Here is a 72,089-nt window from a genome sequence, read left to right as displayed (position 1 = left end):
TATGAATAAAAACAAAAAGTGGCAGGACCAGTATGATTGGGCCTCGTGCTAATGCTCAAGTGTGCGTTGCATGCTTATGCAAGCTGGGGGGAGCTTTAATACATCTCAGTGTCAATCTGTGTGGAAGTATGTCTGAGTCCAGGAGCAGGGGTAGAGTACAGAACTCCACTTGAGAGGCCTCGTTGGGCGTCCAGGCCCGGGGCTCGCCTGAAGGCACAGCCCGTCTGGAGGAGCCCTCGGCTGGGCAGCAGCTGAATAAAAGATGGAAGGGAAGTGTCAGGCAGGAAGGCCAGGAGCACTGGGAGGCTCAAACCGAGCTGGTGGAGACAAACAGATGCTGGCTGAGAGAGGAAAGGAAGGACGAAGGAAACAAAGTATGACAGAAGGAAAAAAAGACTGAATGAAAGAAGAGGGGGAAAGAGTACAAAAAAGACTGATCATTCTGTCTCCAGATTATCATCACTCATACCTTCCAGTCTAAAGTTTCATTTACCAACATCCATAGGTAAGGAGAAACATTACAGATATATATGATGAAGACTTTGGCTGCATGCAAGTCTTATTGACTAGGATGGGATGGCGATATAGCTTTCAATACATTTTCGTGTAATAGATCAGAACTTTGCAACCCCAAAATGATGGCCCTTGAGTTCCCAGTCTTCACATGAGAGTCGAAGTCTTAAGTCATACCTTGTTTCTTTATATTTTGCAAGAAAAGTGTGAAATAGTAATATGTTAAAATGTGTTAAAAGTGAAACATACATGGAAATACAGTATAAAAAGACAAAAACTGAGTTTGTACAAAGAAACTGATCAGGAGGGCTAGCTCTGTGGTCAGCATGAAGCTGGACACTCTGGTGACAGTGGCAGAGAAAAGGACATTAAAGAAACTGATGGACATTATGGACAATGCCAGGCATCCTCTGCACACGGCCATTAACAACCAGAAGAGTCTGTTCAGTGACAGGTTGCTTCTCCCAAAGACAAGAACTAACAGACTTAAAAACTCCTTTGTCCCACACGCCATCAGACTGTTTAACTCCTCTCTGGAGGGGAGAGGGAGGGGAAACAGGAGGACAAAGGAGGGAACAACTAAGCTGTAGTGCCTCTTCACCTCACTGTGCAGTACCTTTTGTGCAATACTTTCGTAAATAGTCAACGGTGCAATAGACTCAATACTTGAAATGTGCAATTCACTTGTATTTTTATTTTTATTCCTATTTATTCTATTTATCCCCTTCGTATATTTTATTTATATTGTCTCTGTATTTATATATATGTGTGTGTGTATAACTCTGTAACTTCTGTCGGTGCTGTGCTTTTTTGGAAATCGAATTTCCCAGAGGAACCCACCCGAGGGATTAATAAAGTTCTATCTTATCTTATCTTATCTTATCTTATCTCTTAGCTTGGAAGTCAATATTTGGTGTGACCACCTTTATTCTTCAGCACAGTCTGAACTCTCTTAGGCACTATGCTTGTCATCTTTTCTTTAAGTGGTCTTAATAGTTCTCCAGTAGGAATAGTTCTTCAGGCTTCTTGAAGGACATTCAAAGCTCTTCTTTGGATTCTTCTGCTTTTTGTTCTGTTCTCTGTCAACATGATCCCACACTGGTTCAATAATGTTGAGGTCCGGGCTCTGGGGAGGTCAATACATGGCTGATAGTGCTCCATTGTGTCTTTTCTATACAGGTATGATTTTACCACATTGGCAGTGTGTTTGGGATCATTGTCATGCTGAAAAATGGAGCTGTTGACAATCAGATCCTTCCCAGATGGTATTGCATTATGGATCAAACTGATGCTACTTTTCTGTCTTCATAATTTCATCAATTTTGACAAGATCTCCAGCACCACTGGCTGAAATTTAGCTCAAACCATGACAGAGTGGAGGACACTCCTGACCTCCTGGTGATGATTTGAACCCAAGATTTTAAATTTGGATTCATCACACCATCACACCTGTTGGACTAATTTTCACTCCAGTTCTCATGTAACTTTTAAAGCTCAAATGATTCATAGCTCGGTGTTAAATGGTTTAACAAAGAAAATGATTTCTCTGAAAATGGTCAAGTACAACGAATGGACCGGAGTGAAAAAGCCACCAAAGAAAACCTGTGAAAGACCTTCAGAAAGCCTGGAGAATTTTTGCTCAAGAGCACTTCATAAAGGAAAAAAGACAAGAAAGTCTGGCTGCTTGGACGCCAAATATAAAGAAAGAGGCTGTGGGTCAAGACTTTTACACAGTACTGTACATTCATGAACAAAAAAAAAAAATTGATTATGTGATAAAAAAAAAAAGAAGCTTTTTTCTCCACATTTCCTGAACCTGTAAGCCAGTTCCAATGCTACATCAATACTCTGTTATCAAAACTAAATGTGACTTTTATTTAATGAAAATAATTGTACTTAACTAATAAGTTAATTTATTCAATGTCAATATGTACCTAAATAATGAGTTCATACTTAAAACACACTTTTCTTTAATTTGAGCACTTTATCAGAAAAACATTCAGAAAAGTGCCTTTTTTTTATTTTTCCTAACATTTGCACACACTCACACTACGATCGGGGCAACTTCAGGTTCAGTATCTTGCCCAAGGACAGACTAAAGGAGCAAGGGATGGAACCAGCAACCTTTCGATTAGTAGACCTGTCCTCCACATATGTTTATGTACACGATAAAATAATGTCTGCTCATCACCCAGTATCCATTTTACATCCTTAACTCCGGCCTCACACCTCTTTCACTATCTGTCGTGTAAATCATAGTCGCAACTGTGCAATAATGAGTTGAGTGTGTGGGCAGGGGTGAACACTGTGTATGTGCGCTGTGTGTTTATATGTGTTTGTGTGCGTGTGTAGTTTTGCATTTGAATGGACTCTGAAGAGCCCAGTGTATTTCCCTAGCACTCTGCATAAACATAGCTAGTGTTTTTATAAACACCTTTCACACCTCTTCAAGTGTATCAGTGTCCATCCAGGTGTGTATTCAGGGACATTATCGGTGATGAAAATAACAAGGATGTGGGCTGTTTTCACAATCGGAGATGGTAAGATGAATTGTCTTTTGTTTTCATTCCCAGCCGAGGTGAATCTGATACAGGGTAAAAGAAAGGGTGAACCTGAAAACCCCCAAAGAAAAAAATCTTATTGTATGATTAATAAAAAAAAGTTATGATTTCATCAAAATCTAACATTGAGTGATTGTTGACATAGAAAATGTCAAAAAAAAAAATCTCATGGCAAAGACCACAATCAGCAATCTTAAAATTTTCTTAACATTTTCTGACATGTCTACCCTGAGGCACCTCACCCCAAGCCTGCTAGTTGTGGCTGATGATATTTATCTTTAAAAATGCATTGTGATTGTTAGGAGACATGACTCAAACCGGAGTAAGTAATTTACTTTGCTGGGGAGCAGCAGCCAGGTGAACAGGGGGGCTGAACAAGCAGCTACCAACCGTTGGCCTGAATAATTAATCTAACACACAAGTGCCAAAAACTCCAGGTCCTCAAGTGGCCACTTGAGTCTGGCACATAGACTCCTGTGTAAAAATATCCAACTTTTCAGTACAAATAAATATGTTTACAGCCCATTATATAAAGTCTGTGTTTCATTTCTGATGAGTGAAAGCCCAACATTTTGTTAGTTTAGCACTAGCATTACTTTGCACTTCCTAATAACGTAGCACTCCACCCTTTTGGTCGCTTTTGTTTCCTAGCTCCAGTTTGCCTGCGATGGTCATAGACAGGCTAACAGATGAGGTCACAGATGTTTGGACACAAAGTTAGAGTCAGACAAGGCTGAGATGGTTTGGATGTCGACAGAAACAGGAGGAAAAGAGGAGTTTCAGAGGAGGTTCGTGGATGTAGTGAATAAAGACATGCTGAGGGTTGGTGTGACACAGGAGGATACTAGGAATAGAATGAGATGGACAACAGCACATTTTGACTGCCTTGTTGTCTGCTGCCTATTACTGTGAAGTTGGGAGATGACTAAAGAATGTAAAGGTTTAGCAAGAGGCTAGGAAGAGTGAGAGAGAGGACCTAGCAAAAGCATAGAAGACACCAGAGAAAATGATTTTCGAGAAGATGTGTAAAAGAAAAAATAGGGGAAAGACAGAGGAACAACAGTGTCAGGGGGCTGGGTCTGTGATCCAGCATTTTAAGTTCATTTTGTATGTTTGACATCTGTTATGTTGGAGTTCTTGTGTTATTATTTAGTTAGGGTTTAGTTGAGTTAAGTCTAGTTTATGTTTTATCTACGTCTGCGTTCCCTGTCCTCTGTGTAGTCTGTTTTGTCCTCTGTGTTGAACTTTTAGTTATGCCTGTGCTTGCATCTCCCTTATCTGTTCTCACGTGTCTCTCCTTGCGTCCTCCCCAGTAACACAATCACACAGAGCAAAGAATCAGAACAAACAGGATAAATAAGGAGAAAATGTAAAATGTAAAAAAACAACAACACACAAAACAAAACAAAACAAGAAGGGCAACACCAGGAGACCCAAAACAGAACGCAACAGAGAGAGAAGGAGCATGTGCTGATTCAGTTATCTCAGCCTCTCAGTGTTAGCTGATAGAATTGAAGTGTTTAGCATTTATGTTAATCATTCACACAGGCACCGGATTATCACTCGGCTCTGCCAAGAGTCCCCTCTCCCCCACCCTCTCCTCTGGCACTACTTTGCTCGTCACCTTTTCCACAGATACACCTGGGGATCTCTCCGTTTGTTTACTTCACCTTATTTCTTGTTTTTTCCGTGCCTTCCCTCAATCTTCCCTATTTTTTCCCAGTCTTTCCTCCACGCTGTCCTTATTTTAAAAACTCTCCCTCTGTCATAATGATTTACACCCTACAAGACACTTCTCTACAAGTCGAACGCAACAGCAAGAGTTTTACATCTGATGGACGCTCGCGCATGCAGGGATTGGCTCAATGCAGGCTAATAATAGACGATTGGCCATCGTGGGTGGTGAGCTGAGGAAAGCCCATGCGAAGAGTTGAAAAAATGAATATATTAGAGGGGGAGAAAGAGTAAGCTCAGCCGCTGTTTTCAATCCAAGAGGATCCAGTTCAAGCTCTGAGGTTATCTCACTCATCCATAGTGGCCACTGTGCAAATATTTTACCCAAAGATTTCATGGCAACACATAAGGGTGGGGGGTGGGGTGTTAACTGTTTCAGGGAGGCACTTCTGGACCAGCTGGCTCCCGACTCCTTTCAGGGAATTATAGTTTTGCATGTGTGTGTCGTAATTGTTGTTGTTGGTGGCTCTGTTTTAACTACATGTGACTGAAGTCCTGCACATGTTCTGTTCTTATCATTATTCAATCATTAGTGATCAAAATGGTTTCACAAACTTCTATGCATATATTAAAAAGAAGAACCAACAGTGAGTCTCAGTCCCACAGTCCTAGAGACCAGTTGGCAACCACCCTGAGTCTGCTTGGCAAGTGGTAGTTGGAGGTTGCTTCCAGGGACTGTTACAATGATTGCTAAACCCTCATTCACATGAGGCAAGAGACAGTGATCCTCTGACAACCAACAGCTACTGAAGAAAAGTCTGTATTGTGCGACTGGTTGGCAAGTGGTTCTTGGAGGTTGCTGGCAATTGCTAGAGTGAACTCAGTCCCTAAGTATACAGAGCTGCACTGAAAACCTCAATGCAATTGCTTTGAACTGCTAGCAGATTGTCACGGGCACCACTAGCTTGCATGGAAGACAGCAACACGTCTGCAAAGTGCTCAGCAAGCAGGAGAGGAACTGTAAAAAGTGCAATATAAACTAGCTTGCATGGAAGACCAGGTGGCCATAGAAATCAGCCAAAGACATTTTGCTTTTAAAATAAAACAATTAAGAACACTTCTAGCTAAAACCTACTGACTAATGCAGTAACCAGGAGCTGAAAATAGTCTTTAAAAATGCACTGCATAATTCTGCTTTTCAACAATGAAAAACAGCAAAAGCTGATTGTAAATAAGGTTAGCACGTTGTTAAAGCAGGCCATACAAAAGGCGTCAAACGTTTTGTTATATATATATATATATATATATATATATATATATATATATATATATATATATATATATAGTTTTCTACTTTATTTAAAACTGATACTTGCTTGCACTACGATCACATGTAAAAGGGCATATACCAAGTAGCCTTTACTAAATTCTTAGTAAATGTAAAAATTGTAGCAAAGCTTAAACAACAGAAGCGCAAGACTAATCCACTCGAAGAGACTTCCTTCCATCCAGCAAAGTGTTTTAGGCTCAGATTCAGCTTATATTCAAGCAATGATGTGCTATTAAATCCATACATGCAGTATTCATAGAGAAGACAACTGTCAGCAAATGTAGATTGAGGAAAGACGACAGCACGTCTTTCTTCAGTTACAACACTTCCACTGGCAACATAGAGGTATGGTATGGACACACACACACACACACACACACACACACACACACACACACACACACACACACACACACACACAGAGGAGGATATATATGCAGACATAAAGGGTATTTATAAATATGTGGATAACAAAGTTGCCTTGTGATTGGAGGGGAATGATTTGTCATGGGATCAGCAGATGCACCACGCGCACTTACAAACACTAATTTTTGCTTATTATTCTTCTTTCATCGCCCTCGGGCTGTTTGTGTCTTCTGCAAGGCAGCATTTCCTTAAACGTCAGCTGTAATAGCTTTGAATGATGTCTGTGCATGCTTGAAACACAAAAAACAAACCTTGACCCATTAGTGTCCATTTGGATTAAACGCGTTTGTCTCCTGCTCTGAGATTTTTGTTTCTCTCAAAGCTCAACCTTCACACGCAAACATATTGGAGACAGACGAGCACTGGCATAGCCAGTGCACATGAGCGCAGACAGCTGACACATATTTATACAGAAATATATTGAAAAGAATGAAATAAAGGAAAAGTCTATGTGATAATTACTAAGATAGTCTTGCTGAGATGATGGATTATAATTTAAAAGAAGAAAAAGTGTTACTGCAGGAATATTCTCTGGGGAATCCTTGTCCCTACTCTATAGTGTACAGTGAGATCAGCACCATGGACAGCGCTTGTCCTAACTTGTGTCTCTCAGCTTTACATCACTTATGATAAGACTGTATCAAAGCCAGGCCAAGATACCCAAGTTTAAGATTTATGCACCTTACAGCAAAGTGTTTTAAACCTGCTAACTGACCTTTTTTCCTCACTGTATATACACACACTCTTGTAATGTTATGAGGCACTTCACGCTAGTACCTCGTTGGACCCTCTTTTGCTTTTTTAACTGTACTACTCATGAGTACAGTGAACTCGTTGTTATGCTCAAGGAAACAGTTTGAGATTATCTGAACCACAGGGTGCACTGTGGCCATAAAGGGATAATAATAATAATAATAATGGATTGCATTTATATAGCGCTTTTCGGGGCCCTCAAAGCACTGTACAATTCCACTATTCATTCACTCTCACATTCACACACTGGTGGAGGCAAGCTACAGTTGTAGCCACAGCTGCCCTGGGGCAGACTGACAGAAGCAAGGCTGCCATATCGCGCCATCGGCCTCTCTGGCCATCACCACTAGGCGTTAGGTGAAGTGTCTTGCCCAAGGACACAACAACTGAGACTGGCAACCTTCCGGTTACAAGACGAACTGCCAACTCTTTGAGCCACGATCGCCCAATGGACAGTAACAATCCTCAGGTAAGCTGTGATGTTTAAATGACACTCAGTTGGCACTAAAGGGTCAAGAAAATATCCTCCGTGTCTGTTATACGCCATCAACAGCTTGAACTGTTGATACAAAACAGGATGGATCCATGCTTTCATGTTGCTTATGCCAGATTCTGACCCTGCCATCAGCATTTCACAGGAAAAATTAAGAAGTGGCACCTGGTGTGGTCTTCTGCGTGAATGGGTGGATGACTGGATATGTAAAGCGCTTTGGGGTCCTTAGGGACTAGTAAAGCGCTATATAAATACAGGCCATTTACCATTTACCATTCTGCTGCTATAGCATTCAGCATATGTTGTGCATTCAGAGATTCTCTTCTGCATACTTTGGTTGTGATGTGTGGTTATTTGAGCTACTGCTTATTTCCCATCAGCTCAGCTTTTTGAGACCATTCTCTATAAACCCTCACACGAGATACTTGTATGGGAAAATTGCAGTAGATGAGCAGTTTCTGAAACACTCAGAGCAACAACCATACCACGTTCAAAGCCTTTATTCACCATTCTGATGCTCAGTGTGAACTCCCACGGCCCGTCTTGAATATGGCAGAAAATCATGCCTAAATGGATTGAGTTGCTGCTATATGATGTAGGTGATTCGATATTAGGATATTAGGTATATCTAATGTGTGATACAGTCCTGAAGAAATCACAGAAACAGACAAAACACCACTCTAAGTTTCAGCCTTGTTTGCTTTTGGGTCTCATTCTGTTTCTTTTTTCATTCCACAGAATTAAAAAGACACAGAAGTCAAGTTTTTGTGAAAGCTGCCTGGCAACAGCAGAGTCTTAAATTTTTTCCCATCACTTAAATCATTCATCAGTTCCAGTTTTTTCCTCAATTTCCCCAATCCATGAAAGGCTCTAGGTTTAACAAACTATTGGTGAATCCAATACATGTATTTACCAACAGTATTTCACGAAAGAGGCATAAAGCTTTATTCTCTAACTCTTGTTCCTTCTGCCAGAACAGCTATTTTACATTAGGATGTTAAATGTTAAAAGATCAGCTTACAGATACTAAAAGGATTAAGAAATGCAGAATCAGACACAACAGAATGATAAACGGACAAGATTTGCTCTCTTGCCATTAATAACTGCCCTATGGGTCACTTCATCCAAACTTCCTTTACTCTGGCCTGGACCAAGTTCTGATTGAACAATAAAATCTTGGGTCTCCTGTTCATTTGACACAGCTGCCTATAGTTCTGACATCTGGGTAACATCACCACACTGCTCTAAGATCATCACATGGGAAATAAAATAGATGTTTTACATGTAGATAAATAACTGTTTAGCATGTTGGAAAATAAAAGGTGAGCATGCCTGACATGCTTTTGTATCGCGACGCGAAACTCAACTGAGCAGTCGGTCCATTACAATAGAAAGTTTAAGTATGATCAAAGCAGCTGAGACGATTTTTGGGTTCTTTTTTGCCTTTGATTTCCTGTTCTGGTAAACACAAACATGCTGTGACAGTGATGTATTGGCTTTTTCTCTGTGTGCAATATCTACAGTTTTCTCTCTCAGCCTGCTATCTCCCTCTGTCTTGGCATCTTTTCCCTCCCTCCCTCCCCTGTTCCTCCATCTTTCTGCCCACCACCCTATTTCATCTCTCTCTCCCCTCTCCTCAGTCGCCGTATGTCTCTCGCCCTCCTTGCTGATAGTGGCAGACTACAGCAGGGGCCTGGTGCGAGGTCACAGGCAGCCTTCTTGTAGCATATGGACTTGTTTCCTTCCAAGAAAACCCTGGCCAGATGAGACCACACACACACACATGCGCACGCACACACAATAACAAGCAGATTTACAGCACAGAGAATTCTAAGAAATAAATACAAGATAAAAGAAAAAAAAAACCTCCATGCAGACACGACTATGCACTACTTTAAATACACAAACACTGACACACTCGCAGTTTAAGTGTGTGAGATTAAAGAATCTGATCGTGTTTCTCATCTTCTCTTTGACCCGAGGGTTCAATCTACTTGACTTGCCGTAATCTTGGTGTTAAGACACAAATACGCACACACACACACGCACACACACATTCACTGTGCTCAATATTCCAGTAATCCATCGAAGACCGGCTGAAGAAGTGTCTGTAAACACACGCTCACAATTAATCGTGCACATAAGCGGAAATATGGGGTCATCTATTAATCTGACACAGAAATCACTGACTTCTTAAAACATACTGAGCATTTTTGATGCACACAGACACACACAAATGGCACACACACACACATACACGCACCCCAACAGAGCTTTGGCAATCTTAAATACGTCTCGAACATGCACAGAAGTTAAATGGTATCGAATAATCTTTAGCAGGCTTCACTGTGAGGTCTTGGACACACACACATGCTCGACCATATGTAGAATATACACAGATACAGTATAAACACAAACACACACACAGAGCGAGAGAGAGCTGGTAATCTTCCAGCCAGCTGAAGTGTAATCAAGAAGGAGACAGCCATATGTCTGAGGGTGCTGAGCCTTGGCCTCGCTCTCTCGCAGTCTTTCAGTTTTCCTTTTCAGTCTCAGTTTCTCTACTTTTGTTTTTCAACATTCAACTTTTGATCCTTTTTGTTTGCTTACTCTTTTTTCCTATCAGTTTCTGCCACAAATAGTGGAGACAGCACAAGGTCAAGCCACCTCAAACCACTTTAGCTCTGCTTTAGGACTGAATAAATCCAGAATATGGATAGAATATGGTTAAAAACATGAAAGTCAAACTGTATTCATACACTGGGTTAGTACTGTGAGTCATTCAGTCGTGTTATATTTTCAGAAATTCCTTCACTTCCTTCATGCTCTGAGCTGTCCTTTCACTCGTCATCTTTTATGATCTCTGTCATGGATATCATCTGTTTTTCCAATTAAAAGGTGATTTGGTTTGCATTAATGTATGTAGCAGGCTGTCAGTGCCTCTGCACGTGTGCGTGTGTGTGTCTGAGTGTGCATGTGTGTCCTGGTCCCCTGTGTGGGGACAGCTGGTGTGTCAGTGACCCTGGCTACAAGGAAGCCTCATGCTTCTTCTTGTCTTCCTTTCCAGAATTCCCGAGGCCATTTTGGGTCCTCGCAGCCTTCAAGTGCCAGTTCTTGTGACGGCGAGGGTGCTGCTGTGTATGGATTTGGAAATATAAAACATATACATACATAAACCTACGTTTAAATAGTCCCTGATTGTAAAGATTAAGTCCAATTTCTTAAAAGCAAATAGCCAGAATGATTTTCTGCCTTCTCCTTCGTGCTATCCCTCAATCCCATCGTCCATCTCACTTTCTTATCATCTATTCTTTTAGCCTTTTCTTAATCCTCCACCCGCCGCTCCCCTGTCTGATGAAATGACCATATCTAATCCTCTGTTCCCCTTGGGACAGTTGTAACTGTATTAAGACAGCAAATCCGCGTCCTTACAAGTGCTACAGATGTCTTTCTTTATTATCCCCTCTTTCTCTTTCGATCACTCTCTCTCCCTCTGTCTCGTCACATCTTTCTCTTAAACCTTCTAAATCTGCTCTTCATAATCTGAATTTTTTTTTCCTGAGCTCCAAAAATGGTACACGTATAATCTCACATTATGCTTTTGTGGATTTATTTGTGTGTGTGTGTGTGTGTGTGTGTGTGTGTATTTCTATTTTATAATTCCTTACTGTCTAAAGTTTAGCAATGGTGAAAACCCAACGGGCTGCTTTTTTGGATTTTGGAAATTACACACACACACACACACACACACACACACACACACACACACACACACACACACACACACATATTTATCTCTGTATCTCTCTGTCTACATGTATATATATATACATATATATATATATATATATATATATATATATATTAGGGGTGCAACGATATTCGTATCGATATTGAACCATTCGATACAGTGCTTTCGGTTCGGTACGCATATGTATCGAACAATACAACATTTGTAATTTATTTTATCAACTTTCCTTCTGACGATGCTGTCTGTGTTGAGCGCTCAGTGAATCTGCGTTCGACTTATCCGCCTAGGCTGCACTGTCGAGCGCAGATCCACTGAGCGCTCAACACAGACAGCATAGTCAGAAGGAAGAGCGCAGGGCAAGCTAGCAAGACAGAAGTTAAGCTCTCCTTGTAACATGGACCTCCCCCACCCTCATTCAGATCTGGCGTTTGGAATTATTTTGGTTTTCATGTGACGTGTGACCCTGAAGGTAAGCGAGTCATGGACTAAAGTAAAACAGTATGTTGGATGTGCCGTGCAATGCTCAATTACATGGGTGGGAACTAGTGTGTTAGCGCAGGTAGCTCGTTAACGTGTTGGCCGTCTAGCCCCATGCACGGGGCGATCGGCGGTAGCTCGTTAACGGAGATTTGCCGTGTTGTGGCGTTAAGGTCATTTCAACGAGATTAACCTGAAAGCACTAGTGGGAACACAACGAATATGACTGCACATTTACGCCAACATCATCCTAGTGCAAAGACAAAAACAACAAGCATGCTACTAACTTTAGCCGAGTCATTTAGACAGCTGTTAGCACATGATTCTCCTTATGCTGCTGAGAATATAGCCCAGAAGAAGCGGATAGTATAGCTTTTATTTTGGAAAGAGACATTTCTCTGTAATAAACTCTCTTTTCCAAAGATGAGTGATTCCTCAATCAGATACAGGGCTCGCAATATCGCTAGCCCGACGTCCCGGAGCTAGCGATTTTTTCAGTCGGGCTACCAAAATCTATCTCTTCCCTGCCCGTCGGGCTATTGTAGGAAGGAAAAATATATGTCAATGCTTTTGCATTCTTTCAGAAATGTAGCTGGGTAATTATGTCATTGGTATCGGTGAGCCACTGTCAATATGTGACATATTGAAATCGCGTTTGTTTTTTTGCTTTCACTTTGCAATCATGCGAACTGTGTATAGAGAGCGACAGCACTGATCTGTGAGTGATGATAATTTGTGCACCAATTCCTCTGACATCGTCTTATTAATCGTTAGCTTACTATGCAAACATGACAAGTGAAATCTCCCGCAGCTTAAACATGTGAGAGGTTGATCGCGCAGAGAATCGCTGAGCTTATGTGAGTGCGTGTGTAAAAGCAGCAGGATATATATTTCAGTTCTGCTGAGCCAAATAAGACAGGTCAGGGTGAAGAAGTGACAGCCAAAGAAAAGCTTACCACAAAACGGAGAAGTTATGACAAATCAGACTATAAGGCAAAAAGAAAGTGCAGCTTTATGGTTTCATGGACAAAAGAATTTCTGTGGCTGCGATGTGATGAGCTAAATAACCAGGGGTGCACATAAGTGGTCCGCAGGTGCGCATTCGCTGTCAAAATAAAAAACACGCACAAGGGTTAGGCTCTCACAGCTAGAGATTGACGAGGTACAACACAAATGCTACGGCAAGGAGATAGGAGAAGGATCGTTGAGTGCGAGAGGAACTGACCTGAAAAATAGGATCATGGCCAAGCTTGAAACCTGGATCCACTGTAGCCGGTTACCAAGATTACGTGAAGTACCCTCAGAAGGTCTGCTAGATGATGTTAATGCAGCACTACGGGCAATACCTACAACCACGATTACCGACACTAACAAGCTGATCTACAATATGGCAGCAGTGATCAGTGAGATGCTTGGCTACAAGTTGAACAGCCACAAGGGGCAGTACCCTCCATGGAGAAGGAGGCTAGAGGGCAAGATCAAAGTAGCACGGAGAGAGGTTAGCCAACTAACGGAGTTGCAGAAAGGTGCGACGAATAAGGTGCCTAAGAAATACAGCAAGCTGTCCATACCTGAGGCCTTGGAAACTGCCAAGCAAAGACTCACAGCCTTGGCCAGCCGCTTGAGGAGGTACACCAGAGAGATAGAAGGCAGGAGAATAAACCAGCTGTTCTCCACAGAACCAGCAAAGGTGTACTCTCAGTGGCAAGGGAACAATAAGAGAACAGCACCACCAAGGCTGGAGACGGAGCAATACTGGAAGAGCATATGGGAGAAGGATGCAACCCATAACGGCAATGCTCAGTGGCTAGAGGATCTGAGGGCAGACCACAGCGACCTCCCTGAACAGGGTCCAGTAACCATCACAGTGGCAGATATCCAAGAAAGGGTCTCCAGTATGAAGAGTTGGACAGCACCAGGGCCCGACATGGTTCACGCCTACTGGCTGAAGAAGCTAACTGCACTCCACGAGCGTCTGGCAGCACAAATGAACCAGCTGCTAGTTAACGAGAGACACCCGGAATGGCTAACTGAAGGCCGGACGGTCCTGATCCCCAAGGACCCCAAGAAGGGACCGGTCCCCTCCAACTACCGACCAATAACCTGCCTCAGTACTACATGGAAGCTCCTGTCAGGCATCATATCGGCTAAGATGAACAGGCACATGGGTCAATACATGAGCGGGACACAGAAAGGAATTGGCAAGAATACCAGAGGCGCAAAACACCAGCTACTGGTAGACAGAACAATCAGCCGAGACTGCAAGACCAGACTGACCAACCTGTGCACTGCCTGGATTGATTACAAGAAGGCCTATGACTCAATGCCCCACAGCTGGATACTGGAATGCCTAGAATTGTACAAGATCAATGGGACCCTAAGAGCCTTCATCAGGAACTCAATGGGGATGTGGCGTACAACACTAGAGGCCAACTCCAAGCCCATAGCACAAGTCACCATCAAGTGCGGGATCTACCAAGGAGATGCTCTGTCCCCACTGCTGTTCTGCATAGGCCTGAACCCCCTCAGTGAGATCATTAACAAGACTGGCTACGGATACCGACTACGGAATGGAGCAGTTGTCAGCCACCTCCTGTACATGGATGACATCAAGCTGTATGCCAAGAGTGAACGAGACATCGATTCACTGATCCACACTACCAGGCTATACAGCAATGACATTGGAATGTCGTTCGGACTGGAGAAGTGTAGTCGAATGGTAACAAAGAGAGGGAAGGTAGTCAGAACTGAGGGGACTGAACTACCAGAAGGCAACATTGCAGACATAGAGGACAGTTACAAGTACTTGGGGATCCCGCAGGCGAATGGGAACCATGAAGAGGCCGCTAGAAAAGCTGCAACCACCAAGTACCTGCAGAGGGTCAGGCAAGTCCTGAGGAGTCAGCTGAATGGTAAGAACAAGATCCGGGCCATCAACACGTACGCCCTGCCCGTGATCAGGTACCCTGCTGGGGTAATAGGCTGGCCAAAGGAGGAGATAGAAGCCACTGACATAAAGACAAGAAAGCTCCTTACCATGCACGGAGGGTTTCACCCCAAGTCCAGCACCCTGAGGCTGTACGCTAAGCGGAAGGAAGGGGGCCGGGGACTGGTGAGTGTCAGCACCACAGTCCAGGATGAGACAACGAACATCCAAGAATACATTGGGAAGATGGCCCCAACTGACCGAGTGCTCAGTGAATACCTCAGGCAGCAGAAACCCAAGAAAGAGGAGGGAGACGAGGAACCATCATGGAAGGACAGAGCCCTGCACGGTATGTACCACCGGCAGATAGAGGAGGTGGCTGATATCCAGAAATCCTACCAGTGGCTGGACAAAGCTGGACTGAAAGACAGCACAGAGGCACTAATCATGGCAGCACAAGAACAAGCTCTGAGCACAAGATCCATAGAGGCTGGGGTCTATCACACCAGGCAAGACCCCAGGTGCAGGCTGTGTAAAGATGCCCCAGAGACAATCCAGCACATAACAGCAGGGTGCAAGATGCTAGCAGGCAAGGCATACATGGAACGCCATAACCAAGTGGCCGGCATAGTGTACAGGAACATCTGTGCCGAGTATAACCTGGAAGTCCCGAGGTCAAAATGGGAGATGCCCCCAAGGGTGGTGGAGAATGACCGAGCTAAGATCCTGTGGGACTTCCAGATACAGACGGACAAAATGGTGGTGGCTAACCAACCGGACATAGTGGTGGTAGACAAACAGAAGAAGACGGGCGTAGTGATCGATGTAGCGGTTCCGAATGACAGCAATATCAGGAAGAAGGAACACGAGAAGCTGGAGAAATACCAAGGGCTCAGAGAAGAGCTCGAGAGGATGTGGAGGGTGAAGGTAACGGTGGTCCCCGTGGTAATCGGAGCACTAGGTGCGGTGACTCCCAAGATAGGCGAGTGGCTCCAGCAGATCCCGGGAACAACATCGGAGATCTCTGTCCAGAAGAGCGCAGTCCTGGGAACAGCTAAGATACTGCGCAGGACCCTCAAGCTCCCAGGCCTCTGGTAGAGGATCCGAGCTTGAAGGATAAACCGCCCGCAGGGGCGTGCTGGGTGTTTTTATATATATATAGTTATAGTTAGCGAGAGATAAATTCTCCACCCACCCTGGCAATCTTTATTCTTCAAGCTCGGGTCCTGGGAGTGTGAGTGTCCTGTGCAGTATTTTTGCTGTTCCCAGGACTATGCTCTTCTGGACAGATCTCAGATGTTGTTCCTGAGATCTACTAGACCCACTCGCCCAGTGTGGGGTCTCTGCCCTGAGTGCTCCGATTACCACTGGGACCACTGTTACTTTGGTACTTCTCCAGCTTCTCGTGCTCCTTTTTTCCTCGTGTTCTTGTCTTGCTGTCACTCGGTGTAGCTACATCTATCACTATGCCCGTCTTCCTCTGCTTGCCCATCACTATTATGTCTGGCTGGTTAGCCATCACCACTAAGTAACCAGTGTTGGCTTTTTTCACGCATGAATTTTGACTGAAAGTGAAATCAAAGTAAAAGATGGACTGTGAATTACCGTAAATATTTGATAAAGATGCGGAGAATTGTGGGAAAGACAGACACTTAAATTAAGACACGAAAATTAAGAAAACAAGGTTGACATCTTGCTTAATACTTGACAAGTTTAAAAACCTGACATCTCAAAAATACACAGTAGCACTTTGGGTCAGCTTCTGTTGTTTAAACATGCTGTAGGCTATATATAAAATAGACATGACAGTTAACACAAAAAGGTTCAGACATTTTTCATAGTCTGTGTTTCAGGAATTTTTTTTCTTTTCCAGACAAATAATTTATTTAGCACTACTCAGTGGGCTAAATACTGAACTTAAAGGGTAGAATAAAAATATTGACCCTATTACACTAGTATCGATCCAATACCAATACCAGCACTTGTATTGATACTATCGATATTTATGCTATTACCTAAAGTTCAACCACAACAACATATTCCACATTTCCCAATGCAAAACACTAAAAATAATCCTTTTCCGCAGGCTGAGGATCTACAGCGTGACTCCAGCTGCTGACACATAACGTACGTCTTTATTATCCCCTTTTGTCTCTCTTCCCCCACCAGGATCACAGCAGCTACGTGCAGATGTGTCTTTTATTCTTCATTACACAGCATACACTCAGTCTCGTGGACAGTGAGCGCGAGCGTGTGTTTCTTCTGGAGTCCTTCCAGGTGTCTCAGTGACGCCCTGCTGATCGGACAAGCAGAAGAAAAGCTCAGTATTTTTCTGCTTCATCGGCTGCAGCCGCTGCTCCTCTCCTGTAAGCAGGTGCCAAAGATGCAAAGTGAGAAGGCCGCTGACTGGTGCAGCTTGTGTTTTGTTGCCCCTATTCTCATTGTGTCGGCATATTAAGATTTAGTCTTATCAGGTAACAGTCAGTCTTTATATATAATTATCTATAGAGTCTTTATCAGTGTACACATTACACTATCCTGATTTAAATTTTATTAGTTAAAACAGAAAAAAGTTAAGCTGGTAGCTTCCCAGATTTTAACAAGTAAAAAGAGATTCAAAGGCACGAGCAGGGATATGTGAAAAAGAAGGAAGACATAAAGGAAACAATAAAACAAAGCAGCTTAAAGCAGCTAGAAAAAGAGTGACGAGGTTGGACTGGAAAATATTCAAATATATTTCATATAAATAGATATTGATATAAATCATGATATAAATCAAATAATTATTTCTGTCAAGCTTAAATGTTCCTTTTTACTTAAAAGGTGAGATGTGAAGATATTTTGGTTTAAATTTCACCTGTTTTTTTTCTCAGAAGTTTGACATGATAAAAGAAAAATTATACAAGTGTATTTTTAATAAATAAAATAAGCATAACTTAACAAATGTATTCGACCATTTGTCATAAATACAAGAAAATAAATATTTTAGAAATTTGTCAGAAACATATTTAAAACTAAAAATTACTAAATTTACTGGAGTGAACTTTGAGCCGGCAGAAACTGATCAAGTGTAACATTCAAACACTAAAACAATTTTTTTTCTGTTCAGGAATGCAGATAAATAACTGTAATTTGGCATTTTAATCATAAAATAATGATTATTTATTTCCTGCATTTGGTCATAAAAAAATTCACAGATAAAAATAATCATATTTTACCATAAAACATATCATTTTGATTAAAGAGTGTGTTCATACTGATGGATTAACCATCGCAGAAACATAAACCTTGGGTTTGTTAAACACAGAATAATAACCTACAGTCTTAATTCTGATCAGTCAAAAGCTTCAAGTTTCACAGAGAAATACAAACAAAATGAGTTCATTCAGTTTCAAGTAAAGAAAGTAGGTATTAAAATAAACAAAGAAAAAATTTGCTTTGAGGTCTGCTTTATGGACCAAGGCTAAAAAACAAACAAATCCACCACCAGAACCAAAAAAAAAAAAAGGTGTGTATGTTTTTTGTAAAATATCTCCTTGCTACCAAATTCTTTGCACACTTCTTTCAACAATGTCCTCGTCTTTTGAGCATTGGGCTTTGTCAGCAAAGTAAAATGTGGGGCAAACATTGTACCTGCGTGGGACAAAAGTGGAACATTTTGTCTACCGAAGACGTACTCAGAAAATTCTACATCTAACTTAAAAATAAAGATTCTGTTCTAGTAGTCACATGTGATTTTGCCGTTTGCTGTCTCCTGAGAAATCTCAGCCCATTCTTTTTTGGCAAATGTCTCAAGCTCTTCCAGATTTGATGGTCTTGGACCTTGGTCTTCAGTTCTCCCCACAGGTTTTCACTGGGATTTGAGTCCGGATTTTGTACAGGGCAGTCAGTAACATTTGCTTTGGTCTCCTATGTAGTTCTTCACCAGCAGTGATGTATATTTTGGGTCACTGTCGTGCTGGAAGATGACAAGTGCCGACTCAGAACCAGTTTTATTGCTGACTGTTTGAGGTTTTATTTCTAAATCTTCACATTTCATTCTGTCTTCATGATTCCTTCCACCTTGACGAGATTCCCATTTTCAGATCCACCGAAGCATCCTCACAGCATAATACTGCCACCACTGTGCTTCGCTGTGGGGATGCTGTTTTTTTGGTTGTACGCCTCTACCTTCTTTCTAAAAACCTAAGCATTGTTTCTGTGGCCAAAGAGCTCTAGTTTAATCTGATCTTACTAAAGGACCTGCTTCTACTATGCATACTCTTTCTCCAGGTTGGCTTTAGCATATTTGATTCTGGCTTGAAGATGTCTCTTTTTCTGTTTTTTCTGATCTGCCACCTTGCAGTTTATTCCTGACTTGAATGAGTTATTCACTCATGTCTTTGCAGTTGCTTTGAGGTCTTTAGACACATCTCTCACTTGTTTTCTTCCCAGAGTCTTTCAACTCTTTTGCTTGTGCCATCAGCCTCAGACTTTCATGTACAGTATGCAAAAAACACTCTGATTTTAACATGATTTTCAGATTAATGATGTGAGTAAAGGATATAATCTGGACATATATCTCATCTTAACAGATATACTAGAATTAAACAGATAATCCGACAACTTTGTCATTGCTTTCACTTCCTTGTCAGAAAAACGATGTTACTATTGACAAAGGAAATGTCCTTGAGAAAGCCCTTTATGGACAAAAACATGATCTGATCTGCTCCAGCAGAGCACACACAGGTTACAGTTAGATATAAATACACATTAGGATTTCAGCTGGCTATTTCTAAGATGTAGGGTGGGTAATCAGGCTTTTCAGATCAATTGGACATCAAACACAGCTCAGTGTGTGAATTTGATCCTGTAAATGCACACGCGTGCACACAGCTGCTGGTCAATCGAAGGCAGAAAAGACGCAAACACAAAAGACCAACAGGTGTCTTCTGTTTGGGTTTTAAGACAGCATTACTAGCTCAGACCTACAGAAATAAACTCCTGTTCACAATAAGACTGTGTGTCTTCCATGCAGAAAGAAAGGTGTAGTCATAGATAATGCGGATAACATATCTATAGTCTATTTTTTATTACTTACCCACTGTGCTGAGGGCATGGCTATTTTAAGGGCGTTTTCACACCTGTAGTTCGTTTACGCTGGCCCAAATCGGTTGTGACTTTATAAACTTGTAGCTTTTACCCCTGATTTGGTTTGATTTCACACAGAGAAAAATCAAAGTGAATCTCTACAAACCACACAAAAACTGAGAAAACGGAGAATTAACGTTCATTTCACAGCTAGTTGATAGCCCGTACAGACCTTTGTACATCTATAGTGTCTTCCTGCATTGCGAATATAGAGCATACGTGGCTACGGGATGTTTTTTAGCCCATACTTACAACGTACATCTGGAAGTTGGTTCGGATTATGGTCTGCTTATGTTCACAAGATAAACAGAGTGGTCTGGAGTTTGTTCAGGACCGTATCATGACCACCTCCAGCAGTGGGTCTCGGTGTGGTTGTTTTGGTCTGCACCTGAGTGTGATTACTGTGTTCACACCTGCACAAGTTTTATTTATTTATTTATTTATTTATTTTGCCTGTCCCGTTTGGCTCTTTTGCCATCAGAATTGTTGTCTAAAGGCAAAGAAAGATGCCCAACGGATTTACTTTACCAAATTGACCATCCCAGCCTTGCCGTAATGGTCCATTTGATTCACCTTTTATTGTTTATTTTATTTTCACTTACTGAATACGGGACAGACTAGACTGGGGGAAAGAAGGGGAGAAAGAAAGAGGGAAAGAGAAACAGCTGAGAAGAGGGACGGGGGAGAAGGGCAAAAGACAAAAACCAACAGAATGAGCAGAAAAAAAAATGCATATATCAATCACCTGGATCACCTCCTGAGAAAGAAAAAAGAAAACAAGCAGAAGAGAACAAGAGTAATAGAATAAACAACATCACAATGATATATGGGAATATGACAGTAAATACTAAATATTAAACATTATTGTGCAGCACATAAGATCAACAGAACACAGTGTGCTTTGAGGTAGGAGCCAAAAAGGGTGTAGTTTGTGGGTGTGATCACCCGTGTGTACACCTGTGAGCATGGACGCGCTTGGTTTTTTTTTTTGTTTTTGTTTTTTTTAAAAGGTTCCTTCATGTAATGATCTGCTAGAGGGTGTGGGGGGGCCACAGCCCCGTCCTCCAGGGTATGAAGCAGGTATGGAGGAGATCAAAACTCCAGACATCCAGAGGCCCCCAGAACACAAGAGACCAAGGAAGACCAACAGAGGGGCAGCCGCGCCACTGTCCCAGAAAGAGCTGAGGAGAGTCCCAGATGAGGGCTCACTCAGCAGCCGCGGAGCAGAAGCCAGGGGGAGTTGCAGTGACGCGCCCGTGAGCTCCGCCGGCAGCCAGCCGTGCCTGAGTGACCGAGCCCCAGGCCGAGAGGCCGGGGGCACCCCACCTCCGAAGTGGCCCGAGCGAGCCCCAGGCTCCAGGCCCCGATAAGCGGCCGCCAAGGAGTGAGCCGGTGTGTACCTGGACGCCCATCCCCGGACACAAAGAACCACCAACGCACCGATGTCTGAGGGAGTCCGCCACTGGCAGGGGAAGTGGTGGTAGGGGGAGATAGGCCTCCAAACCTTGGAGGGCCTGAGGTGTCCCCAGAGAGGTGGCGCCTGACACCCAACCTGACATATAGACACAGAAATACAGGCACACACAGACACAAACATCCATTCCCACCCTCATGCTCTCATATGCACTTACTCCACACTCAACCAACGTGGAGACAGACATAAAGAGACGCTGTACACACGATCACACTCCCCAAGCGTACTCTACAAACCGGGTCTAGGTACCCTTGCCCCTGGAGGGGGGAACTGCACCCAGACCCAGGTGGTGTTACCCTTTTCCCTGCGGTGGGGGGAGGCAGACGGCCCCGACTCTGCAGCAGCAGGGAGGCCCCACACTCCAGACCGCAGTCGGACGGCCAACTCCTCCTCCTAGCCCCCCCGCTCCAGCAGGTCGCAGAGAATGGGGGTGAGAGAAGACTCCAAACCTCCCTCCACCCGCTCATTGTAGTGTTGATGCATGTGTGTTCTAAGGTGCATTTAAAACCCAGGAGGGCTTGGAGCTACCTGCCAGAGAGCAGCAGGCAAGCGCATGGTCCCTCCTGCTAGCCCTCAATGTCTACATGTATTTAACATTGAGAGGTGGGCAACGACGCCAGGGGTGGGGTGTACACCCTGATGGTACTTTGGATTCCGTGTATCGTGCCCACCCCCAAGATCCTATATGTATGTGTAATGAGAGTGTGAGTAATGTGAATGTCTAAGTTGTGGGATAAAATTGAGGCAGAGGCAGCCAGAAGGGGACGGGGGGGGGGGGGGGGGGGTAGCCTCCTCTGCACCCTGGTGACATACCCCTACTCCAAGGTCCTGCATGTGTGGGTGGTTGTGGTGGAGCGGGAAGAGGGAGGCAGCTGGAGATGGGGAGGGAAGGAAGGGAGGGGCAAGTGACCCCTCTCTGGGGCCAGCTCCCCCGCTGACCCCAGTAGGCACCCCCATACTCCGCGACCCGCCAGGGAAAGGGGGCCCAGGCCCATCCAGACCGGGGCCCAGCGCAGCAGCGCCCCCCGGCCCCACAGAGCCCGGGACAGTCCACCCAACCCCACCACAGAGAAAACTGCACCCACCCCACCATCCACTCATCTTCCAGACTACATAAGACAATAAACACCCAGGCTGAGATCTTCCTCCACCTCTCCTGTATCTCCCCCTCCTGCAGAGAGAGCTCCTGAGGAGAGGAAAGCTCCTGCAAGATGTGACAATCTTCCCCACCAGTTGAAGAGCCCCCCAGGTGGCTCGATGCACCGGCGGCACCCCGCTCCAGGGCTGGGCCCCCATGCACCCACCCGCCCACAACTCCGGCAACACACCAACCACGACCCAAGCCCCCGAGGCCCGGCCCGGGCCCCAGCCCAGAGACGGAGCGCCCCCAGAACCTCACGCCCATCCCGGACCCACCCAGGGGTAGCCAGGCTACCAGGTCAGTAACCCACGTCCGTCAGCACAGACCCTCCCCTAGCCCCGCTGCACACAGCCGCGAGGAAACAGTCACCTGAGAGCCAACAGAGCCCCTAACCGGACATGACCGCTACCTCAGGTTGAGCCCCCCAAGGAAGATGCCTCCGGAGAACCCCCCGACACCCTAAGCCTGTCCCTACCCCCACACCAATCACAACAGTGAAGGCGGGACCAAACTATGACCCCCCACCCCCACTAGGTGATGGAGCTGATCAAAGGAGCCCAGAGCAATTGATCTGATGTGGTGGCAGAGGCTGTATCAAGACTAATGTAATCTAATAGATAATTTCTATATTGGTTAGAATTAAGATTATTTTTATTTTTCCAGTTCATGAGGACTGTTTTCTTGGCTATGCATAGGGCAGTGAAAACCATATGGGCGATATTCTTTTCTGAAGTGACATTATCTAAGCTGCCCAACAAACACACTAAGGGGGAAGTTGGAATGTTACATTTCAGACACTTCGATAAGTCTTCACATATCTCGCGCCAAAACTTCTGAACTGGTGGACAGAACCAAAGAGCGTGGATATAATTGTCCGGTGAATTGGTTTGGCAGTGTGAGCAGTTGTTGGTAGACATAAAGCCCATCTTGAACATCCGATGACCTGTATAGTGCACTCTATGTAATATTTTGTATTGAATTAATTGAAGACTGGGATTTCTAATTAGATGAAAGGTTTTTAAGCAAATCTGAGACCAGAAGTTTAGGTCTAAGTTAACTGATAAATCCGCTTCCCATTTTGCAATAGGAAGTGATATTGATTCATCTGTTTTAGAAAGCATTCTGTATATTTTGGATAGTAATTTGGGGGTTTTAAGAGTAAGAAATTGAACCACACTTGGTGGTGTTTGTAGTTCAACTTGACCCAGTTTAAATTTCTTTTTTACTATGGATTTAATTTGTTGATATTCTAAAAATCTTTTCTTGTTGATCCCATATTGTGTAACTAGTCCGTCAAATGAGATAAATTCTGTTCCTTTTAGTATATGTTCTAAATATTTGATTCCTTTACCACTTCAATCTGAAAAGTTTATCATATTATTGTTTTGTAATATGTCAGGGTTGTTCCAGATAGGTGTACGTTTGCATGGGATTAATGAAGACGCCGTCAATTTTAGAAACTCCCACCATGCTGTCAGAGAAGAGCTGATGTTGATGCTTTTAAAGCATTCATGTCGTTGGATGTTTGAGCTGATAAATGATAGGTCTGAGATCTCTAGATTATTGCAAAGTGCTTGTTCTACATCTAGCCAAGGTTCATCTAAGAGGGTATGTTTTAGCCATCCTGAGATAAACTGAAGCCTGTTGGCTAAGAAGTAGTGCTGAAAGTTAGGCAGTTCTAGTCCTCCTTTATCCTTGGTCTTTTGTAGTGTTTTTAAGCTTATACGTGGGGGTTTATTTTTCCAAAGGAATTTGGACATACATGAATCTAGAGATCTGAACCAATCTTGTGGCGGTTTAGTTGGGATCATTGAGAATAAATAATTTATTTTTGGTAAGACCATCATTTTTATAGCGGCAACCCTTCCCATGAGTGATATGGGTAGACATTTCCATCTAGCCAGATCATCTTCTACCTTCTTTAAAAGTGGGATATGGTTTAATTTAGTTAGATCTGCAAGCTTGGGAGAAACATTAATACCTAAATATTTTATATTTCCCGATTGCAGTGGTGTAGAAGAGGAATTATGGAGGGAGCAATTAATCGGTAGAACTGTAGATTTTGACCAGTTAATTGAGTAATCTGATATTCTTGCAAAAGAGTTTATCAATTCAATCACCCCAGAGATATTGGTTTGTGAATTTTGGAGAAAGAGTAACACATCATCCGCATAAAGGCTGATTTTATGTTCCACGTTCTTGCATTTTATGCCCTTAATTACTGAATTCTGTCTAATTGCTGCTGCTAGTGGTTCAATAAAAATTGCAAACAGTGAAGGGGAGAGTGGGCATCCCTGCCTGGTGCCCCTCAAGAGACAGAAGCTGGAGGATGTCTGGTCATTTGTTCTAACACAAGCTGTTGGGGAATTATATAATATTTTTAACCAGTTTATGAAAGAGGATCCAAAACCAAATTTGTGTAAAGTTGCAAATAGAAATTTCCAGTTAACTCTGTCAAATGCTTTTTCTGCGTCTAAAGAGAATATTGTAGTTTCTAGGTTTTTACTGTATGAGTAGTCTATCAAATTAAGTAATCTACGTGTATTAAGAGGGGGGTTATTTTCTCCAGTCTCTTTGAGAGAGCTTTGCAGATTATTTTAAGGTCTACATTTATAAGGGATATTGGACGATAGCTTGAGGGATATACAGGGTCTTTGCCTGGTTTTAGCAGGAGATTAATGTTTGCAGAATTCATATTTGATGGAAGTCTGCCCTTTTCTTTAATTTCCAACAACGTTCTGTAGAAAACTGGTGCTAGAATCGACCAGAATTCTTTGTAAAATTCTGCAGGAAAGCCGTCTGGACCTGGAGCCTTATTATTGGGCATACTTATCAGGGCTTCCTGGAGTTCACCTGGTGTCAGTGGTGAATCCAGTGCCATTGCTTGAGTGTCCAATAATTTTGGAAGGGTTATGTTGTCCAAAAACTGATCAATTTCTTTTTTAGATGGGTTTATTTGTGGTGAATACAACGTTTTATAGAAATCCCTGAAAATGTTGTTTATTTGTATCGGATCATATATTGTGTTCCCAGATGAATCTTGAACAGCACATATAGTTGTTTTTTATTTATTTATTTTTAGCTGGTTTGCTAGAAATTGACCGGATTTATTACCATGTTCATAATTTTGTAGGCGTAGTCTTTGTACTAAGAATTTTGTTTTTTTTTATCAATTATCTCATTTAATTCTAGTTTTGTTTTGTGTATTTTGTTCAATGTTTCCTGATCTTGGTGGGACGCGTAGGCTTCTTCTAGTGATTTGATGTTTTTTTCTAATTCCTGAATATTTTTGTTTTCTTTTTTCTTTTTATGTGATGAGAAAGAAATTATTTTACCTCTCATCACAGCTTTCCCTGCTTCCCATAGAACAGAAGCTGATGTTTCGGGAGTGTCATTATAGTCCAAATATGAAGTCCACTCTTTTTTAAAATATATAATAAAGTCTTCATCTTTAAGTAGTGATATATTAAATCTCCAGTTTTTTCTTGGCATAGTATTATTCTTGTGCATTAGTGTTAAAGATACAGGACCATGATCGCTGACAGCTATAGGGTGAATCTCAGTGTCTGAAATGTCGCTCAGCAGTGAGCTGCTGACCAAAAAATAATCCAGACGAGAGTAAGAGTGATGAACATGTGAGAAAAAAGTATATTCCTTACTGGTGGGGTGAAGTTTGATTTAAAGTTCTACAGTCACCTCATTCTCTAATTTGAGTCAGTGAATTACGTTTCCACCATGACTAAGGTTTTAGTAAGTTGTTTTAAGTATGGCCATTCCAGAAGACTGTGCTCCAGTTTTTATGAGTAAACTTTTAGTCTTTTATTTAACACTAATGAGCAGGTACATAGGTTTGTAAGTTGGGCCCATACCTAAACCAGGCTTGTTAGAATTAATTTATAATTTTGTACTTCACCCTCACACTTGGTCACTTCTACTACAGAAAAACAACATGATGTCTATGCTAGAACCTTGAATTGTGGAGTGCAGAAATCAATGGATCATGCCATATCTTTTATATACAGTCTATGGTTCAGTCACAGAACTCTATGCAAGAGGAATCACTTTATTTATGAGGAATTCATAATTTGGACATCAAAATGGGAAATGCTTACTGTCTGTAGGATTATGCCTCTGTAATGGGCTGACAGTATGTTGTATCCACTTACAGATGATTTGATACCTTGATTATTAAAGCTGCCCTCACAAGAAAATCCTGTAACTACTGTACAGTGGGAACAGGCAGAAAACTGGGCAATAGGCATGTAAATCAACTCTATTAAACACTACTCAAACTCTTCAAATACAGCTTGAGATACAAATGTGTGCATACTGATTGTTATTTTGTGATATAAATAAAATGACCTACCTTCTCATGAAGATTAAGATTTTAATTTTTTTTAATTATTTATTTAATCACTGGTATTCAATTTGACTGCATCCAAGATCATCAGTCTTTGAGCTCATTTCTTCTTCATCTTCCTCCACTGCTGCTCTGTTTCCTTTACCATTTTCTGGAGCCCTTCAGTGGCCCTCTGTAGTATGCTCTGTAGTAGATGTACTCTACTCTTTTTATTTGCCTGGGCATTGTGGCCTTCCTTAATCCACAGTGTTGCAGAGATCGAGCTTCACACACGGAACATTTTAAAATATTTAATGTAAAAAAGTCATTTTCATGGGCTAATCCGGGCCTCTAAGACTGACTCAGACTTGTTCAATGACAGTGGCCAAACAGAAAATGCACCTTTACTTAGGTTGTGTCAGTAAACCCACAAGGCAGGAAGAAACTGAGTTCAATATTCACAACTATAACATGAGGAAACACAAGACAGATAAACAGCATGACTAAACTAAGGGTTTAACTACACACGTAGGCTACTAAGGGAGACGGAAAACACCAGGGATCACAGCTAAACCTAATCATGGAAAACAAGACAGAGGAAGCAAAACTAAATACAACGCACACAAGACGAGAATAAAACAGGGAGTAACTAAACAAAGGGAATATCTAATATGACAACAGGAACTTAACAGCAAGATACAGGGAACACATGAGGGCAGGAAAAAGTGAAACTTAGGGGACTAAAATAGAAATTAATATAAAAAAGTGTAAAATTGGGTTGCAGAGCCCGGATCATGACATGATCATCAGACAGGTGGAATGAGGGACGTTTCAGACTAATGACCCTGGACAAGCAGTAGAAAATGGATGTATGGTGGATATTGAAATACTTCTAAGGAAATGTTCCATTTAGGGTTTGGTCGTTCAGCATCGCGCCTCTACAGAAAAACTGCAGGGAGACACTTCACAAAGGGGTTTCCATGTGACATGGAATGAAGAGAATGGACAGTGTATAAAGAACAAAGTAAAACACAAAGAGGCATTAAGGGAGATTTTGACAGAGACATACCAACTGCTAAAAGATACAACACACTTGTGCAGTTCAGGGGTGTTTCATACATATATGCTGTGTTTAGGCAGCAATCAAAATGGTCCTCTTTGGGCTCTGGCACTCTGAGGCTTCTGGATGTCCGGGGCCTGGATCTCCTCCATGTCTGCTTCATACCCTGGCTCCCCACACCCTCTAGCAGATCGTTACATGGAGAAACCTTTTGAATACAAGCGCGCTTATCCACACAGGTGTGCACACAGGTGTACACACGGGTGTTCAAAGACACAAACTACACCTTTCTTGACTGCTACCTCAAAGCACATTGTGTGCTGTCGGTCTTGCGTGCTGCACAATAACATTCAGTATTTAGTTTCTACTGTTATTTACTGTTAGCTAGAATATTGCGATGGTGTTGTGTTTATTATGGTGCTTTTTTGCTTGTTTTCTCTTCTGTTTTTTCTTCTCTCAACAGGTGATCCAGGTGATTTTTTTTCAAGTGCCTTTTCTCACTGTCCCTCTTTCCCTCTGTTTTTCTTTCCCTCTCTCTCTCGTTCTTTCTTTCTTTCTTTCTTTCTTTCTTTCTTTCTTTCTTTCTTTCTTTCTTTCTTTCTTTCTTTCTTTCTTTCTCACTTCCCTATCCACCAGTCATGTCTGTCCCACAGTTTGGATTTGGGAGACCTTCTTTACTTTCAAAATCAGAATCAATTGGATATAGAATATAGTTAGGGCTTGATCAGGCGACCCTGAATCTTCCCTTATTATACTTTAATAGGTTTATTCTGCTGCAAGCTTCTCATGAAGCAGTATTTCTTCTTCACTCACTTGTGTTTATACACTTGCCTGCATTTAATCATTAATTCCACAGTGTGTCTTTTGTCTGTCTCCCTCCCCTCACACCCAGCCGCTGCCCCTCCCTGAGCTTGATTCTGCAGGATGTTTTTTCCTGTTAAAAGAAAATTTCTTTCTTCCCATTGTTGCTAAATACTTGTTCATAGTGGGGGCATCTGTTTGTTGTGGTTTTCTTTGTATTATATAAATAACGTTAAATTGAATTGCCAATCAACTTAACTGAGCATCCTATGACTGTGGGAGTAAGCTGGAGTACCTGGAAAAACCTAGCAGACCTGAGGAGAACATGCAAACCCCACACAGAAAGGTCTCAGCTGGGCTGTGGATTCAAACCTAGGACCTTCTTGCTGTGAGCCTGCACCTAACCACTGTACCACTGTGCTGCCCTATATTACATTTGACAAAAGCCCACATAAAATCTACATAGGCTGTCAATTATTAATGTAGACAGCAGCAGCTTTCAGTTTCAGTGTACAGTGTGCTGCTGTGCACTCACTGCTCAGTGTTTAAACTTTATACACAACTTAATTTAGCAAAAATCCCTTTGAGTATGATAAAGTCAGTAAAGAATTAATTCAACAACATGTGCTTTAAGATATATAAAAACAAAAAATGGACGCACTTTCAGCCTTTTCAGTAAAGTGACGTCTTCCTTAACAGGACGGCTGACTGTCATTCTTATTTTACAGCAGGAGCTAAGAGAATTCAGCAATATTTATACTTTAATCATTATACTGCATTGCACTTACCTTAGGAAAAGATTTGAAAACACTGCCACATAAAGAAATCTAGGACATAACTAACAAGGTGTGTCTTTTTCCATTTTTAATTTGAGGATCTTGTGCGTCAATGCTTGCGAACAAAGGAAACTCCTGGTGAGTTGCCAGGAGATCTACTCAGAAATGCTGAACTCTTGTTATCCTTTGGCCCAACGTTAAAACGATGAATTTGTCTTTTTCTTTTGGCAATTCGGCCTAAACGCCAAATGTGTCGACTGGCTATTTGGGTTAGTATTCCATTTTAAAATCCTGAAATTGTTAGACAGATGCGTTTGGGGGTTTTTTTGGTAAAAAATTATTTCCAAGTGGATACCTTTAGAAAGCCAGTTTAATGCCATTAGGGACACACAGGCTTGGTGATTTCCTCACACAAGATGCATATAATGGGTGTTGACAGATTTACTCTTCCTGATGTTTAACAAAGTAAAAGGATGCACGCCACACCTACAGTGCGCTGGTGCGATTGCATGAATGTGCTCAAATCTACTTGTAGGCCGCAAGTCAACTGTCGTGATTTCAACACAGGAAATACTGGGCTTGTCTTAAAACCTGCATTAAGGACAGTAAGCCCCTGTGGATAACACAGGGTAGTGTTTTATAGAGGTATTGTTCTGGACAGTTCAGATGAAGTTCAGGATGTACCGTTTAGGATGACTGCGTCCACTTTCAACTGCTGACTGGGATAAGTGAACAGAGCAAGAGTTTTTGAAAACATGTGAAAGTCCCAGCTAAACCTCAAGTTTTACCCACCCTAATGTTATATTTCTCAACATAGAAATGACTGCACAGTGTACATTACATGTATAAAACATGTCCTAACAGTTGGTCTAATGCAAACTTTCCTGTTTGGGCAAGACAGGAGGTGTAACAACTTTTACTTCCTGGGTCAGAGGTTGGGGGTAGGTGATCGGCCTTGCAGCTGCATCCGTCAGGATATGGCAAACTGTGATCTCGTGCTACAGTGGGTGTGTTTTTTAAACTTCAACTAGAAGTCATAAGAGATTGTGATTGAACCCATATGGAAAAGATATATATAAATATATATAAATCTTATAAAGTTTGTATCTGTCTTGTGTAAAACTTGTATGAAAAGCATAGAGTGAAAAGAGATATTAGATCCCTTGAAAAATTATATAAATGAAAATTGTATGTTTTGGATACTTCCTAAAACAATATATGAAAGTAATGAGAAAGTGTCCACTTTCGTGAGTAAATCATATAAGCCCTAAATGATTCACTATGTGAAGCGAGCCAAATCTGATGCAAGTCTTTTATAAGTTTTTTCTATTTCTTTTCCATATGGAAAATCCAGACAACACACACACACACACATAAAATGAAGCTCATTTAGATGCAGTCAAGTGCATAACAGGAGAAGTTCTTGCTCTTTAAATGTGGCTGTGTGTATGATGTGAAGTCTTTTGTGCGTCTGTGTTGTGCTTGTTCGTGACAGAATTCATGCACTTTAATGTGTGCATATTGTCATGTAACTCACTGGGGTAGTGTGGAGGAATACACATGAGTTACCACACACACACACACACACACACACACACACACACACACACACACACACACACAATTTACCATTGATTGAAGCAACTCAATACACTCACAGACAGTGCCGGCTTGAAGCAGGAGGACAGAGCCTGTGGCAAGGTGATTGAGAGAGCACTCTGTGTGTGTGTCCATGTGTGTGCTTGGCAGGCAAGAACAACTGGTGACATCCGCAGATGAGCGGCAGTCTACATACAGTACCTGTCTTTCTTTTCTTTGTCTTCCCACAGCTATATATCGATATTTATTACACACATCTATCTATCCATCCATTTATCTATTGCCCTTCTCCTTTCTCTCTCTCAGATGTGTCGGGGTCTTTAGTAGTGTGATCTAGAATCGCCTGCCGCATGCTCTTTGGGCTTCAAACACACAAGGTGAGATCAGCACACATGAAACGATCATAGAGAGGGACAAAAAGATGGTGGGAGGGATGGAGGGACAGAGAAAGGCAGGTGGGAGGGAGAGGATGTGGGGAAGGGAAAAATCATAGGGAGTCTGATGGCAGGAAAGGATGAAAGTGGAGAGGGGGATGAAGGAAGAGAGAGAGACATTTATTTCCATTTTAATTTCTTTTGTATTGTAGATAATGTTGAAAATAAAAGTGCTCGTTTTAAAGTCACAAATTAAAGAATTTTTTTTTTTGGAACAAGCACAGGACATTAGCTCTGTTACAGGGAGATTAGACTTTTCTGTTAGATTTCCAAGCTATTCAGCTGAGTGCGTGCTTAATTAGAAATTTGAAGCAGGAGACTCGTGATCTAACTCTCTTTAGAGATTTTAGTGTGTTTCTTAGAAAGAAGGATTTACAAGGGCTTAATTAAGTTTAACCTCCTCAAAGACCCTGACAGCCATCCCTGAATCAGGTTCAGATCTCAACCCTACCAACATAGGATATTTTTAAGACTGATACCAATACCGATACTTAGTGATTTAAAACTGTGAAGTATCAGCTGATATTTGTCTTCTCTCAGACACATAAAAATTGAAAAAAAATTTCTAATTTGTTATGTTTAGTTATTTATGAGTTCTTGGGATAATACGTTTTAAAACAACCTTGTTTTATTGTCTTTTCTGGTCGCGGATAACTCATAAAATGTGCGCCCTCTGGTGGACAAACTGTGTAAAATCATTATTCATAGTGTGGTTAATGGGTCGATATATTGACCAATATATTGTTCAAATTCGCTGAGTTACTAAGTGAGGTTAAATAAAAGTCACGCAATGTTTAGTTAAATGCACAAATTAGATCTATCATTACTGCATTCATGTGCTGGTTAGCTGGTTGAAAATTAGCTTAACTACAAACCAAATCTTGAAGAAGTTACAAATAAATAAGAGGGTTTTTTTTGTTTTTTGCTGAAGGCTACAATTCTGAAGAATATCTAGCTATAGGTGTAGCAGGAGTAGCAGGTTGGCAGACAGGCAGCAGCTCCGGTGCTCTGATTGTCTTCAGATCAAGCTTAAGACAATAAAAAAGAAGTAATTTTTACACCATCACACACAGAAGAAGAATTGCTGTTGTTATTTACCCGAGTCACGCAAGGTTTGGGGGGGATTTTTACATGTCCGAGAAGCTGCTGTTCACACCAGGATTGTTGTTTTTGGTAATGACAGTTTCTCTGCCTGGCTCACAGCAGTTGTGGCCATAGCAAAGCTCTGGGCAAAGGGAACTGAAGGGCACCGCTAGCTCAAGGCAAAGCCCAGTAGGTACCATAACTCACACAGAACAGACACAACACACACACACAGGCATCTGGTAACTTTTACACTCACTGCTGCTTTCCTGTTCTTTAATTCTTAATTGTCCATGTTTTATAGAGCATATTAATTGCTATTTTAGCATCTTAAATGCTCCTTTGTTTGAACACAAAAGACATCAGAGGTGTGGATGCCGTTTAGAAAGGTCATACCATCTATTTCGAATTGAATTTCCCAGTTGTTAAATGCAGTGACTGTAGCCCTGGAGTAAAATATGCTCAAAAGCACTGCATCTAATCACGACTTCTTTTGAAATCTGTGTTATCCAAAAGTTATCCAAATATCGGCTACAATTTTAAATTGTTGCACATTTCCTGCTGTGCTCGTTGCATGACGCCATTTGGGCCAACCTTTGGCTCTCAGACAGACGACCTCATATTTGAGTCTAGAATACTTTTGAATACTTTTGTTCTTGGGTTTGTTGCAGTTTCTTTGAGCACAGTCGAATCTTTGGGTGGATTTGCTGGGATGTCCACTTTTGTGAAGATTGGCAGCTGTCTTGAATGTTTTCCACTTGTGAATGATCTTTTTCTCTGTAGAATGATGGTGTTCATTGGCATTGAATGAATGACTGCTCCAGATCAGCAAATTACCAGAGGAAGGTGGTCACACTTGCTGCTTATCAGTTAATCGAGTGCATTTCATTAGCAGCACCTGGCTACTACTTAACCCTGTAAATTCCTATAGAAGCAGCAATGGTTCACACACTGCTCCTGCATTTAGGCTTAATTTTTATTAAATAAATAATTACATGCTGTAATATATCATGTTTTGTTTTAAGGCCTGGTAAAGACCTGATTATTTTGATTATGTATTGATAACAAATTTCCCACGTGTGGGACTAATAAAGGTTATCTTATCTTATCTTATCTTATATGTAAAAACTGAAAGAAAGTGGCATTTCTTTGTATCCTGACTGTAAATGCCATATTAGGTGGACGCCGCAGTCACAGCCATAAACAATTATAAGCATTTATTTATAGCAAAATCATGTTAATCCCTCTTAAGAACATTTTAGTGTTTGGGGACTTTTTTTTTAATTGTGCAAAAAATTATATGTAAAGAAATATTTTTTCTCAGGCTAGCCATATAGCATGTTAAAGCCTTTTGGATTTTGCTGTACAGAGTAAAATGATCAAAACTGAGATAATGTACAAGCTGCTCCTTTAGTAACACAAACCGATCAAGCCACGTGTTTACTGCTTGTCATTTCTGTTCTGGATCAGGTCCTCAATGCTGCTGATAAGAGATTATTATGCTAATGCTAACAGCACTGCTAGCCTTCTGAGGTTCACGGTGTCAGCGTTCCTCACGTGAACTGAGACACTCTGCGAAATGTCAGCCTCCGCCTCCTACGAGGATGTGTGTGTACATACGTGTATTGAAGAGAGATGACTTGAGATAAAGGAGAGTCGCCCGCAAGTGCGTAAAGAGGCACACAAGCGACATGCACATGCACACTCCCACACACATGCACGTCTGCATGCTTTAAAACCCAGCTCAGATATTAATTAAAGTTCATTGCTTCAGTAATTAGCAGGGCAGGATAATACCAATAAGTGACTTATTGCCCCCCCCAGGTTCAGCTCTCCCTCGAACTTTAATTGAATGAGTGACATTAAAACTTCAGTGGCCATTTGGCAAGGTTGACTAAACAGTCGTAAACAGCAAAGGAAACACTTCAAGCATGAAGGAAAGGCTTCTTACAAACCAAAAGGTGCCCTATTCCTTTAGCTCTGTGGAATCCATAATCAATAATGAGTACGCTTAAACGTTACATACTGAGATTTACATACTATGCAATATGTTGCGAGTTTGGTAAATGGTAAACAGACTGGTACTTATATACCCGTTTTCTGTTCTAATGTGTAACTGTGAAGTGGGCTTTTTACTACAAGCCTCAATCATAAAAGTGCTTTTTTAGTACACCAGCATTTTATTTAACATTCACATCCACACTCAGATGGATGCATCAGAAGCAACTTAGGGTTCAGTATCTTTTCCCAAGTTCTTTTTTTCTTCTGGATGCATGCTTCTGGTCCCAAAATGTAAAACAACTAGGTTTAAAAATAGCTTTGTCGTGGCAGCCATTACTCAGATGAACAAATGATACTTTTTTCCATTAGTGAGGGGCGATACTAGGCCCAAGTTTTAATTACTGTTTATCAGTATTTTGTATTATGTGAAAATGTTGTCTGCTATGGCTTTGTTGAGAGTGAGCATGTGATGATGGATGACCCATGACTGCAGCACAAATCTGCCTACAGGTACAAATAAAGTATCCTGAACCAGGGAGTCAATCCCAGACCTTCTCGATGCTAGATGACCCGTGGTCCCTCCTCATCCACAACCACCCCAGCAGCTGTGCCGAGTTAAGAACAGAAAACTTAGAGGATTTTTAAAGCCCAGGTTTTGCTCTCAGAGACAAATCATTGCCATTTTCTAAGTAAAAATCAGGTCTGGTGTAACTGGCAGCATTAAATAGAAGCTAACTGCAAGAATTGGGAGCATGCAGATTTACTGCCATGGCACGGCTTACTGGGACCCTTGATGGAAGTGAAGCCATGGTAAATCAACTTTGTTTAATCTATATTTTCCCTGCAGTGACAAGTTAATATGTCTGCTGTGAAAAAAGCTCTTTTGGATTGCATAATGTTCTACAAGGCTATATAATAAACTATTATAGGCGCTCCCACCAGGTGAAGAAAAAGAAATGTCTGGCAAATTATAGCACTTGACCAGAGGCAAGTGAAATCAGCTCTCCTGGCCCTGCCATTTAAAAAAAAATGTATTTATTAACACATTATATCTAAAGCTTGTGTTTCACATCAAGTCTTTCAGTCTTTCAACACGCTCCAGTAATAAGAATTGAGAATATACCGCAAATGCTGAACTAATAGAGTCTTAAAGACTTCAAAGTCTTCATAACATTTTTAAATCACCTTTTTATTAAAATGTTTATTTTAATCATAGTTTATCTTCAATTCTTTTCTTTGCATTTCCTCTCATTCTCTCTCTCTCTTAGCGTCAAGCCAATCAATCATCATCCATTTTGTGGCTCTCCTGTCACAACCTCAAATCCTATACATTCCACACACACAGAGATATGCACAGATAGACGCGCATGCTGTACGTCCTCATATACACGTATACAAAGGCATGCACACAATCACACGCGCACAGAACACACTGTTTCTGCTGCGCCTTTGTGCTCCTTTAACCTTGAGGTCTGCAAGCGCCCCACTGAGATAATCTCTCAGACTGCCTTCATTACTGTTATAGGACATAGACACACACACACACACACACACACACACACAGAGAGAGAAGCATCAAGGAAAAGCACATACGTTTAAGTCCCACTACACACTTGCGGACACACGCGCAGGTAAAAGAGGTGGAGCATTTAAAATCCCTTTTTTCTCACTATTGACTTGAATCAGCATTAGGCTCATCAGATAGTCAGGCCAGTGTTGGGTGTCTGTGTGTGTGTGCGTGTGTGCGTTATTGGCTGTCCTCCGCCTAACTGGCTAGACGGACACAGCCTCCAGGAATGTCAAACCTCCAACCTGCATTTTGATGTGGGCACCCGCAGTTACTTGTACACCATCGCCCACCACGTGTTACTGTGTGTGTGTGTGTGTGTGTGTGTGTGTGTGTGTGTGTGTGTGTGTGTGTGTGTGTGTGTGTGTGTGCGTGGTATATTCTCTGACTGACAGGCCCTGGGCATCACAATAACCAGACAGGTAGAGTAACAGTGTATAGGAAGGAAACTTTTAATAACACATCATTATGTGTGTGTGTGTGTGTGTGTGTGTGTGTGTGTTGTTTATTGTTGGTGAGTCCTAGAAAAAATATTTCTTGGGGTTTTTTTTGTCAGAATGTATTTTTTTATATATATTTTTATAATACCATCATAATTCACCTGTAAATTGTATTTTCCACCCTTGTGTGAACATACTGGAGAAGTGGAATTTGTTTGTGTGTGTGTGTGTGTGTGTGTGTGTGTTTGTGTGTGTGTGTGCCCTTTAAGTACCAGTGACAGTAGCTTGGCATACGATCTACACTGCCACTCAGTCACCTGCCGCTCCACCTCCATCTCTTTTATTTGCACTTTTCCTCGTCTTTCATCCTTTGGTTCACTCTGTGACAGAACCTGTAGTTTTTGAGAAAGTTTTGAATGTTTCATTCTTTTATCTTTTTGCTCATTATTCAGTATCAAAAATCACAACGAAAGACGCTAACGGGTTACAGCCTAGCCATTTAAAATTGGAGAGCGGAATTAATACCAAGGCTGTGAAGGCTTTCTTTAATGCACTCCAATCCTTTAAAACTCTCTTAACCCTAGAGAATACGTTCTGATCTTCTTTTCTCAGATGGCAAATGTTTCAATAGGAGAAATAATGACTTTGTTTAAGAAAGATCAAATGTGACTGGCTTTCATGCTGGGAGAAATAGTCAGCGGCACTATGGAAACAAGTGTGTCTAAATAAATTAAAATATTGTGGAAAAAAACTTTTTCTTTTCTAATTCAATTCAAAAAGATAAACACTCAAGTATTCTGCATTCATTACATGTGAAGTGAAATATTTCAACCATTATTTTGGTTGAATTTTCATGATTATGTTTATAGCTCTCGAAAAACAGAAATCCAGCATCTTAAACTGTTAGAAGATTTGCAATGAATACACTTCTGAAAAGTATGCTCATTGTTTTTTACATTTGCATGGCATGGAGGCGATCAGGTTGTGGTGGTGCTGAGGTGCTGAAGGTGTAACCTTCAGTTTGTCTGTGTTTTGCGTCAGTGTTTCTCATCTTAATCTTGATAATAGGAGTTCTGTGATTTTCTGGTCAGATGTGCTGGATGGCCAATCAATCACAGGAACATCATGGTCAGCAAACATCTTATTAATACTAAATTTTACTTGCTGGCACCGTTTTAAAACGCTCAAGGTCATCTTATAATACAAAACAAAAAGAACAGGATTAAAAAGAGCGGAACAATAAGAATGTAAAACACACAGAACACATAAAACTGGATGATTACAGCTGATATGGACATGAAGACCTTCAGAGATAAGGTGCAGTACAGCTAAAAGCACAGAGACCCACGTGAACAAAGTAGAGATGGACCAATCCGATATTACGTATCGGTATCGGTCCGATACTGACGTAAATTACTGGATCGGATATTGGAGAGAAATAAAAAATCCATTAAATATCAAAAAAGCACCTCACAAAACTTGCGACATGGCGTAACTCGGCTCATAACTGTAGCACGTCGCAGCAGTATGCGTCACCTGATAGAGCGGCTGTGTGTATTTGTAGCGTAGCTACCAAACCAGCATTTCATCTCCAAGGAAGTTATCCCAGAGAGAAGTAAAGCAAGTGGGTAAGTTCATCTCTGAATGTTTGTAAAGCGTTCCCGCGTTAAGCTTAACAACTGATATATGGAGCGACTGCCTCTTCTCTCTCCCTCCCTCTTCTTGCTGATACTTCAATGTGAAACTGATCAATGATCAGCTGATCGGCTTTTCTGTCACAAGTCCGTCTCTCTTGCTTGTTTTTGACCCACTTTGCGCCAGAAAGAGGAAACCAGCAGCTGAACAACAGCAGCACGTTTAAGCTTGATAAACTGTTGTTAGAATTTATTTATGCTCTACACCAAGATCCTTTTCTACGTAGCTGACGGCTGGTAACTGTGCAGGGGCGGATCCTATTAGTTAGGTTGCTTAATATTTCTGCTAAGTACTCTTTAAAATACCAGAATAGGGAGGGTGGAGTAGGTTTAAGTTTATTAGATTGATCAGTATTGCTGAACTATGAAATATTTTGGGTGTAGTGCATTTTTTGCATACAAGTATAACAGAATAGCTTTAGTGTTTTGTTTTGTTTTGTTTTTTTTAACTTGAGTATTAACTTATACAAAAAGCAGCAAGATATTAAAAAACAGTTGTATTGATTAAAAAGCACACTATATCGGATTCATATCGGTATCGGCAGATATCCAAAGTTATGATATCGGTATCGGTATCGGACATAAAAAAGTGGTATCGTGCCATCTCTAGAACAAAGTCTCAAAGACCAAATCAAGGAGAATCTTAAAGATGAGAAGCAAAATCTCAGACTGAATATGTTGAAGAATAGGGAGCCGGTGAAGCTGGATGAGAATTGGGGTAATATGGTCAGTAGACTTGGTGCAGGTGAGTTGTGGACGATTTGGAGCCAACTGAGGAGTTAAGGAGACCAGAGACAATGGCATTACAGTAATCCAGATGAGAGGTGGATTCAGGGCATGTACTAGGATTTCTGTGCTTATTGAGTGTCATCAATCCAATTAAACTTTTCAATGAAATTGTATTTATATAGCACCAAATCACAACAACAGTTGCCCCAAGGTGCTTTAAACTGTAAGATAAAAACCCAACAATAATACAGAGAAAACCCCAATAATGAGATGATCCTTTAGAAGCAAGTGCCTTGAGGACAGTGGGAAGGCAAAACCTCATTTTAACAGGAAGAAAGCTCCAGCAGAACGAGGCTCGGGGAGGGGCGACATATGCTACGACCGTCTGGAGTTTAGGGGAGGAAGACTAAATTAGGGGGAAGAGAGGGTTAGGAATGGAAAGTAGTCCCACTTCAGGTCACTTACATGTAAACTGGCATTGCGCACACAACTTTGAATAAACTTTTACCGGCGAAGAAGACATCTTGTGTCCACACGAGTATTTGTAGTCACAGAATCAGATTTTTTTTTTATGATGGGGGATGATTGGATTTCCAGACTGACCTATTTTTAATTTTAAAAAAATCACACATTTTTTGTTATCTATGAAAACTGATAAAATGTATGGCTATAATTTATTTCATTTAATTTCTTTTTCTTCTGGTCTTTGTTTAGTTTCCCACACCACCTGTCCCTGATTATCCAGCCAGTTTTCCCACTACCTTCCTTTTGGCAGACTGTCTTCTTACCCTGTGTAGCGAAGCTTTCCGGTCAATTGATTTGTTTCTAGTTCAGATCTCAGACACTATATAGACAAAAGTACTGGGCCATACCTTTTAATTTCTCAATTCAACTGTTTTCAGTCCCATGGCCACAGGTTTATACAATCAATCACCCAGCCATGCAGTCTGCCTTTACAAACATTTGTGAAAGGATGGGTTCAAAAGAGCTCACTGAATTTGAGGTACTGTAATAGGATTGGATTTCTTCCCTCCTAGATATTCCATTACAGTGGTAAGTGATATTATTGCCAAGTGGAAGCGTTTAACAACTATAGCAGCTCAGCACCAAAGTGGCAGACCATGTAAAGTTACAGAGCTGGGTTGCTGAGTGCTGAGTCATGTCTTTAGTGAATATGTAGTAAAATCACATGTTGTGAATACATTTCTAAAGTAGAGTTCCAGTAACCTCCTCTTCCATTAACATCAGCATAAAAACTGTGCCCCAGGAGCTTCGTGGCATAGAGTTCATGGCCGAGCAGCTCATGTAGGTGTAATGTTGTAGGCGCCCTGGTACCATTGTCACAAAGTGTATTTCGAGTCAGTGCCCCTTGTAATGGTCTCCTTTTACCCTGATTTTGGACACTGGCCAGTTTTATTCACCTCTCTAACATATCTCAGGTGTATTTTTTTTAAAGCTTTTATTAAAGCTTTAGCTTTAGGTTTTTGGTGTTTAGTGTTTTGTTCCTGATGTCCTGTTTTGGGGTCCTTTGCCTTTGTTGTTCATCACATTACCCATCCATCCATCCATCCATCCATACATCCATCTTCATCCGCTTTATCCGGGGCCGGGTCGCGGGGCAGCAGCCTAAGCAGAGATGCCCAGACCCCCCTCTCCCCAGCCACCTCCTCCAGCTTATCCGGGGGAACACCAAGTTGTTCCCAGGCCAGCCGAGAGAGCCAGCATGTCTTGGGTCTGCCCCGGGGCCTCCTCCCAGTGGGACATGCCCGTAACACCTCACCCAGGAGGCTCCTGGGCGCCTCCTGGGTGAGGAGGCTCCTGGCTTGAAAGGAGCCAGCTGAGGTGGCTCCTTTCGATGTGGAGTAGCAGCCGCTCTACTCTGAGCCCCTCCCGGATGGCTGAATGTCTCACCCTATTTCTAAGAGAAAGGTCAGCCTCCCTTCAGAGGAAGCTCATTTCCGCCGCTTGTATCCGCAATCTCGTTCTTTTGGTCCCTACCCACAGCTTGTGGCCATAGGTGAGGGTAGGAACGTAGATCGACCTAAATTGAGAGCTTCGCTTTTACACTCCGCTCCCTCGTCACCACGACGGACCGGTGCAGCGTCTGCATCACCAATCTGTCTGTCGATCTCCGGCTCCCTTCTCCCATCACTCGCGAACAAGACCCGAGATACTTGAACTCCTCCACTTGGGGTAGGAACTCATCCCCGACTCGGAGTGGGCACTCCACCCTTTTCCGGCTGAGAACCATGGCCTCAGATTTGGAGGTGCTGATCCTCATTCCCGCTGCTTCACACTCGGCTGCGAACCGTTCCAGTGCGAGCTGGAGGCCTTCACTCACATTACCCATCTTTATATAAAACCACATAGGTGACTCCCGGCCTATTTTTTAACCTTGTATGTTGAATTTTGTGCTCTTCTCCATAAGAGTGTGTCAGGCGTTGTGTGGAGGTGAGGAAGAAGGAACCCAAACGCAGGACTTGCAGGTATAGAAATGACGGGGATTTATTGGAGTGGGTGAATGACCAAAACAGGAACGAAGGACTGGCTGACTGAAAGACTGGATGAATGGCTGGCTGAAAGACTGGATGAATGGCTGGCTGACTAACTGAACATACATACGGGGAGACGACAGGAACATCACATGTACATCAATGACACGACAGTGAACGAGTAGAAACAGAGGGCTTAAATACACAGACTGATGAGGATGATAATGAGAGACCGGTGAGTACACAGCTGAACATAATCTGGCTAATGACACAAGGCGAGCTGACACAGGAAAAGCAGGAAGTGAGCACATGGAAGTGGAAAAATAAACTGAACATGAACAAAACTGAAAACACTGGGTCACCGACCCAGGAACCCTGACGGTACACCCCCCCCCCTTCAATGGCCGGCAGCCGATGGCCAAAAGAGAAAAAGCCCAGAACAGGGCGAGCGGGGGGGGGGCCAGGACGGAGGGACGGAGTCCACACCGAGACAGTTCAGGAGGGCGTCCAAGCGGCCCGTGGCCAAGACGAGACAGTTCAGGTGGGCGGCCGCGAGGAAGGCGGCGGTGGCCAATGAGCCGGTCGGGTGGGCGGCCGCGAGGACGGTGGCGGGCGGTCGAGAAGAGATGGTTCCGGCGGGCGGCCGCGATGAGATGGTTCCGGCGGGCGGCCGCGAGGAAGATGGCGGCGGCCACTGAGCAGGTCCGGTGGGCGGCCACGCAGGTGATGACGTCTAGAACGTGGCTCGGGCGACAGCGTGGCGGCCGCAGGACCGGGCGACAGCGTGGCGGCCGCAGGACCGGGCGAAGCAGAGGCTGATGCTGGACCAGGCGACGGCACGGGAGCCGGGGGTGACGGAGCCACAGCTGTAGAGCCAGTAGGCGCAGAAGCCTCTGGCTGGTGACAGGCTGGGCCAGCGGGTGCGGAAACCCCTGGCTGAGGCGCAGGAGAGCTCACAGCTGGATCTGGGCGCTGTGGCTGCAGGTCCGGGAACTGAACAGGATGGTGGACGGGCGACTGGGAGATGGGAGGCGACTGGACTACAGACTGGCCAGGAGCAGACTGGACAGACTGGAGGACAGGAGCAGACTGGACAGACTGGAGGACAGGAGGAAGACTGGACAGACTGGAGGAGACTGGAGGACAGGAGGAAGACTGGACAGACTGGAGGAGACTGGACTACAGGGGACTGGAGTGAAGGCTGAACAGCAGGTGAGGGAACTGACTGGAGTGAAGGCTGAACAGCAGGTGAGGGAACTGACTGGAGTGGAGATGCTAAGGGAGGAACAGAGGTAGGCGAGGCTGACAACGGAGCTGAGGTTGGTGTGGCTGATGGCTGAGCTACAGACTGGGCTAGACAGGGAGATAAAGCTACAGCCTGGGCTAGTAAAGCTGGTGCCTGAGCAGGGGACACTTCAGCTAGCCTAACCAGGGATAAAGCTAGTGCGTGAAAGGCTGGATCAGGTGGTGGATGAAGTGGTGGACTGATTAGCTCTTCCAAGCCTCTAGGGGGGTCAGGCTGGGTTCTGGCTGCCCTCAGCCTGGGCGCTGGGACAGGCACGGGAGGTGGCTGGACACCAGTCACCCCCACCCGAGAAACAGAAGCGGGTGTGGCGTTAGACTGGGTCGCAGCTGCCCTCCTCCTGGGAGCTGGCACTGGTGTGGGTGTAGACTGACTGACAGGAGTGGAGATAACGACTGGGTGTGATACTAGCAGGTTTATCGGGGATTATTCTGGTCCTCCTGCCACCACTATTTACAGTCTTTGACTGAACAGTTCTTGGGGGAGTAGAGCAGAAAAATTCGTCCCAGTCTACATCGTCATCTAGGAGGGAAACTCCCCATGAATCGGAGATGAGTCCGTTAATTGTTTTGAGTGAGGAATCAGTCGAGGAGTGCGAAAAACAGTCACTGGAACTCACCACCGGGAGTTGTTGAAAATGGTCCATCTTATGGCGGCGTGTGCACCACTTTCTCCGGGAAGAGGAAGTTGCCGGGGTAAACAGCTGAGCCTCTGGCGCGGTAGCCTCCATTGTGCCGAGGTGGGAGGCGTAGCCGCTGTGCCGTGGCGAAGGTGGAGGTCCGGCGAATGAGGCGGCAGGTGTGTGAGCGAGGAGCGGAGCGGCGAGAGAGGGAGCAGCCGAAGCGCGGCGTGAAACGTCCACTCTCCGCGGCAAATGCTCCGGTGCAGGTGAGGCAGCAGGTGGGGGAACGCGGCGTCTCTGAGGCCCGCCCAGAGCCAGGCGAGTCCCCTCGAAGACATGCTCTCTCTCTGCAAAGAGCCGCTGTTTTCCCCTGAGCTGGTCTGCCCAACGGGAAAGCGCTGCCTCCTGCCGCTCGTAGAGGTCCGAGTCCGCTGGGTTCCAATCGTGTCTTCGTGGCACGGGTCGTGTCATTTTGTCAGGCGTTGTGTGGAGGTGAGGAAGAAGGAACCCAAACGCAGGACTCGCAGGTACAGAAATGACGGGGATTTATTGGAGCGGGTGAATGAACAAAGCAGGAACGAAGGACAGGCTGACTGAAAGACTGGATGAATGGCTGACTGACTAACTGAACATACATATGGGGAGACGACAGGAACATCGCATGTACATCAATGACACGACAGTGAACGAGTAGAAACAGAGGGCTTAAATACACAGACTGATGAGGATGATAATGAGAGACCGGTGAGTACACAGCTGAACATAATCTGGCTAATGACACAAGACGAGCTGACACAGGAAAAGCAGGAAGTGAGCACATGGAAGTGGCAAAATAAACTAAACATGAACAAAACTGAAAACACTGGGTCACCGACCCAGGAACCCTGACAAAGTGAGGGTTTTCAAGAAAATAATATGACTTTAAAATAACCAAAAGAGTTCATGTTATTGTGAGGTGTGTCATCGAACAAATATTCCCAGAACAAACAAAATTGTTTAAAGTAATTCAGATACTTAGGAGAAATGCTAATTATTTACTTAAAATTTGGGTTGAAACTTTGTGGTACCTTTACAAATTTAATTAACCTATAAATTTAAGATAAAAATAAGTGATTGCAAGAGAAAGAATTCACATTATGGCAAATATTTCAAAAGGAACAAAAGACAAGGGATTGAAACCCAGACAGTCACAGCTGGACTGCTGGTGATACAGAAATTCATGGGGAGAAGAGTGCACTGTGAGCTTGGAGCCACTGTTAAGATCTTCTTTAATTAATTTGTATTTCTCAAGTTTGAGTAAAAAACCTTTTTATCTGTTTAGCCACTGGAAAAAAACTAAAAAACTAAATCAAACTTTCTCACCTTCAGCTGCAGACTACCAACTTGTGCAGAGGCTTCCAAATAATCATTCTCCACCTTCAGAACAGCATTTAAAGTACATAAATGAATCTCCCATAAACAAAAACATATAAAATTGAGGCTGAGTGAGCCGAAGCAGTTCACCGTACGTGCATTTAGCCACAAAACGCCAATCTTTTCTCAATGCCCCGATGGCATCCTTGGAAAGATTTAATTTTCCCTCAAGTGCCTACCTCCCATCTCTTAGAAAAGTATGCTGTCGCTTCTCCACAAGGTTTCCTCACTCGGAGGATACATCTCTCTTCAGTCTGAGTTCAAGTGTCTAATCTTCTGCGTCTCAAGGTCAGCATTTGTAGGCACTCTTAAGGGTCTTGATTCAAACAAATGAGACAAGAAAATTAATCGGAGGCAATGCATGAAGTGTTGAGTGTGTGTATAGAGTGTGTAGAGGTATGAATGCAAATTACTATGTGTGTGTCCAACTGGAGTCGGTAGAGGGAGAGCTCAGCTGCTCGGGTCCTGGGCCCAACGGGACTGAACGAGGGATGAAAGCAAAGATAAAAGACAGCGAGAGAAAAAGTGAAAGAGGGAGACCGTGCACTGTGCAGAGCGGAACATTGTTCTCTTGATCACAGTCAGAAGGTTTCGTGTAAGTGTGTGTTTTTGTGTCTCTGCGCACCGTTTGCGTGCACGCCCGCTCATAAATATATGGCTGTATGACTCGATGCCTGCATTTCATTGCGTTTAAGACTCATCCAATAGAAATCACATGAATGTTAAAAATTTCTTAAAGTTTACTTTAAAAATTTTGCAAGGAAAAAAACTACAAGGAAACCTCCTACCTCATTGTCAGTTCTATGTTCATTCTTAAATAGAGAGCTGGGTGGTGAAAGACAGTAGGAGGGGAACATTTTATCCCTGCCATCTATCCATCCCTCCCTCCCTCCTCTTTTTTTTATCCTCTTTTCCCTCACATCTATTATTCACCCCAGTTGGCAGCCAGGCACACACCTAAATAAACCTCTACCCATGTCATCTCTCACTCCCTTCATCATGTTCACCTTTCATCAGCTCCACTCTTCTCTGTCTCCATCTACCATTCATTGAGAGATACACATATTTATATTTAATTTTAAACAGGCATCAGGTGAACACATAGGACAGAGGTATTTGGTAAGGTCTGACTCCTGATCTGCAGATTTTAGGAATGTGATCAAATATTTGCCTTAGCAGAGAGAGGTCAAAGGATATCTTTATATGGTGTTGCTCTGAATAAAATTACTAGACAGAGCATAAGTAGCATAAATAGCATAAGTAGAAGCTCGTGCTGCTGAAAAAAAAAGGCTGTGTCCATTGTTTGGAGACATTTTTTGGCTTTAGTCATGAGGACCTCAAACAAAAAGAAAACTACAAGACAAATATGGAGGACCACGCACATCAAAATAAAGAATTTTATGCTTCAATAATGAATAAAATATGCGTTAGTAAATTCATTTACAAATTCATCTTTTATTTATTTAAACATTACTAAAGTCATTTGTTATTTAATAATTTCATTAAAAATAAAAACACAATTTATAAATCAATATTTCAAAATGGATAATTAATCCGTTAATAAACATCGAAATCAAAAATGGATTTCACAAAAAAGAATTTAACTCTCAATAAAAAACTTATTTCAAAAAACAGTTCAAATTCCTTAAAAAAAGAGAAACAAGTAAATGGGTTCAAAAATCAAAGATTTATTTCTGACATTTAAAATGATGATTCCAGTCCTCATTTTCAAATCCATTTCCTCACTGTGTTTCCCTTTCCTGTTAGCTCAGAGATTAACTACTATATTAGCATATAAGCAGTTTTGGTATTAACTACTGGATTAGCTAACCCACTTCGCAATTCCGAGACGCTCCCAGTCCTAGAAAAAGGAATGAAAGGAGCTTTCTGATTGGTTATAGAGATACATGGTAGCTGTCTGGATTTTTCTACACTGTTGTTTGTGGCGATAGCATTGCATTGCTAAGAAGTGTGTGTGTGCTTGTACAAAGCCCATTCAGCCTCCATATATGGACCAGAAAAATATGCATGCATAAAATAATTACTCATCAATTGTAATCAAGGTAAAATGTTAGTTTGTTGATTAATAATGTTTATTAATGGTGATTTTAAGGTCATTTGGTTCAATCCCTGGCTTGTACAGTCTGTATGCCAAAGTGTCCTTGGGCAAGACACTGAACTCAGAGTTGCTCTCAATGTGTTTATCGGATTGTGAGAGTTAAACAGAAAAAGCTTAGATGTAGATAAAAGTGCTTACATGAATGGCTGAAGGAGACATGTTGTAGAGTAGAAAAGCACTATATAAAAACCGATCCATTTACCTCTGAATGCACAATATAAAGTGCCTTGTGGCAACTGTTGTTGTGATTTACACACCGACAGAAAATATCAACATCTTTCTCTAACACTGTCTTGGCAATAGAGCTGCACCCAAATATCTGGTCAATCTTATATTTATTTCTTGGGTAGATATTTGTTTTTTATTAATTGGCCACCTCACGGCTACCACCAACTCAATTTTTGCTGGAGTTAGCAGCTTTTTGTTCCCACTCTGTATCACCTACAGAAAAAAAAGAATCTACATCTGCCACCACCCTTCCATGTTAATATCAAAAAAAAATCTGTAATTAGAATTTATAACAAAAAAACTACCAAACTCCAAAACTAGTTTCTGAACACTTTCTGCAATAAACACTGAAACCTGGCTTGAAAAACATTATGATAACCTACAAAATCAGGGTTAAAAGTCATCTGCTTCAGGGTGCAGGTTTAGCTTACTGCGTTGAGGCAACCACACGCCATAGCGATGGTGGTTGCCTCCGGGTTTGAATCCGACTCACAGCCCTTTGCCGCATGTCTTCCCCTGTCTCTGTCTGTCCCTGCTTTCCTGTTCTCTCTTCACTGTGTCTATCAAATAAAGCTGAAACAGGCCACACAAATATATATATATTAAGAAAAACATCTGGTGGACTCTCTAATTTGTCAAATTCCTTAAATAAGTTTTATGTGAAAATTACCTTTAACTATGTCTTTTTCTTCTATTCAATTCAATTCAATTCAATTTTATTTATATAGCGCCAAATCACAACAAAAGTCGCCTCAAGGCGCTTCATAATTCTATGAGTTGAAGAAGACATTTCTTAAATAATAGAGAACATTTTGCAAGGACACTTGTATCTGTACCATTTCATGCTACATTTAAAGTTCTGCTTCCTGCATTCATTTGCTAATCTTTTCTATAAAATATATCTTCATCGTATTGATTTGGTCAGTATTACAAATGTAAACCAAATTTCACCCACAAATTGGCTTCATATCCACAGCACAAGGATGTACAAGTGAACACACAGCATGAATGGAGAGTCAGCCCAACAAATGAGAAACTGAATTGAGACTGAACACAAATCCTGTTCTTGACCTGTAGAAAAAGCCCTGCCTGTACGTGCACATGGCCTAGAAAGATGCATGACAGCACAAAGGAATTACATTACAATTTAAACACTTGTTGTCTAACACTCTCAGCTGCCACTTAGGGATGGAGCTGAGCTGAAAATCGTCTGTGACATTACCTATTAAAAATGTGTGGGCATGTGACACTAGGTTTTCCCACATGTGCCAATTCCAGATGGCCTCAAAGAGACAACAGGTGATGCCAACATCACACATGCGTGCAAAGTGATGACCCACCCCTGAGAGCCCTCTAACCAGACTTTATGCAGAGATCAAAAAACAAAGTATAAAAGAAGAAATCAGAACTGATGTCGGTGAAGGTTCAACATTAAGAGAGAGAGAGAGAGAGGAAACAACCTGTCTTACAACGAGAGGAAAGATACGTGTGAGCGCATCAAAGCAATGTCAAGAGTGCCTGCATGCTCATGCACATGTGCTCACATCAGAAAGACAAAGATTCAAATCGCACCCTCCTTCACTTCATTCCCCACACTTTCACAGTTACACACCACTGCAAACTCCCTTAAACTTAATGCCGTGTACAAGACAACGAATTCCACCACTTCACCAGTAACGAACTTAACATGTGGTTATTTCCTCCAGGAAGTTTTGACTGGTTTTAATAGATGAGATAACTTTATGTTTTCGACGCTTTAATGTAACTTTAGAAACACAAAGCCAGCACACATTTGAAAGGCTCAAAGAAGTGTTTGCACTTATTAATAAATTCTCTTAGCGGGAATCTGTGGGCACAAACGAATCGTCATTAAAAGTCCCTTTACACAGATATCCCAGTAAAACCACATGTGTAAATGATCAGATTAATGATTCGTGCATTTTGCTGCCTTAGCTCCAGTCCTGTTGTTTGCTCACACTTTATTTAAAGGCACTTCATGAAGCTTTTTCTAACATGATTTACCAAACTGTCAGCTCTGGAAGAAGACATAAGTCATTATTCTTTAGTTTCTGGGTTTAAAGACAAAAAAAGCATTTTACAGTTTGTCCTATTGATAAAGACCCTCCGCCACAGCCATTCATACACACCACAGTAATAAATAAATAATTAAATTACAGGAAAAAAAAACATTTTTTTTTTACAATGTATCCATGGTAAAATAAATAAACTAATAAAACAGGACACTTTTTGTGATTTAACAAAAAGTTTTTGCTTTATAATTACAGGCAATGAGCTACCAGAAGCTTTTCTGTAATTTTACACATTTATTTCTTAGAGTTTGTGTGCAAAGAGTCACTTTTTTAAAATTAAATAAATAAATTTATTTTAAATAACGTAAAGTTCTTTTTCATATTTTAAGATATCACAGGGTGTAAATGTGCAGCTAAACTTCTTTACACCAGCGAAAGGCAAAGTGGGCTGTATGTATCCACTGAATGAGTTTTGACATCTCTGTACTAAGTACAGGAGGCAGGAAGTTCCTCTGTTTTCTCTGCGAAAGTCTTTAAATCCTAAACCATGAAATAATATGTGGTTATTAAACCTTCTGACAAATCAAAGGCTAATAATAATAATTAATAATTAAATATTCATATGCATATTTGAGGTTTTATTTATATCATATTTGCTATATCTGGCTTTTTTTTGCAATGAATTGCTTAAAATGTATTGTGCAATTTGTTTAGGATTTTCATTGGGAAAAAAGTCACAAAGATGATGTATTAGTCTGAAAAAAAAAATAAAAAATTCATGTGTCAAATATGATACATTAGCTGTTTCGGGTTACGTTTATGCAGGCTGTACAATGATGCACAAAATTGTTCCTTTTCATTGGGGAGTTGTATAAGTTATGTGAATATACAATTAAACTTTCCTCGCCTTTCCTACTTGCATCTCTGGTGGGGGGACTGTGATGAGAGGAGACAAGGAAAGGACTCAAGCATGAGATTCAGCACCAGTGTACCAATGTCTTAGATGATTGATTTTCAATATAAATTATACACAGTACTTTGATTACATTAAAGAGCTACAGTTTATTGTTCTAAATTTTTATATTTTTAAAAAAAGCTGTTATTGAAGTAAGTTCAGTTTTGAAGTTATTCAGGTGATCATCGTCTCATTTTTTTTAAGTTCTTGTCCGTGTTGCTTGATGACATATGCAAAAACACTGTTCTCTGTGATCAGTCAGTAGTTTTGCTGCCACATCAAGCACATTCCTAAACAAGCACAAAGTGCAAAGAAGAAAATAAAGATGGAGACAGAACTTTAAGCCACAGCAACACTAAAGGAACTCAGTTGCCAGGTTGACTCTTTTATCCATCAGGACACTCTGAGCGAGCTGATGAAAGAAAAAGATCAACTTGAAGATCAGCTGGTTTCCTCTCAGTTCAAACAACACGATTCATTGTAGACATATTGCTGCAAGAGGAAGATCAAAGCGCTGGAAACTGAGCTAAAATAAGCGCACTATGACCTGAACAACTCTCAAAACAAAGAAACAAGTCTTACCTTAACACTGGAAATGGAAAAGCAGAAACTGAAGCACCCAACAAGACTTGTGAAGAAGTGCAAGGCCAAACTGCAGTCCAGTGCAGACCGACCTGAGGACGCTGAAGAAGAGGTCATGACTTTGAAAAAGGGCTTAGTTGATTAAACAAATGACTTTAACGAGGAAGGCCATGACGTCGTGGATAAAAGCACCACCCTGCAGACTCACAATGACCAGGGTGCAGAGAGTTATATAATATGTCATCCGAACGAAAACTCAAAGGTGAATGTGGACTTCTGGGTGGAGCTGGAGAAAGCACGGCCATCCAAGGTTCAACTGGAGCAACTAAACCAGGCGGACATTGAAGCAAAGGAGCAGCTGCAGCTTCATCAGTCGGTGCAAAGAAGAGTGTTTCTCTATGAAGCGACACCAATGGACTCCAGCAAATGGCAAAGGAAACAGAGCAGCAGTGGAGCAAAACAAGGAAGACAATCAATTTGTGAGATTGTTTTCCATCTTACTTCTTTTGACAATCAATTATCTCATGTCACAAAGTCTGTGTGTATTCAACATGTACAGCATGTTAACTACAACTGGGGAAAAATGTGTGTACTCTGAGTGTGTCCACAATTTGAATTTTGTTAGAATTTAGGCTTTAGTTCTACCACAGTCAACGAATAGACGGTGCCGCGTGAAAACAAAAGTTAGTGTCATTAATTTGCACCTTGAAAAACACTTAAATTCATTACACAAAAAGACCAGTGACACAAATAGAATTTTTCTTTTGCTTTTGTGTCTGTTCAGCCGTTTTACTTAATAACAAATCTCATTTCTAGATTTTTATAAGTTGTTAAATATCCAAAACTGTCTCCCCACTAAGAGAGATTTATTATGATGATTTAAGATTTATTAGTCTTACATTTTTACTTCCTTGCTGTTTAGCGATGGCAGCTCCTATTTCAGAATCACTAATCTATTTGCAGCCCTGTTGGCACTCTTGCACTTCCGTGCTTGGGTTACATCACATCAGACTGGTTAACAGTGATGATCAAAAATCACATTCTCCAAATTACAAATGATTAGTACAACTATTAAACACTAATCCACAGTTACATAGAAAAAATAAATGAAATCATAAAATTTACAAAACGTATTTCTATTTTTAAATATTTAAAATCCAACCGTGGAGCGAACTCGCTTGTCTTTTACCGTCCTTCTGTTTTCTGAGGGGGGAAAATGGTCAACATAAGTTGCTCCTCACTAGGCCACGTAGATAAATGACTTCACTTTTTAAGGTGCACACTGACCTTTCTGAGCTGGAAAAGCAGAGCAAATACTAAATGACACAGCTAATTGTTTCACCCCAGAGTCCATTCTCCCTCTCTCACTCCTCTTTACTTCGACCAGTACCTTCCATCATTTCTTCTAATTTCTCTCAATTATTTTCTCCTTATGCTCTCTCCCATGAGGACGTGTTTGTGTGTGTATGTGTGTTTGGTTGACCTTCCTGAACTGTATGGCCATTAATGGAGATTAGATAAAGTTGTCTCTTGCCTGACTCATTGGCATGCATTAAGCAGAGTACGATAATAACATACACACACACACACATTCAAAAACACACGCAGGCAGAGTTACACAAGAAGAACGTCTTAAATCGAGGATATAGGACCAAATTAAAGGTAAAAGCGCTCTTGGTCTCCTTCTTTTGTGAGACATCATCTGTTTTTCAAAAAGCCGTGTTCAGCGTCCTTTTCCCTCCCTCTAATGGATTTTTGATTTTTCCAGAGCATGCGACACAATTAGCTTGTCTTTCTTTTTTATTAATGACACATTTACTGTTTTCTTTCCCCCCGCTGTTGTTTATTCTTACACTAAATTGAAGAGTGAAGAGGTCTTAAAAGTGCACGGCATGTCTGTGTGTATTAGTGTAGGTGTGGAGTAGTGTTATTTATTTGAACTAGCCTGTGGCTTCATTGTTCTTGTTTATTTTTATTTTTGTGAAACCTATGAAATTATCAGTGTTTACGTTAAATAGGAAGACACTGTTATTAAAGTTATTTTTTAATTTAAAAGATTTCATTGATTGCGGCGCGTGGGTTCGGCACCTTATTCACATTCACTTCCATTTTCTTTATCATTATATGTGCTTAGGGTAATGGGGCTGAAGCCAAAGCGATCCGTCTACAACTGTGTAGATGCTGACTCTTCCTATCTTGACATGATGAAAGTACATCGCAGTTACAGAATATAATACAATGACAGTCATACTGAAGGATGTGTCATAAAGAGAGAAGCTAATTAACAATTCCAAGGACAAGTGATCTGAGCTCACCTCGCAGTGACACATCTGATATCTACATACAAATAGTGAGACCTTCCTCCCACTCAAAAGCATGACCAGTATAAGGGAAACAGCAAAGTTTAAATATGAAAATACTATGCTTCAATTAGTGTGACGAGGTCAATCTCTCAAAGCTTAGTTTGTCTTAATCAGAGCTAACATAAGGAGACTCATAAAGCAGAGGTTAGAGGGGATCGTCCTTATTTCCTCTCACATAAATATCCTACACAATGGTGAATGCTCATATTGAACACTGCCTAGTTAAAGTTTTCACAATGGTGAAATGACCCACAGGTCAGTGTAAGTGCGAGTTTTACTACTCTTGGATTTGTATGGATTTGTCATTGAGTGTGAATATCCCTAATATAGTGAGACTTACATGCTTTCAAAGCCTTCAAACCTTTAAGAAGGGCATCTGATCTGAAGAATGTTGGCTTAAAGTTGGCTTACCTGTTTGCTTTGTGTGTATACAGTGTGTGTGTTAGAGAGGACAAAGGTCTAAAAACATCTAAAAGCCTGAAGAGATCCTTCTGAGATCAAGTTACAGCACAAAAATCTCGAGCCACCCCTTTGATATTTTGCCAGGAAAACTGGAAATTGATTGATTGAAACCTGCAAACATACAAGGAAATACAGAAGGGAAAGTCAAAAATAACTGAATGAAACTCTTGCCAATCAGATAATATTGCATGGTGGATCAAAATCTCATCGTACGTTTCTGCATCAATTTTATCAAGATCTCTAACACCACTGGCTTCAATGTAGTTCAAACCATGACAGAGCCTCCACTGTGTTTTACAGATGGCTGTAGACACTCTCTGCTGTATCTCTCTCCTGACCTCCTCCATCCATAGTGATGATGATTTGAACCAGAAATTTTAAATTTGGATTCATCTCTCCAAATGTTGCCAATTACTCAGTCCAGTTCTTGTATAATGTTCATACCTCAGCCTTTTCTCCCTGTTTCCCTTATTTAAAAACGGCTTCTTGACAGCCACCCTTTCACTGGGACCATTTCTGCTCTGGTTTCTGGGGAACAGCAGATGGATCATCTGTCACGGTCGATAGCAGGGACTCAAGCGCAGAGCAGGTTGACGTTTCCAAACACAGTTTATTTACAACACCAGTGCAGAATGTATACAGTGAGGGGGGAAATCCAGGGATCAAAAGGTCCAAGGGGAAGCTCTCTCACACTCGTTCTCGTCTTCACGCCCAAACTCACACACGTTCACACAGCAGGAAGGTCACAGGTCCGGGAAGGAAAACTATCACACAGGAGAGGGAAATTACTCACAAGTCACAAAACACTTAAGCACAGATTCACGGGAGCTGAGAGAATCACTAACGTGTTTCGCACAATCATCCAGCGATGAGAGGATCTGCTTCCCAGCCTCAAATAGTGGACAGGTAATGACAGCTAATCGCGAACAGGTGTGTGGGCCAGTGAGCTCCGCCCAGGCAGAGAGGAAAACACTTGTAGCTTTGCGGGGCCGGCTGGGCAGACACAGGGACCATGACATCAACTACACTGGTCCATACCTTGATCGAGGTGCTGTTTTTATGAGTGGCCTAATAAACAAAAAACATTCCTGTGAAAATGTTCGGGTACAAGGACTGGATTGAAAATGAGCGAAAAAGCAGCCAATGTCCAAAGCAAAACTTGTTCAACACCATTTTAGAAAAAAATATAAAGAAATGAATGGTGACTTAAGACTTTTGCACAGCACTTGAGATTGAGCTGAGGAAATCCCTTCAAGCTCATACTGGTGCCATGACTGATACGGTCTTTAGTAGCAAGTATAGCTTAATCTTTTAAAAATGTGAAGGAATGTTTTGACATAAAGCAGAAACCCAAGTAATTCACATGATGAAATTAAGTATTTTGCTTATTTATGGGGTCATCATGCAAGGATATTACTGCTAATGCTAATGATGTGTAGCTGTAATAATGAAGTAAATGAAAACATAACTCCTTTATTTTAATCAAACTTACCCAAACAGAGAAAACTTTGCCTGTTTTTCCTGAATGTGTCAAGTCTTTCCATGTGCTTCACACTTCGCTCTTCAGCACAGTGTCTGGTTTGACCTCATATTCCAACCTTACCATTTATTTCTTCCTCCAACAAACACTCACACTAGCATTTTTTTTGTACCTTTGTCCTTTTTCCATCTTGTCTTTCACACTGATTCCTCTTCCTACCACCTCTCGTATGTCACAGTGCTACACAGATATACACTCAGAGAATCCCACTTAGATACAGACACCCAAAATGAAATCAAGCCGAGCCTCCCTCTGGGTTCATGTCCCACTTTCTCGCCAGGCAGTACATGACCATACTGCCGCCGTGAGACTGACGGACCTCTGGCACAGAACAGCACAGTGCCGGACACAAAATCCCTCTCAAGGAGCAGATGCTTGCTTCCTCTTGACATATGCCCCTGAGATACAGCAGGGTGAGGGGGGGATGTAATGGAGGGTAAGGCTGAAGATAATAGAGGGCGGGGGTGAAGGAGGGAGAGCTTTACTGTGGAGGAACAGTGAGGGAGCTGAAAAGGGAGGAAGGGAAGGCTACGGTTAGAAAAATGCAAGTCGAAGGCAAAGACTCAGAAGAAAAATCTGAGGGCTAATTTAATTGTAAATAATACTCCAATAATACTTAATTCAAAGGCCATTTTGCCTCAATTATGTCAAAGCTCCTTGAGGCCAATAAGCATGAGTGCGTAGAAAAAAAGAAACTTAAAAAAGAAAAAATCAAGCCAAGGGCACAAGGCCAGGTCAGAGTGTCAGAGAATGAGCTCAGAAGAAGAGCTAAAGATGAACAGATGGCGTTGAGCTGTGAAAGAAGAGATGTGATGGGAAGAGCAGGATGAGGCGGGAGAGGAAAGGAGGAGGGGATTTTGAAAAAGCATCGCCACATTTGTATCCTCTCCATGTCTCTTGGCTTCGTTTTCACTCTTTAAATATTCCTGATAGGTGACCAAACTACACTCAAAAGAAAGCAACTCGGTTTTAATTCACTGGGAGATGGTAATTAAAATCCATGCAATGGTCAATAAGAAATATAGGGAGAAATTACATGGGTTATCAGTGGCTTTTGCAGCCTGATAGCTATTGGCAGTGGTATTTTATGAAAATGGATACCAATAGTCACTTTGAAAATCATATATTTTCCACGAATGATGAATTACTGTGTGAGGAATGTACATGAGGGGTTATGGTCTGTATTCACAGCAAGATTATTTCATCAGTAGTTCTTTTCAGAGACTTGACATTACACTTACCTTGAGATTTCAATTTTGACTGAGTATTCAAAGTATAGAAAGCCATGATAATCATATTTATATATTTTCATGCAGAAGGTCAGGTTGAGGGAAATACAAAAGCAAAATCTTACGTAGCTCTGAATATATAATCATAGAAAGACATCATTGTAATTGAGAAATTTTGCTAAATCCAAGATGCCAAAACCTAAACTCTGTATTGATAGAAAACTAAAAGGATCACCAAAACCAGTAATAATAGCATTTACAACCACAGTAAAAGGCTTGGGATCTGTGTCAATTAAAAAAGCCATAACAAGGGTCATGGCCACTTTTGAGCCATTCTCAAGCTAATTTTCATCAGTCCAGGTCTGTGATCTCTACAGAAGGCAGTAACAACAAGAAGCAATGCAAAAGTTATCTTCACTTATGTGAACTATGCAGAGTTTATGAGTTGTCACTATGCTAGGTAGTGACTGCTGAGCTCACAGTACTGAAGCCAACTCATTTCCATTTTAAATGTGCAGTTTGGGGTTTTTTTTAATGGAAAAAAAACGAATATTATACTCATAAATATATACAGATTAGTGTCTAACTAGGTCTTCCAACAAACTGACTTCTGACAAACTTAAAATTGATCCAATGAAAATAGGCGCTGACCCCAGTTTGTGGAAGCCACCATCTTACCCCGGCATCTTGAATAGACTTATAGATGGACATCGCTGATCTGCATAAATGTGTTTTATTGGTTATAGACAGGCTACATACAAATTACACCAAAGCTGGAGGTAAGGAGAACTCGTACACGTGGGTGACCATGAGGCACCTTCAGACTCAGCATATGAAGGTTCATACCTATGATTTATCATCTGAGAAGTGGTCCTTATCACCAAAAACAGACATCATCTCCACCAATCACCTTAAATCTGATTTTTCTTCCTCTTGTCAAATATTCATACCTGTATCTTTCACTGAGAAACAACCGATACTGTACAGACACACACGCTGCACAAGTACTTGAACACACAAACACTTACAACAACCCCTAGTATTGCAAGGTGAAATCTGTTCATTAAAGAAAACAAACAGAGTATACACACACACACACACACTTGAGCACATAGTCTTTCATTAACACACACAGGAATTTAATTAACGTCTATTGATAAGCTCTGTCTGTCTTAAGGACATGTTTGTTTGTGAATATGTATATGTGTGTGGGTGTGTGTCTGTGTATCTTAAGGACATGCTCGTTATGCAGTCATTATACAGTTATCTTCTTGATTTGTGAAGCATGAAGAGGAGAAGCACACACACACACACTTGCGAAGTGTAAGCTATAAACACGGTGTGTTGACGGATTAGATGGGAGTTTTTAATCATCTTAATTAAACCCAATTGTTATTTGTTGAATATTTGGCATTTATGAAGTTCACGGGGATATAAAGGCAGATTGAATACTAATTGAAATAGAAGATCTCAATTTTATTACAAGACTCTGTCAAGAAGTGGGAGATGTTCAGTGCTGGTTTTATGGAAATGAGAGGTTAAAAACAACAACTAGAACAACTGAGACTCTGAAATGTATTTAATATTCTTTGTTATGTTTTCATTCATCAAAAGATAGTCGCTGTCAGCTCCCAGGCTAGAAACTGCTGGACCGTTTTTTTGTTGAACAAGCATCACAACATCCTGAACCTTTAATAGCAAAGAGGAACCTTAGTAGCAGAGTTGAATTTAAAATCCTTCTGACATATTGTAGCCACATTTTATTCACAACAGAAGACAGAAAACATCCAATGATCAAACCAGTGTAAGAAAAATATTAGCTCATTTTCAATTTAAGGGTGGCAACATATATCCGCAAAGTTGGGTTGGGTTGACCATCGCCAAGAGTTTGATCACAGGGGATCGTCTGATTGTCAGGGGTTTCTAAATGGAGTCATTCTTATTCTACGAGAGCACTCAAACATGCCTTATTCACACCCACAAGCACGTTTTTCTATCTGACATTCACACTGATAGATATACCAGAGAGCGCCTTTTGGGGTCAGTATCTTGCTCAGTGATATCTGATATGCAGAGTGGTGCAGCCAGGGATCGAACCACCAACCTTCTGATTAGTAGATGACCTGCTCTACCTCCAGAGCGAAAGCCACCGCTTTATAATATTGTCAGTTCTTCAACTTCTAATGTCAAGGGCCGGTACCGGTCCATGAGTCATGAAATTTATGGTTTTCGGGGTTTTTATCGTTAACTCGGTTTCCCTGGGTCTTTTCCTGTGATGTAGTTGTGCTTCTTATTTTGAAAGAGATATTTGCGCGTTACCATAGCGACCAGAGATCATTAAAGGGCAGACAGGAGGATGTTACTCTCAATGTTGTTGCCGCATTTCAGGAGGACGCTGCTAATAAAGTTACACAATTACACAGTGAATTCGCGTTTATTATTGTATTTATAAAATACAACAGTTTTTGTCTTGGTCGTATCATTTTATTTTGATGTATTTATCCGCGACACCTTAAAGGCTGGTCCATGAAAATATTGTCTGACGTTAAACCGGTCCATGGCGCAAAAAAGGTTGGGGACCGCTGCTGTATATCACTGTGAATTGGTACCACATTAACTGAAGTAAACTGAGCTGATCTGCACAGAGAGCACACAGAGTGATATGTTATGTTAGATGGGTTTAGGGGGGTCTATAATACAAGAGTAAAATTTATACTTTGAAGATATTGTGAGTGTGTGAGAGAGAGTGTGCGTGTGTGTGTGAGAGAGAGAGAGAGAGAGAGAGAGAGAGAGAGAGAGAGAGTGTTAAAAGATGCTTGTCTGATTCTACTGTGGCTGGCAAGAGCCTTTCTAGAACAGTAATTACAGACAATCGTGTCCCTGGAAGATGATCCAGGAGTGCACACACACAAACACAAACACAAGCGCTTGCCAAAAGACAACACCCAGGACTCCTCTTCTAAATGCACCTGAGAATAGAGTAACTCTTAACACACACACACACACACACATCCTAGCACCTGAGTACGCTCACGTGCCAGCAAAAGGCCACAGCACCGTCTGTTGCCGCCACATAGACTCAGTCTCTCTCTTTCTCTTTCACACACATACACACACACACACACACTCGAACACACACACAGACTAATTGTCTGTTAAGTTTCTTCTCCAAATTTGCTATAAATATGATGGAAGAATCTGTTAACAGGATTCACAGTGACACCACATCTATAGGCCTTTATACAGTGGCCCTGAGAGGCCAAATGGACTGCAACTAAGGAAAACACCAGCAATAACAAAAACGCTGCAAAAGCACACAAAACACAATGGAAATCGGAAAAATGGAAATGGGAATAGGAAAAAAGAAAACAGAAATTGAAAAAAACGGAAACAAAAAGAGGAAAAAAATGATTTCCAATGCTGGGAGACACTTAAAAGAAGTGGAGGATCTGTCGGTTTTGTGAGAAAAGATAAGAGATAAGTGTGTTAGCCTAAAAATCCGTATTGTATTCTATGAATCGTGCGATTAAAACACACTTACCTAGCATGTTTTGATTCCTGCATCTGGTCCGTCAGGTTATTGTCTCCCCAGAAACACTTCCCTTGTGCTTTTGGAAATCTGTTTTTTCCTATTTCTTTTTCCTATTTCTGTTTTCTTTTTTCCTATTTCCGTTTTCGTTTTTCTCTTAAGTTGTTCTCTTAAGTTGCAGTCCGTTTGGCCTCTCAGGGTCACCGTACCTTTACACACCTTACACGTAAAATGTGGGTAAATATTTTGGGTCCTCAAAATATTTTTCTGACCCACCTATTCTTAATTCACACTGACTGTGTGACCAATCAGACCACTACATTTGGCAGTGCGCTTGTAGCTCAAAACGTGCACAGTACTGAATATACGATGTTATGGAAATAGTAAAATAATACTATTTTACCTCAGACACAGCTAAATGCTGCTCTGATTCAACTGTTTCTCTGAAACATATCTCTGCCTTCTCTGACGTGGTCCCAACTCTGTCCACAGCAGTTCAAACTGTCCCACTGACATCCTGGAAAACGTACAAATGCGATCATAATGCAGCTTCAGCTCCTGGATCAAAGCATGAAATTTTTCCTGCTGCTAAATTGGATGTTTAGAAACTAGAGTTGGATGTCTCGAGACAACTTTTACATGGTCTTGGTCTCATCTTGGTCTCGGCGGACTTTTGTCTTGGTCTTGTCTTGGTCTTGACGGAGTTTGACCTCGATCTTATCTTGGTCTCACTGTCTCGGTCTTACTGTCTCAGATCAATATAGTGGTCGGGAGATTTGGAGTCAACAGTATCCATGACACACAACGTAATGTTCGATAATGTATCATGCGCAAAAGCTTTAGCTCTAAGAGCCGTGCTTAGATAGTGCTTTGTAGTGAATCAGAATAGTCGACTCCCATTGAGCGAGAGCTGGCTCCTCACTTAATTTCCTTTTTCTGCTCAGCTCTCACACAGCGACACACAAGTGGCTCAGCTATGCTCAAATACGTCCACATTGTGGCATATTATTATTTTGCCTTTCGCTCCCTTCAAACACAACTAAATGCAACCCATTAGATTGAGCAGTATGCCCGGTCAGTAAGTTACAGAAATGTCAGCGACTTCGTCTATCATAAAGTTTGCGTTCATAGAACACAAAGAGTTTTCGGTAAATGCAAAAAAGAAGCATTCTGCAAAGTGCAGATTTTGCAAAGTCTCCTTGACCGAGAACGCCGGGACTACCTCAACCTTCACCAGGCACCTGGAGCGCAAACACCCTCAAAGGTAAGCTAGCCAGTAGCCATCTATCCATCTTCAAACTCTTCTAACTACCTTTCCAACCTCAGATGACCAGGTCATGTTTATGTAATATTGTTATTTATAATAATAATAATAATAATGGATTGGATTTATATAGCGCTTTTCAAGGCACCCAAAGCGCTTTACAATACCACTATTCATTCACTCTCACATTCATACACTGGTGGAGGCAAGCTACAGTTGTAGCCACAGCTGCCCTGGGGCAGACTGACAGAAACGAGGCTGCCATATCGCGCCATCGGCCCCTCTGGCCAACACCAGTAGGCAAGTAGGGTAAAGTGTCTTGCCCAAGGACACAACGACCAGGACAGAGAGCCCAGGGATCGAACCGGCAACCTTCCGGTTAGAGATGCGATTCCCAACCCCCTGAGCCACGGGGGTGTTCTTCAAGCGGTATAAATTATGTAGGGACAGGTTTTTTGCAACCGTCCCTGCAGACTTAACTTGTGAAGATTGTAACTAACGTTACGTTACATGCTATGTACAGGTAGCTAGCGCTAGCAGTGGCTATCAGCCTTTTAAACAGTTTTCACTAACTTTAGGTATTTTGGTGAATTCAATGATCTACACTCAACAAAAATATAAACGCAACACCTTTGTTACTGCTCCCATTCCCCATGGGATGGACGTAGAGACCTAAAATTCATTCCAGATACACAATATAACCATCCCTCCCAAACAGTGGTCACAAATCAGTCCAAATGTGTGGTAGTGGGCACATCTGCTATATTGAGATAATCCATCCCACCTCACAGGTGTGCCACATCAGGATGCTGATCTGACATCATGAGTAGTGCACAGGTGTACCTCAGACTGCCCACAACAAAAGGCCACCCTGGAATGTGCAGTTTTTTGCGCTATTGGGGGTCTGGGGACCCAGAACCGGTCAGTATCTGGTGTGACCACCATTTGCCTCATGCAGTGCAACACATCGTCGCATGGAGTCTATCAGATTGTCAATTGTGGCCTGTGGAATGTTGGTCCACTCCACTTCAATGGCTGTGCGAGGTTGTTGGATATTCGTGGGAACTGGTACACGCTGTCGTATACGCCGGTCAAGCACATCCCGAACATGCTCAATGGGTGACATGTCCGGTGAGTATGCTGGCCATGCAAGAACTGGGACATTCTCAGCTGCCATCTGCCCTGAACAATGTGAACCATGATTCACACCTCTCCAACGTGCCAGACGCCATCGAATGTGAGCATTTGCCCACACAAGTCTGTTACGGCGACGAGCTGGAGTCAGGTCAAGACCCCGATGAGGACGACAGGCATGCAGTTGAGCGTCCCTGAGACGGTTTCTGACAGTTTGTGCAGAAATTGTTTGGTTGTGCAAACCAATTGTTCCAGCAGCTGTCTGGGTGGCTGGTCTCAGACGATCTTGGAGGTGAACCTGCTGGATGTGGAGGTCCTGGGCTGGTGTGGTTACACGAGGTCTGCGGTTGTGAGGCCGGTTGGATGTGCTGCCATATTCTCTGAAACGCCTGTGGAGACGGCTTATGGTTGAGAAATGAACATTCAATGCACGGGTGACAGATCTGGTTGACATTCCTGCTGTCAGCATGCCAATTGCACGCTCCCTCATTGCTTGTGGCATCTGTGGCATTTTGCTGTGAGACAAAACTGCACATTCCAGGGTGGCCTTTTGTTGTGGGCAGTCTGAGGTACACCTGTGCACTACTCATGATGTCAGATCAGCATCCTGATGTGGCACACCTGTGAGGTGGGATGGATTATCTCAATATGGCAGATGTGCCCACTACCACATATTTGGACTGATTTGTGACCACTGTTTGGGAGGGATGGTTATATTGTGTATCTGGAATGAATTTTAGGTCTCTACGTCCATCCCATGGGGAATGGGAGCAAAAACAAAAGTGTTGCGTTTATATTTTTGTTCAGTGTATATATGTGTCACACTGGATTGGATTAGGTTATTTTGTATGCAAAGGTCTACACTCATTGATAGGTTTAAAATAACTGTGCTTGTAAGATACAGTAGTTTTTGTGGTTGAATAGAAACAGATGTTTTACAGATTCCTATTTCCCTGTTTTGTAGGTACTTGGAGTCCAAAGCAGAATCTGCAACATCAGTGATAGCGGTCAATCCCCCACAGCCTCAATTATCATTGTTTGCTCCAAGCATCCACTTATTTTCCCCAATTTCACCCAGGCAACAGGCCATCACCCAGTCCATCCTCCAGGACCTTATAGTTGGATGCTCTCTTCCCCTGTCTATCATTGAGAATCCACATTTTAGACACTTCCTGAATGTCTTGGATAGCAAATACACTCCTGTATCTAGGACCACTTTGACAGAGAAGCTGATACCTCACCTTGTCACTAAAGTGAAGGGTGACATAATCAAAGCCCTGGAAGTCCATCCAAATGTAGCAATGACAACAGACCTCTTGTCTGACCAGAGGCTTCGTACTTTCCTAGGAGTTACCGCTCATGTTGCCTGCAAGAACAAGGACTGTAGGCATTTCACAGGGAAGCACTGCGGCGAACAAATCGCCTCAGCATTTGACTGCATAGTTGAGGAGTATGGCATTGGCCATAAAATAAGCTACATTCTGACGGATAATGCATCCAATATGAAGCGGGCCTTTAAAGTCAGGATGCCAGATGTAGAGCACCCTGAAGGTGACAGCAGTGATGACCTCGAGGATGAAACAATGTGGGAAGATGCAGAAGATTCTGATCCATGGTCAACAGGTGAACATCTTTCTTGCTTCGTCCACTTGCTGCAACTTGTAATCAGTGATGGGATGAAAGAGGTAAAGGCAATCGCTAGAGCCATTGCCAAAGCCAGCAAGTTTACAAACCTGCTGCACAGCAGTAGTAACCACAAAGACTTGTTTGAGGCACACTTTGGCTCCAATAAGTCCATCCCAGCAGCAAACAACACCCGCTGGAATAGCACCTACAGACAGTTAAAGGCTCTGATCACACTTGACCACAGGGCCATCACTGAAATGTGCAGCGGTACAGAGAATTTAGTGTTTTCAGCCCGAGAGCGGGCTCAGCTGAAAGACCTTTGTGCTTTGCTTGAGCCTTTTTCTGAGGCAACAGACCTTACAGAAGGTGAGCATCAGGTGACTATTAGCATGGTGGTCCCCACTGTTCTGGACTTGAAGAATCATCTTATAAAGATGGAAGTACAAATGCCCCAGGTCGTAACTATAGTCAGGGCACTGAAAAGATCCTTAGAGAAACGGTTCTCTGGAATTTTCAGGCAGATTTACATGGACGAAAAGGATCCAGAAGAACTGTTTAGCCATCGGATCTACTTCCTTGCCACCATGCTCGACCCCCAGTTTGGACTGACCTGGGTAGATTTAGATGTCCAGAATGGTGAAACCAGACCAGCACTGAAGAGGTTCAGAGATGACCTTAAAAAGTCATTAATAGGAGACTGTATAATAATAATTATTTATTGTTATTGTTGTTTTTGTTGTTCCACTTATTATCACTGTCTTTGGTTTTATAGCATCATTAGAAGTATCCTGTCTAATCCTGTTTGTGTGTGTGTGTGTGTGTGTGTGTGTGTGTGTGTGTGTGTGTGTGTGTGTGTGTGTGTGTGTGTGTGTGCACCCTTTTCCAGACCTTTTGATCACAGAGGTAGACAGAGATGCGCCTGCAGCACCAACAAAAGTAGACACAGAATTATCGGATAGTGACTCAGCGCCACCCCCAAAACAACGTCTTCTTTCACGCTACAAGGCATTTAGGTTGCAATGCAGCACAAGCCAGGACTCGAGCACTGATGCACAAATAAGCAAGTACCTAGACAACATAAATGAATGTGACTGTGATGCACTCACCTTTTGGTCAAAAAACAAAGAGTGTTTGCCTCCTCTGCCTTAGTAGAGGAGACATTCTAATGAGACCCCACCGCGCACGGCTAGGCTATAAGATGTTGCGATCTTTAGTTTTCTTGAAGTGCAATCAATCACTGTTTTAAAATGTGAACTCATTTCTCTCCCTCCTCTCTGAAAATATGCTGTTTGTTCATTATATATTTGTTCATAAGATATCTGTTATTTGTTCATAATGTCTGTGTTCTATTTTTCCTGCCCTACTGAACAACAGGCTTGATTTCATTGGCAGTGTGTTGTAATCTCATGCAACTGAAGACATCAAGATGTCAGAATCTTTTAAGCACTTGTTCTTATTCTTATTAATGCACAATTTGTATTAGTATGTAATATTTGTAATTTGCATCTGATTCATGTGAGGTGTGCACATGTCTTTATATTGTTTGATTACAGAATTTTACTTAAAATGGTGTTGTTTGACTAAATAACATCTGCATATCACTTTGTGTTGACAGGCCTAATCCATTTTAGGGAAGTTGATATCATACAGTGTAATTTGGCTAGTACTACTACAATAGGACATGATGCAATTTCAAGTTTATAATCTTCAGTTTGATGTTACAATTTTATCTATATATAGAGTATAACTGAAACCAGTTACATATTTCCCATTCTTTAGACAGTTGTTGGAGGTGATTGCTGTTTTGTCAGATGACTTTGGGGTCAGTCAGTACCATCATGTCAGCCCTCAACAGCACACAAAAGTTAGTCTTTTTTGTCTCGGTCTTGGTCTCGTCTCAACTTGGTCTTGTCTTGGTCTTGTCTTGGTCTCGGTTTAGGCGGTCTTGACTACAAGTCCATTAGAAACTTTGAGACCAGCTCATCATTGTGGACACATTTTTCGCACGAACATAATGCATTTGCTGTGTTTTCACATTACACAACAAGTTAAGATTGAACACAGGTTGCGCAACAAGCTCAGTTTTTAATGTGTTAATTCTACTTTTGTGACACAGAGCTGAAGTTTGATATACAGTGGCCAGGTAGTCATTCCTGTCATACTTCTCTGAGGTCCACCACCTGGTGAATGTGCACGTAGCACACTGCAATGTAAAGTGTCTATAGTGAGGTTACAACAGATTGGAAGGAACAAAGACATTCACATGGACCCTGATGAAAATTGCATAACTAGCATCACCCAAGCAGACTCAAATAGACCCTAGTGGATTTGTTGATGTAGAAAGTAATAATCTATGAGTAACTCCTTGGAGCCTGACCCCTGGTGTTTGTGTTTGACATTATGTCTCTGATGCAGCTCCATCCTTCATGTGGTTTAAACTCACACCTGGCTGGTTAGGGAGGCAGAGCATTTAGTCTGAAAGGCGTCTCTTTTAATTTGAAAATCTGTGTGCCATTCCCGTGTCTGACTTTCTACGTATCTTAACCTGCTTCGTGCAGTTTTACCTGTCAAAAGTATATCAGGTGCTATTTTAAAAGATGCAGATTGGAGAGCAGTTTCCAGGATGTCTCTCAAATGCGTGCCTGGTAGATTATAGGCAGTGTGTATAGCGGACGTGATATCAGTTCCAGTGGCTAAAACGTAACACAGATGTACTCTGTGTACTCCTGTGTTTAGTTGGAGATGTCTTTAAGGAAATGTGAAGCCTTACTGCATGTTTTTTTAATCTTCCTGTTAACAATCATGAACCTTCTACTCTTGTGACTAATGAGTAAAATAGTAACTGACTGAAATCTGTACAGTTTCAAAGAGGATAACAGACTTTACCGTGAGATCCACAACTGTGAGCGTATTGTATTAAATATCAGAGGTGTGGACTCGAGTCACATGACTTGGACTCGAGTCAGACTCGAGTCATTAATTTTATGACTTTAGACTTGACTTGAAAAAATGTTCTAAGACTTGTGACTTGACTTGGACTTTTACACCAATGACTTGGGACTTGAATTGGACTTGAACCGGTTTACTTGAAAAGACTTGATATTTTACCCCAAATATAAAATTTAACATGCATATTATATAGAGATTGAAAATGTGACGTCATTCACGGGTAGAACCGCAAAGGATTCTGGGAACTCGTGGCAAGCGGTACTAGCACACACAGGCTTTCAATTAAAATCAGTTAAACAGCGATAAAAAGAAACACAAAAATGCCAAGAAGCCGTTGTATTATTAACTGCAATAGCCGGTCGCATGACAGCCACGGGAAGCCGACGGGTAAAGAGATCGGTTGTTATCGGATTACGTCGTTGAAGAGAAATTGTTCAAGCCATGTTTCCGAAGTAACAAAGACGCGACGGATGGCCTGGATTGCAGCCATTCAAAGACCAAATATAACGTCCCAGAACACTCCAGCTCACAGGTTAGTCTGCTCCAAGCATTTACACGAAGGTCAGTGTTTTTTAGTAGTTAATACGTCATTTTCATAACATAATTAGTGATATAGGTTACAAGCAAGTCTGGCGCTGAACAGAAATTGTCGCGCTATGCTCCTTTATTTATTGTGCATAAATAGTGAATTGTCCTGACACAATATTGCGTTTCGCTTCTGTTATTATGGTACATTGACAAAAACATATACTTTTATTCACAGGATAAAACAGGTTTTTTGTATCACTAATTGCCCAGTGCGATTACAGACTGCGGTAAAGTGAGCCGTCATTTGTGAGCCGCGGTCAAGCCAGCCGCCTCCTATCCGCGCGGTGATTACAGCATACAATATTGTTGTCACTGCTACATTTCTGTAACGCTACCAGAAATTATTTCCACTACTAATTAATTACCGTTGAGCTCAAAGGTCCTATTAATAAACGGTTAAGGAATGTGTATTTATGACGACGATTTGTGAGACTGGTAAACTTATGATACGTACGATGGTCTTTCGTTCTACACGGTGCATTTCAAGGTCCTGCACCCATCCGTCAGTAAACTGTACCTGGGCTTGTTGCAGTGACCTGAAGTTACTAAACTTCATGAGTGTATGCACTCACTCCAAGAACCGTTTAATTATAAATATGCATATAAATATGCTAAGATGAGATAGCTGACTTCATCTAACTAGCAAATGTTGTCCAGGCTACGTTGGTGATACAGTTTTTTTTAATGTGTATGATATTTTTGTCATGCGATTTTAAAGCTGGTCCTACAACCGCATCCAAGAATAACATGCAGCTTATCTCAGAACTGTCGGTGAAAATTATTCTTGGAGCTAGGTTTAATTGAGCTGCATTTTAAAGAGGTGCAATTTCACAATTTGTGTATATTTTCTAAGTTCACTATTTTGTCATGTGTTGAGAAAAACACAGATTTTAAAATTACATGGTCTAATATTTACATTTAGCATATAACTGCAACATAATTTTTTCGTTTTTTTTTTTTTAAAGACTCGAAAGGACTTGAAATTCAAAGTTTCAGACTTGTGACTTGACTCGGACTTTTACACCAGTGACTTGAGACTCGACTCTGACTTGCCTGACATTACTTGAGACTTGACTTGAGACTTGAGGATAAAGACTTGAGACTTACTTGAGACTTGCAAAACAATGACTTGGTCCCACCTCTGTTAAATATTAAAAAAAGAAGAAAAAAGAAAAACCCTGAGTTAAAAAAATGGGTGGAGCCAAGAGGCGGTTAATGCCAACACAGAGTACAATTTGGCAACCCTTTTGAAGCTCAATCAGGGAACGGGCGTACATATGGATAGATCTGAAGAAATCTGGAGTAGTACAATAAGTAATTTTCTTTCTTTCTTTTTTCACACTGACTCATTTCACTAACTAACGATCAATGACTTTAGCTTATACGTGTAATTGAGTCCTCACAGAGTACTTCTACATCAACATAAGTAAACAGGATTTTAAAAAAAAAAGACTTATCAGTTTTATTGATTTGCTACACTGGAAAACAAAATAGTACTACTGACACAAAATTTTCAAACCCAATAGCCTCAGTAAAAGTTGAGGCCCTGTGGTATGTGGTATATTTTTTTGTTTCAAAGTAGAGAAAACAACCAGTCTGCGGGGTTAAATTCAGTCATCTTATTTTGTTAAAAATATCAATGGAGCCCTTAAAGTCAGTTTAATCCAAACAGTTTTACAGGTTTTAACTCATACTGTGTGTGCACGTTGGACAGATGTTAACTAAAAAAGCTAAGCGAGCAGGTGTCAGTAAACATCGGTGTCTTGTGTGTTCATCTCTCAAGAAGTGAGACATTTTCATGCACTAACACAAGCACACACACACACACACACACACACACACTATTTAGCAGGTTGACACCTTAACCCAGTTGGTGCACATACACACACAATCTCACACACACATTTGGCACATTTAGCACCTTGTCAAAAAACCCTGGTGGCCCAGAAGAAATCACAAACAGATTGAAGATGGGAGGACATGAGGAGGAGGGGGAGGAGGCAGTGGAAATGATATGAAGCGGGAGGATGACACACCTGTTATTAGCTTTTCTCCATACGGTGGTTCAGATGGAAGCTAGGACAGGCGGGACAATGAGAAGTATGACGGGGGGACAGAAGGAGATCCTGGGAGAGAAAATAAGAGATTGTCAGGCATTAATAATGGATGGCAGATCCTTAGGGACCATGTTCAGACATTAATAATGAATAAGACTCAGCTGGAGGGGGCAAGGAAACGCCTCAGCAGAATTTACCTGAGGTAAGACGAACGACATGAAGTAGATGTATAACATTTGATCATGAATTCCAAACTTTCCGGATTTCAGTTGTTATAGGGGGACAACCATTTTTATTCTTTTTTATTTAATCTCATTATTTACAGTACTGTGCAAAAGTCTTAAACCACCAATCACTATTTAGGCAAATGGGAATTAAGTGCATAAGTTTGTTAAATCAATTTACTTCTTACGCCACCTAACACTGACCTAGGATTCATTCAAGTATAAAAAGCCACCTAATTTAAGCAGTGTTGTGTCTACACATAACAGACAACTTTTAAATTGTATCTTTAGACACTTTGTTACTAGCAACCTGTCAAAAAATAATACTTTCTGTAGTATATCTAAAATTCCAACGATGACGCCATTTGACAGATATATAAAAATATTTTGCACCAACAAGATGAGTTCCAAATTTTAAATTCCTCCTGCTTTTTTGCCACACTTTTTCTTGCTTATTTTCTCCATCTTTTACTTATTATTAGAGTGTTAGTTTGTTTTAATAACGTATTACATAATTTACTTAGGGATTAACAAAGTATTCTGATTCTGTTAGCTGAAAACTTAAAAGCTGAAAACTGAAAGACATATCTCAGCGTGGTGTGCAGTGTGTCCTTAAAAGATTTGAGGAAATTGGACAACTGGAGGACAAAAGAAGAAATTGTAGAGCTAAAAAAGTGAAGTCCTGAAGAAATAGGAAAAAAAAGAGTAAAGACCTGACATAGCACCTCAGATATTTGAAATGTTTTTGTTCAAACTGTTATCATTATTTACGGTTAAGGTCAGGAGAGAGGAACAGCAATGAATATCACAGTAAAACACAGTCATGCATTTTACCCTGTGGTGCTTACTCAAAATTGATGGAATTATGAACCCAGAAAAGTACCATCAAACTTTGATCCAACATCTGGAAAGTATCTGACTGGCAACAGCTTCATTTTATTAGCATGAGAATGATGCGAAAAAGATACTTCCAGTGTAATAAAATCACACAGTCATGGATCGGCCTCCCGGACCTCAACATTATTGAAGCAGTGTGTGCTGACAGAGAACAGAACAAAAGGCAGAAACATCCAAAGAAGAACTTTGAATGTCCTTCAATAAGCCTGAAGAACTATTCCTGAAGACTACTTAAAGAAATGAGAAAGAGAGTTAGCTGCGTTCAGACTATGATGAAGAATAAAGGAAGTCAGACAAAATATTGATATTCAAAATTGTTACAATCACACATTTTTTCATTGTGCATTTGCATGTTCACTGCACCTTTTTCTTATTTTCCTAGTAAAATATAAAGAAATGAGTGGTGGCTCAAGATATTTCTGTGTGTCTTTAAAAATACTTTTTACAAAGTAATGTCCCTTAAAATAGCTGTAGAACAAGTAAATTGAAAAAAAAAGTGAAATAAAAAAAAATCATCCTTTTAATCAGAAAGATGCTTAAAATAATCAAGCAGCAAAACATTTCCCTGAAAGAAGCCAGCGGTGGAGTTACAACATCACCAGTGAGAGCGGTTGTATGACATGTTCAAAATCAGAAAACTCAAAAACGTGTGCATGAGAGGATACGAGCACACTATCGCTAACAAAGGGCCTGACATGTATAAACACATGAACACACAGCTGCTTAACAACACCAATGTCAGATAACCCCCCAAAAAATCCAGATGTTTTCACACAAACACACCATTTTTTATTTTTATGTGCACATTAAAACCCACGAGGTTTGGTGGTGTGCCAGAAGGTTGGTGTCACTGAGAAAGACCACCACGTACACTCATTGCTGCATTGTCTCTACCTCTGTATTTCACATCTTCTCATCTTTTTTGCACACACACACTCGCTTCCTCTTTATGCATGTCCTCACACACACACACCGGCAAATGAGCAGCACACTCAAACTAAATGGGTGGCCTGATGGTGAATCACTGTCATTTAGCAACAAAGACCTCAGCTTGTTGTCCCTTCATCCCTCTCTCCCCTCATCTGCCTTTTTTTCTTTCTGCGTCTCTTTCTCTCTCTTTTTGGCCAGTATGTGTGTGTAATTGTTATTGCATGGAAAGCAAAACACAACTGTGTACACAGATTAACACACAAACACATGTATTCAACTTGCACGTCTACCGTCACACATGCATACATGCATGAAACACACACACGCACGCCGTACGGGTGTATAATTACAGAGAGTGAAGCAGCACTAAGGAATAATTAC

General features: G+C 41.7%; 1 protein-coding gene across 1 annotated transcript; it reads left to right on the top strand.

The window, feature by feature from the left end:
* The first annotated feature begins 61,130 nt into the window (after positions 1–61,130).
* LOC146547430 (zinc finger BED domain-containing protein 4-like) lies at positions 61,131–66,825 on the top strand. The gene is made up of 3 exons (XM_085264995.1): positions 61,131–61,303; positions 63,402–64,762; positions 66,800–66,825. The coding sequence occupies exons 1-3, from the start codon at positions 61,131–61,133 to the stop codon at positions 66,823–66,825; spliced, it is 1,560 nt and encodes a 519-aa protein (XP_085121121.1).
* The last annotated feature ends 5,264 nt before the right edge of the window (positions 66,826–72,089 follow it).

Source organism: Mchenga conophoros, linkage group LG23 (genome assembly GCF_057382185.1).
Source record: "Mchenga conophoros isolate Kocher_MC1m ecotype Shallow Benthic linkage group LG23, M_conophoros_male_GT1.1, whole genome shotgun sequence".
Lineage (NCBI taxonomy): Eukaryota > Metazoa > Chordata > Actinopteri > Cichliformes > Cichlidae > Mchenga > Mchenga conophoros.
Note: the sequence above shows the minus strand (reverse complement) of the source record. Positions and strands in the feature narration are given on the sequence as shown.

Bases quoted from the DNA above. Each gene is read 5' to 3' on its own strand.
- LOC146547430 (XM_085264995.1), top strand. From the start codon at position 61,131: ATGTCAGCGACTTCGTCTATCATAAAGTTTGCGTTCATAGAACACAAA. The intron at 61,304-63,401 runs GTAAGCTAGCCA...CCTGTTTTGTAG, and splicing joins GAGCGCAAACACCCTCAAAG to GTACTTGGAGTCCAAAGCAG. The intron at 64,763-66,799 runs GTATAATAATAA...TCCTGTGTTTAG, and splicing joins AAAGTCATTAATAGGAGACT to TTGGAGATGTCTTTAAGGAA.